The sequence below is a fragment of the Ziziphus jujuba genome, chromosome 1 (assembly GCF_031755915.1).
Source record: "Ziziphus jujuba cultivar Dongzao chromosome 1, ASM3175591v1".
Lineage (NCBI taxonomy): Eukaryota > Viridiplantae > Streptophyta > Magnoliopsida > Rosales > Rhamnaceae > Ziziphus > Ziziphus jujuba.
The window spans coordinates 1,482,477-1,554,565 of NC_083379.1; the positions used below are offsets into that span (position 1 = coordinate 1,482,477).

General features: G+C 34.4%; 2 protein-coding genes and 1 long non-coding RNA gene across 4 annotated transcripts in view; 2 read left to right on the forward strand and 1 right to left on the reverse strand.

The window, feature by feature from the left end:
- LOC107403659 (villin-4) overlaps positions 1-2,499 on the reverse strand; it is an 11,732-nt gene extending 9,233 nt beyond the window's left edge. The window contains exons 1-2 of one of the 2 annotated variants that reach the window (XM_016010569.4): positions 2,129-2,499; positions 1-81 (exon numbers count right to left, since the gene is read on the reverse strand). The exon at positions 1-81 is cut by the window's left edge and continues 40 nt beyond it. In XM_016010569.4, the coding sequence (XP_015866055.2) occupies positions 1-16 (16 nt within the window). In that variant the 5' untranslated portion in view covers positions 17-81; positions 2,129-2,499. Of the gene's footprint in view, positions 82-1,750; positions 1,935-2,128 lie in introns of those variants that run through there. The other variant, XM_048467331.2, reaches the window with a different exon arrangement.
- A 7,484-nt stretch (positions 2,500-9,983) lies between these two features.
- Positions 9,984-20,476, forward strand: LOC112493467 (GDSL esterase/lipase At1g29670-like). The gene is made up of 5 exons (XM_060820360.1): positions 9,984-9,992; positions 19,071-19,178; positions 19,564-19,809; positions 20,022-20,268; positions 20,370-20,476. Exons 1-5 carry the CDS (start codon positions 9,984-9,986, stop codon positions 20,474-20,476), a joined length of 717 nt encoding a protein of 238 aa, XP_060676343.1.
- Positions 20,477-51,212: 30,736 nt separating this feature from the next.
- Positions 51,213-52,880, forward strand: LOC132803386 (uncharacterized). Its single transcript, XR_009638584.1, has 3 exons — positions 51,213-51,338; positions 51,451-51,511; positions 52,795-52,880. It is a non-coding gene; the product is annotated as an uncharacterized LOC132803386 (long non-coding RNA).
- Positions 52,881-72,089: the final 19,209 nt, after the last annotated feature.

Below are 72,089 nucleotides of genomic sequence, written 5' to 3' on the forward strand. Positions count from 1 at the left end.
TCATGGAGACAGCCATGTCGTTTGTAGCTAGAACAATTTAATTATCCAAGATGTTGGCTTGAAGAAAGGTGTAGAAGTATCCTGAAACAAAACTGGAACTGTAAATAAAAAAAATTTTAAAAAAAGGGAAAAAATTCAACATATTTTCACTGTCAAAGTAACAGTAAAATGAAACATCAAAAAGAAGCCAAAATCCAACAGTTGATCGAATCATGAAACATGAGCAAACTTTATTTTAAGCATAACAAATATCATTTCTTAAGTTATGCTCTGATTAGATAAAGATGTTCACCATTTATCAAAGACCCTGCTCAAACACAAACATTCTCACCCTATAAAATTACAATATTTTAACAACATTACAGGAAGTTCTCTTCCAATTTGTAAGAATGTTTCATGGTTGGCATATTTGAATGTATGATTCACGTTAAACCCTTCACAACAGCTAGAGACAACTCTTCAGCTTCAGGAAATCCTGTTTCAATTGAGTGCTGTACCACCACCATCATAATTGCATAGCATGAAGTTTGCCATTATGCCCAAGTCTTTGCGTGTCCTTTTCATTGCTTCATAAGCATCTTGAAATGGTTGTAATTCATAATTTCCTAAAAATAAACAAAATGACCTAGTTTCCCTCACTAACTAGCGATAGTATATTACCAAGAGGCTAACATTTCAGCTTCAAAAGAAAAGCTTCACGATGCAATTCAATTCATATATTGATACTTATCCATAACAATTATTCACACATACCCCTGTTGTCCATTAACTAATGACCATAACCGATGCAAAGTGACAAATTGTTCCAACTCTTTCTAATATTTAACAGTAAAGCTAACATCTTTTTCAAGTAATCAATTCATTTTACTTCCCCGGTTTATTCATAAAGTTTTTCTTTTCAAAAAAACAAGTGCATTTTCACGTCAATAGACGAACAATGCAGCTTACTGTGAAATATTTTCTTCAAATGCTGCTTTTGGCAGTTCATCCACAAAGTCAAATTTAGTCATTCCATAGAAGAATAAGAATTAAAGAACGTATATAATATATCTCCAGCAATCATTTAGCCAAAACGATGCCCCCAACAAAAAATATGTTAGCCAATACCGTGGCTACTTTGGAATTCTTATGTCAGAATAAGCAATCACGGTGTAAATACATATGAGTTTATGATGAAGCGAAAATTTTCTTCTTCTTCTTCTTTTTTTTTTTTTTTTTTTTTTTGGGAAGAATGATATCAAAAAAAAAAAAAAAAAAAAAAAAAAAAAAAAAAAAACAAACTAGAAAATTGAAAACTATAACGACAAAAACCAGAAGACGCAGCAAGAAGAAAAGGGTTAAGGGGGAATAGTAAGAAGTATATTGAGAAGAATTTGGAAGTTAACAAAGATGGGTGTTCCCTCCATAATAAATGGTTAAAGCCGTCCTCGCAGAAAAACACAGAATTGCACAAACAGAAGAACAACGGAAGCATTTTGAAACGGAAGTAAACAGACTTCAACTGAAAGTGAAAGCTTTGAAGAAATACAGACAAAGACAGACACGTAAAAGACAAACAGTGCAGACGGAATTTATTAGAAAATGAGTCACAACAACCAAAAAACATAACAATACCAAACGGGTCTTGGAAATCCAGCATTCCAAATTTACACGTTAGAGCTATCACGAATTACTATAATCTGAAATCCGATAAAAGATGCAGTTAAATTGCACGGCAGAAATTTACACATTTAAAGAAAAATAAATTTACCCAAAAAAATCAAGCTCAGCTGAAATCGAGCAATACAACATCATAATTTGCATTGGATCAGCGAAAACCAATTACAGCATACCCATCCGTCAATCCGATCAATCCCACAAGAGCAAAAATATTGGAAAAAAACCAAAAAAATAAAATAAAAAGAATCAAATTTTGCTAAAATCTATAAGAATTTATTGAGAAACACATCTCACTAATCCCACACCTCAAACAAAAAGCTCACACATTTCAAAGGGTTTATTTTATTGGATTTCGCAAAACGAAACAAATATTCACCAAACCCATTAACATTAATAAAAACCAAAATTGACAAAAAGCAGAGGAAAAAAAAAAAAACCCAACATCAGAATCCAAAAACTGGTAGCGTACCTGATGGTCTCGAGGACGAAATCCGATTAAGAATTTGCACAAAACAGAATCAAAGAATCAGATCCAATCCAACGGACAAAAATAACTGGAATATATATATATGTATGATAGAATTTTCCAAGGAACAGCAATTAAAGAGAAAAATACGGAAAAAAGCTTAGCAGAAAGAGTAAAGTGGGGGCTGCTAGAAGAATAAGAAGAGGAAGTAAAATGAGAAAAAAAAAAAATGCTAGAGAGAGAGAGAGAATGAAAGAGAGAAAAGCGAAGAGACAGGGAGAGAGAGAGAGAGAGAGTGAGACAGAGAGACAGAGAGACCAAAGAGAGGGGTTGGAGGGAATGATGAGTTGCCAGGCGTGCTTATCACTAACGGCAATAAAACAACACCCCCAACAAAGGACATATAAACTGTTAATCCCCTCCCTTTTCTTTTCCTTTTAGGTATATTCAATTTACAATAAATGATAGGTTTTAAAAAGTTAAGTATATCTAATTTAAAATAAATTATAAATTTTAAAAGATTTGATAAATTGTAATGGAATTTTATAAATTTTATGAATAATTTATAAAAATCAAATAAAATTTTTAAAATTAAAATTAGATTTTATATTGATAATTTTTTTTATAATTTTACTATTAAAATTTTTTAAAATCTATTTTTTTTAAATTAATAACTTTTTAGATACTATTAGATTTTAAAAGAATTTTATAAAATACTAATTGAATATATTTAAATTTTAATAAACTTTTATAAAATTTATTAAAATTTAAATTGAATATAATTTAATCTGTATAGATTTTTTTTAAATCTAAATATAATATATAGAATATAATTCCTTAATTATATTCTTTTTTCCGTTCCCCTCATTTCTATCTCGTTTGGAGGGACTTAAGCCATTCCCCTTTTTTCCATTTTCACTTTCTTTTCTTTTCTTTTCTTTTCATCCTTCACCAACGGTTAAAAAAAACAAAAAAACATTTTTTAAACTTTTTTTAATAAAAAAATGTTAGAATTCAGAATTCAGCTGCCCATTTTTCGTTTTTTTTATTATTTATTTGCTCAATATGTGGAAAAGGTTAAATCTTTGTAAACCCGCATAGATAAAACAATGTGTTATTATTACATAGATAAACTATGTGGGAAATCTTTGTAAACCCACATAGACAAAACTATGTGTTATTACCACGTTGATAAACTATGTGGGTTTGGTTGGAAAGTTAATGAAAGACCAGTGAAAAGGTTAATATGTCCATTTGAAAAAATTATAAACATACAAACAATATTACAGAGAAAGATAGATGAGGTCAAATAAAGGAAATGTAGTACCTTGAATCAAACCCCTTTACAGGTAGAATCTGTTGCTGTTTTTTGGGTTTTGACGCATTTTTTGTTTTCTTTCTCTGTGTAAATGTGTACGTATCTTTGTCATCTGAATTTTGTTATTTTTTTTTCCTTAATAATTCGATATTAAACAATTAAGAAAATTAAAAGAAAAAAAATTGGAAGGAAACAAAAAAAAAAAAAAAATGAAAGAAAGAAAGAAAGAGATGGGAGAGATTTACAAAGGTGCTGATGGCTGGTAATGGGGAAGGCAGACTTCCGCTTTGTGAGGAATGAAAATGAAAAAATAAAAAATAAAAATAAAAATAAAAAGGAGAAAAATTTTGAGAGACTGTGAAAAAGGAAAATAGAAAAGTCGGTCACCGGCCATCATTCTTTCTTTGGCTATTAACCTTAAGGTGGGGCTTTATGTTAGGCTTTTCTCCTTTTTTCCCTTTTTTTTTTTTTTAATGGTTAATTTCATTTTCAAAGATTAGCCTATAATACTTTCATTTTCCCCTTTTCTTGCCGCCTCTGAAATGGATTGGGACCCATTTTTCTTTTTTTTCTTTTTTTTTTTTCCTCTTTCCTTTTCATATTATATATAAAAAATATAATATGTATGTATATTTGTTACATATGCACGTCATGGAAAAAGTAATAATCCAGCACAACCATTGCTGTTGATATACCCCACTTTTTAAATGGAATATTCTTTCCAAAAAAAAAAATTTGAATGATTTTTAGGCATATATTTATAGAGTAGCATTTAGATTAAGATTCCTAATATGAATGATCTTAATCTAATAAGAAGTAAAAATAATAGTAACATATATATTAAAATGATCTTCTAAAGAATATTACTACAATTTTGGTTCAACAATATATTTAGATTAAGATTCCTAAATTGAATGATTTTTAGGCATATATTTATAGAGTAGCATTTAGATTAAGATTCCTAATATGAATGATCTTAATCTAATAAGAAGTAAAAATAATAGTAACATATATATTAAAATGATCTTTTAAAGAATATTACTACAATTTTGGTTCAACAATATATTTAGATTAAGATTCCTAATATGAATGATCTTAATCTAATAAGAAGTAAAAATAATAATAACATATATATTAAAATGATCTTCTAAAGAATATTACTACAATTTTGGTTCAACAATATATTTAGATTAAGATTCCTAAACTGAATGATATGAATCTAATAAGAAGTAAAAATTAATAGTAACATATATATTAAAATGATCTTCTAAAGAATATTACTACAATTTTGGTTCAACAATATATCACTTATTTTTTTTTTGGGTTTTGTTTTACGTATAAGTTTGAAGGAGGATGATAATAATTGTGAAACATATTGATGATGGAATTGGAAAATGTGGAAAATGGAGTTGTGGATTAGTAGTGGCAGACCGACCAAGAAGAATCTCTTTGTTGCCGATGGAGTATAAATTATATCTGCTACTCAACCTTTGTGAATTCTGTTCAAACTTTGGGGGATCCACTTTTGGGATATTTTGAATTTCTATGAACTCTTCAGCTGGTTTTTCATTGAGAAAAAAACATATATGTATATGTTATATACATATATATATATATATGATGCGCGTACCAATTCAGATAATTTTTGCTTCTAAATATCTTCTTCTCTTCTTCTGTTTTTTCTTTTTTGTGGGGATTGAAAAGAAACTTCATTAAGCTAAACAGAGGAAGATACATCATCCTTTAAAGAAGAGAGAAGCCCAAGAGGCTAGCTTCTTCTAAATAGTTCTCCTTTTTTTTTTTTTTTTTTTTTTTTAATCCTTCTTCTTCTTTTTTGGTACATGCTGTTTTCAGCATTTAGATTCATTAAAACGTATTTTTATTTTCTAACTTTCCATCATTTGTCAAAATTATCCAACTAACAATTTGCACCTCTTATTACTATTAAAAGAAGAAATTAATGGGCCAAAGCTTTATTTGGAAATTTGATCTTACTTTAGAAACTTGCTTTTCAATTAATAACTTTTTGGGGAGTCGTAGTATATGGCCCTCCTGGTCCACCATTAAAATCATGAAAATATAGAATTTATTAGAATTTATTCAACAAGCTGACATGATCATTTTAATTGCATGTAACTTTCAGAAGTATAGGAGCATATATATGTAAAATAAGCCGCAAAACACAGAGGAGCTTAATTAAATCTAATCATAAAGTTTTCATAGTTGTTTTCAGTGACAATTAATATTAATTTGACCCTAAGAAAGCAAATTATATACATATATATATATCGTAGTACATTGAAAATAGAAAACAAGAAAACAAAAAGATTGTCAATAAAAAGATACGTATTAAACCAAATATATTATGCTCTCAGATCGCTATAATTGTAACTTTTGTAGTTTGTGGCTTTCCCTTCCATAGTGAAAATGATTAAAAAAAAGGGTGAATTTCATTGGCATATAATATATATATATATATAGTATAGATGCATTTGCATGTCCTCATATAATTGAATATAAAAGTTGGATTTTCATCGGATTTCAGGATTGATCTTAGATGCAGGATTTAGAATTTAACAGTAAAAGAGTGTATAAAGGTGTGCTACAGTAACTAATTAATTCACTCTATGTATCTAAATGGAAATTGGTTTGATGAAATCGTCATAAACTTTATTTGAGCTAGCTTAGCCAGCTAGATGCTTGTGTACCTACCCAAATTCAAAAGCTTTGAAAGGCTAAATGCTGGGGACTTAAACAACTAATGGCATACCATACACACACACACACACATATATATATATAATATATATATACAAAACTGTCACATTGAATGGATAGGAGCTAGGCCTGGGCCACTCCAGGACATATCTAGATGATAACAACTTCGTAATTATCACACAGCCTTTCACCACAAATTATAATTGGACTCCTCCTAAGACTTTTCTTTAGAATATGTCGTGCTGGATCTCCTCCTCGTACTGATTGTGAGGCTCGAGTTCCTTTCTCAACCATATGCATGGATTTTAGCCGAAATTTGATACAAACAAAGGGATTTTTTTTTTGCTAGATGTACAAACAAAGGATGTAAACCATATATACGTATACCACGCATATATATATATATATATATTTATATATTTTTATATATAATATATGAGATATATAATATTATATATATATATATATACATGTGTGTGTGTGGGTGTGTACAAATTTGATCAACTGGAAATTAATTTTCAACTTATATTTAATGGAATGTATGATGATATTGCGATTTAGAATTAGCAAAATTTGTATTAATTTTTGTTTTTAAATTTAAATTATTAATGGAGATATCATCCATATCACATATGTCACGTCATTAATGTGATATGCTGGGAGATAATCGATAGAAAATCATTTTTTTTTTTTAATGTATGTATGTATTTGAAGTTGCAAATGCTTATATACGTAGCATAGCAAAGAAACTGTACCTGAACTAAAGTGAAATTAAGAAAAGGGGTAGCCAGTGAAAGTACCTAAGAAAAACAACGAAAAACAACTTTTTTTTGTCTGCTTAACTCTTTCCTGGTAGTTGGCCCTGTATGTATATGTATGTGTATGTATTTGAATTTGCATACTTATATACATAGCAGTTGCATGCTTATTTATATTCTGTTCTTTTGCTGTTTCTAAAAAAATTTTGTTTTGTTTTGAAATTATTATTATATATGTACCTGCCTTGTTGATTTATTCTGTTTGAACTGAAGTTCCATGTCATTTATTTCTTAAAAAAGATGGAATAACGCCCTATTGATCAGGCCGTTTGGCTTTTGGAAATATAGAGCTTTTCGGCCAGGGTTTGAGTCCATAAGCGATATGAATCTCAATTTGAAGGAATCCAAAAAAAGGCTATTTTCTTTCTCTTTTTTGATGGATCTATAAAAAGTTATTGTACAACATTGTGGGTAGATGGGAATACAGGCCAATTAGATAAAGACATTGATGTTGTCCTCTTAACGCAAGTCTAATTTAGGCTACGTGTCTCAAGATGGTCATTTTCATTTTTTTTTTCCCTATTTGGTTAATTAGCAAACAAGATATATAAAGTATATGAGCCAGTCACTATAAGTTGTTACCTTGGAATGCATCTCTCTAGTGTCCTAGTAAAAACCCACCTAGCTATAGCCTATATATGCCAAGAAAACTTCCTTTCTCGATTTGAATCAAAGTCCTTACAACAAGAATCATCAACCTGTTTTTTGTTACGTGCTTATTAACCATGCCAATTTTTTTAAACTTGAAATATATGTCGGTACCTAGTTAATTTAGGTTTTAATCATCCGATTAAAAACTTTCATTGATACAATGTAATGACATTGTCCATAAGATTCATAATATACTGCTAGGATTAAAAAAATAAATAAAAAAAGAAAAAGAAAAACAAGCATAAACAAACATAATTAAAATTGAATAGAGGATCCTTGATGCATCTCACACGCTGTGCATGTTTTTGTAAAATTTTCTTTGCGTCTCATTTTCTCCAAATTGGTTTTCTCTACTAGTATAACTGTGGAGTTGTTTATGGAGAAAAGGAATTAATGGGATTTATGTGTGTTTGGGGTGATTTGGCTAATCACAATTCTGTCTTGTAGGAGATACTCTGTTAGGAATTGTTTCCTTATCTTAAACTTGCCTAAATGTGCATTAGTGATACAATGAAGTGAGTGAACTATGTAATCAATTCTTCGATGTTGAACGAAAACATTGTTTTTGTGGCTGAAAATACCAAATTCAAAAGTTATATAAGTTGTATCAAGACTATTTTGAGTTCTTCCTTGCTACAGCCAGCGTATATACACTGCTTTGTTTATTTGCTCTGTTTCAACTGAAGTTCCGACTCATTTGTTGCTTAGATAAGATGGAAAATATATAAAGTTTGTTTATGGTGCAGATCATTTTGTATGTGGATTTGAAATATTGATAACGATTTTTTAAGAAATTATCATTAATATTAAATCTGCATGGGACTATCTGCATAATAAAATTTTCCTATATATATACATATATATATATATATATATAGTTCTACCACCATTCATACTCATTTTTGTTTTCCTCTGGGTCTATAACAGGCTATTCAACCAGAATGCTGCTCAAAATTAATCCAAAATGTCAAAAAATGGTTGGTTTAATAGTAAGTCTCTTACGTCCATATTATGAAGTTGTTGGGTAGGGAATACGCCCTCCTCCCGTTTGAAGCAAAAATTATTGCAAATTAGTAAAATAAATAATAAAAAATAAATTGACCTATAAAATTCTATTCAAAAGTAAAAAAAGAAAAAAAAAAAATTACTGTCCCATATTTGTTGATAGATCGGAATATAGGCAAAAGAAGATATAGACATTGACGTTGTCCTTTACATTTTAAGCTAATTGTCTCAATATGAAGCTGTAGAAACCAATTTTCTTTTTTTTTTTCTTTTTTTCAAAAAAAAATGTAAGTTATAGTGAAAATATTGAATTTGTGATATGACAAGGCTACATCGGATTTTACCATTTTAATGTATAAGATATAAAAAGAGTTAACGAGAGAGTTTTTGGTCAAAAAGTTCGGGGAGTTGCATCCTTTACAACCTACAAAGGTAATTTTCAAATCCCACAGGGAGAGCATAGTATGTCAAACACAAAGGACATCTGACCAGACATGAAGCCCAGCCCAATAGAGTTGGGCCCCTTTGACCAAAAAGATGGTGAGAGGCCCAACTCTTAATTTTTGGCCCAAAGAAAAATTGATATCGTTGGTAGTAATTTTTGTTTGAGTACATTAGTTTCAAATTTTAAAACTGTGCTTCTGTTTTTAAATGTTTTAATTAGGGCCCTCTTCTGTTTTACTTTTGGTTTCAAAGGTAAATCCTTGACAGAGCTTTCACTGAAGTGATCTTTGCCCAATTGTCTCTCATCGGCAAACTGTAAATGATTTTTTTTTTTTTTTTTTTTTTTTTTTTTTGGGTTCACAGATCCATTATAGATGTCTGCATTTGTAAGAGGCAGAGAATGAGAATAATTAAGAGTGGCTTTCAATATCTTAGAACCAAAAAAAGAACTTTGCATAGTTAAGTGAGGCTGAATTGGTAGGTAAGCTATTCTTGTTAACATCCGAAAAGTTATAGGTTAGAAGTGAGGGAAAAAAAAAAAAAAAGAGAGAGATTTTGCATATCTCTAGTTTGCATTTAATTGAGAAGAAGTTGAGTTAAAAAAAAAAAAAAAAAAAAAGGAGGATGACAAGGAGAAGGGCTTCTTTCGATGACTTTGAGAACCAATAAAGGGCCTAAACTCTGCTTATGTTTGCTGCTTTGCTTTATCTCAGTCTATGAGATTAATTTGCAGCATTTCTGGTCATCATTAAACCCCACACACCACCACCTCATTCTCATATTCAGTCTTTTACAACCTCCCATTCTCATATGTTTATTTATTTATTTATTTTTTATTCTTAGGTTTCTCTTTCAATGTCTTTCTCTCTCTCAAATGCAGAGAATGAATGTCGGTGAATAAAAGATGGCTGAGGTTTGCAGCAAGTGAGAGGCATATGGGTTTGAAAGATAGCATCTATTAAACCTCTGTTAACAACTTACCTACATTGAAACCAAAAGATTTAAAACAGGAGCCCTAATTGCAACAATTCAAAATAAAGACATTATTTTTTAGAAGTGTAGTAAGCTTTTCTATTATTGCAATCTAATTAAAGTGATCAAAAGAGTGTTATAATTAGACATAATATATTTATTCATTTATGTTATTATTTATTAATATAATAGCTAGGAATTCTGATTTATATTGATATTAAATATTAATAATTTAATTGAAGCCCAAATACATCTAAATTCATAAGATATATTATAATAAATTATATGTAACTATATATATGTATATATATATATATACAGAGAGAGAGAGAGAGAGAGAGAGCAAAAGTCATATTAAGTTAGGAACAACGAAAATATGATTTCAGTGGGGAATTAAGGGGAAAAAAAAAAAAAAAAAACCAGAGTGATGTTTTAGGTGCTTTAATTATGATGATGATGATGATGCTAATTTCACTTGGGGTTGTGTAATGCATGAATGAAGGTCTTTTCAACAAGATGTGGTATTCTTTTGTTTTTGTGTTTTTGTAGATTCTCTCTGCGCTACGGTCTAGACTCTTCTCTTTGATTCACTTTTAGGGGAGCCCAAAAATATTATAATTTTGCTTAACATGGCGCGCACTTCAAACGTCGTTGTTAGTATTAGTTTCGCTCAAACATAGCGCACCATTTCCTCTCTGTACCAATGTTCTATTCGTAATTAGCTTAATTTGGGCTCTCTGGATTCTTTGCTATCTTATTATTATGACCTTTGAGCTACTTGTTAACGATTCTTCCAATAATTATTTTTTAATAATAATAATAATATCCTAACATCAGTATCCAAAAAAATATATATATAGTGGTTCTATATGCACCAATAATAAATATTTATTAGATAAATAAAATAAATTTGATTAATATTTTAAATATTCAAGTATCAATATATCAAAATTATAAATTTGATGAATATTAAAATTAAAATATTTATAGATTATTTTATTATCATAATTTATAATTATTATAATTTTTTATATTAGTTTACTATATTAATTATTTCATATGTATAAATTTATATTCTAAATTAAATATTTACAGTTTTTGTAATTTTATCGACATTTTTATCGATATTTCTATAAAATCATATTTTCGACATTTATTATATTTTTTTATATTAATTTACTATATTAATTATCTCATATGCATAAATTTGTATTCTAAATTAAATATTTATAGTTTTCATAATTTTATCGATATTTTTATAAAATCATATCTTCGACATTTCTATTGATACAGATATTTTCATCACTGATTGGAACCATCAAAGCACCTAAAGTGAATTGGATTTTTTTTTTTCTCTCTATAATTGGGTTGGAGAATTTTTAACTTTAGAAAAACTGAACATGCTTATATACATACAATGTGTGTGTGTGTGTATATATATAATTTAACATTTTATAATTTAATGTTAAAAAATTTAACTAATATAATAAAAATAAATTAATTAAATTTTTTAACATTAAATTATAAAACGTTAAATATAAACTACTAAAAATATTTAATATATCTTAAAAAATTATAAAGTATGTGTTGGGCCAAAAATAGATCATATGGGATAAAACTAAAAGTCTCAAACCAATGGTTGTTGATTCAATTTGTATACTTTTTTTTTATTTTTTTTTCTCCTTTGATGGTTCAATTCGTTTCAAATTCAAACAAAAACTGAACCAACAGTGCCCACTCCCAGATATAGGAGCTATATATCATATAAATATAGTGCCCACCCTATAGTCATTTATTATTTATTTATTTATTTTGAAAAACCTATAATCTCATTTGAGTATATACAATATATAATGTATCCGTGCAGGTTGCCAGCCTATAATTAAACCAAAAATGTCAATAATATTTTATAAATTATATTAATTAATAAATTTTAAAATTTTCAACTTTTGATTAATTTGGGCGAAGCTGACTCCGAGTAAATGAAGAGTATAGATTTTTATTTCAGGTAAAATTCATATCCACACACAAGATTCATAAGGCCGAAATAAATTTGATGCATGGAAGGTTAATTTGTAATAAACACTATCGATCTCATAAAGTATTATTATTATTTTTTGAATATATAGTAATGCAGGAATGAGCTCTGGCCATATATGTACATATATAAGGGAACAGCCGAAAACATTACCCCTATCTAATTAGAATGGGTATAAAATATGCTAACATAAAAAATTAGATTAAAAACAAAAAAGGGAAAAATTGTTTAAATAATGTGCCAATTAGTCAAATCACATTTAATTTAAAGGCCTAATTAGTTACAAAACATGGGACCAATCTGTGCGTGTGAATTCCGAACTCATTACGGAAGCTTTCTTTCTATCCTCAATCCTCAGCTTATAAATTGTCCTCCAAAATTGCCTCATTTTTGTCCACCATTCCTAGACATACCTTATTACCTTATTACTTGCCAATAATTTCATCATATTTTGTTTAACTCAAATGGCATTTGAGCTAACTAAGACATTTTGGGGGTTTTTGACTCTCTTATTGGTTTCAAATTTGCAATACTATTATTTGGTTGAGGGAGTATCGCAAGTGCCTTGTTTGTTCATATTCGGGGACGCTTTTTTGGATAGTGGGAATAACAAATTGCTTCCCACATTGTTCAAAGTCAATTATCTTCCATATGGGATTGACTTTCCCAGGGGTCCCACTGGAAGGTTTTCCAATGGCCGCAATTATGCCGATGTTGTTGGTCTGCCATTTTTCCCTTCTCTTTTATTTTATTTTTTCCCCTCCTCTCCTTTCAAAAATTAAGTACCGTTATATGTTTATTAAGAAAAGTTTCAATTTTCGGAAGGTTTTTAATGTGTCTGTAGAACTTGGTAAAAGAATATTTATGTACATGGTTCATCAATATTGGTTTTGGTCTCATATGTGTTCGAAATTGTGTATGAGAATTGATTAATCTTCAGGATATAGGAAACGGAATGTCATAATATGTTTCACATAAGATATCTGGATTTTCACAAAATTTGGATAATGTGTATATTTACAGGGTTACCCAAAAAACGTACAAAATTTGAATACAGCATATGATAATTTTTATATAAATATATATAGATATATAGATATATTTGCGTCAATAAATAATAAATATTATTTTTATATATCAAAATGGAAGGGTTCTCATTTTTAATTTGTTTATATATATTATATGATCTATCAGCTTGTGTAAATTGTATTAATGATAATTACTAAACTTATAATTAATTAACGTTCAGCTGAGCATCTGGGTTTTGAGAAGTATCTGTTGTGGTTCTCTGACCACTTTAGAGAAGAAATATGAGAAGAAAAATAAAAGAATTCTATTAATCTTTTAAAAATAGAATACAAAAATAAAAACTTCTCTCATGGAAGATTCTCACGTGGAACCTCTCTCTGCACTCTCCAATTCTCTCTGGAATTGCTCACTCTTCTCTCAAGTTCTCTCTGGAACTTAAACAACTCTCTCTCTTGGAGTTTTCTCTCAATTCTCCTCACTTGGGATGATTGAGATTGCTCTCTTGGCTTGGTTTTCATGGAACGGGAAGGAGCCTATTTATAGGCTTACAAAGGCCACAATTTTCAACATCTTAGCCCACAATTGTTGATCGGTGCAGCAATGGTGTCAACAATGGTGGCTGTCAACAATGGTGGCTGTGATTGGTGAGGTTGGTGCGGCTGTGGTTGGTGAGGTTGGTGCGGCTGGACTTCACAATTCTCCCCCTCCAGCCGCATTTAAAACTGATGGTCATCTGCCATCTATTCCAGCTATGTCTCTGCATAGCTTCAGCTTCTCTTGAGCAACAACTTTTGTTAGCATATCTGCTGGATTCTCTTTTGTGTGGATCTTTATCAGTTTCAGCAACTGTTGATCTATTACTTCGCGTATCCAATGATAGCGGATGTCAATGTGCTTTGTACGGGAATGATACATTGAGTTTTTGCTCAAATCCATGGCACTTTGGTTATCACAATGTATCTTGTAGTCTTCTTGCTTGATGCCCAATTCTGTGAGAAAACGCTTTAACCACAACATTTCCTTACCCGCTTCCGCTGCGGCAATGTACTCTGCTTCAGTAGTGGATAAAGCAACACACTTCTGCAATCTTGACTGCCATGACACAGCTCCCCCTGCAAAAGTGTAGAGATAACCTGATGTAGACTTTCTATTATCAGGGTCTCCGGCCATATCTGCATCTGTATAGCCTTCTAAGATTGGATCACCTCCCCCGTAGCACAAGCACAGCTTCGATGTACCTTTAAGATACCTGAGAATCCATTTGACTGCTTCCCAGTGTTTCTTTCCAGGATTTGAAAGAAATCTGCTCACAACACCTACTGCATGAGCAATGTCTGGTCTGGTACACACCATTGCATACATCAGACTTCCTACCGCTGAAGAATATGGTACTGAAGCCATCTCCTCTATCTCTTCTTTGGATGAGGGGCACAATCTCTTACTCAACTTGAAATGATTTGCAAGTGGAATGCTGACCGGTTTGGCTTTATCCATGTTGAATCTCTTTATCACCCGTTCAACATACTTCTCTTGAGATAGCCATAACCTTCTATTTTTCCTGTCTCGGATTATTTGCATTCCCAAAATTTGTTGAGCTGGTCCTAAGTCTTTCATATCAAAAGACTTAGACAATTCTTTCTTCAGCTTACTAATCTTCATTGCATCTTGTCCAACGATCAACATATCGTCCACATATAGCAAAAGTGCAATGAAGTTTCCACCTGAAAATTTTTGAATATAAACACACTGGTCTGCTGCAGTCCTTTTATAGCCTTGACTCACCATAAACGAGTCAAACTTCTTATACCATTGTCTTGGTGCTTGCTTGAGGCCATACAAGCTCTTCTTTAGCTTGCATACGAGGTTTTCTTTCCCTGAAACCTCAAATCCTTCTGGTTGCTCCATGTAGATTTCTTCATGTAAATCACCGTGAAGAAATGCTGTCTTCACATCCATCTGCTCAAGCTCTAGGTTTAGACTTGCTACTAAACCAAAAATGACTCGAATTGAAGTCATTTTTACCACTGGTGAAAAAATCTCATCAAAGTCAATTCCTTTCTTCTGAAGAAATCCTTTGACCACCAATCGAGCTTTGTGTTTCACCACCTTTCCGCTGCCATCTTTCTTGAGCTTGAACACCCATTTATTCTTTAGTGCCTTCTTTCCTGTTGGAAGCTTAACCAACTCATAAGTATGATTTTTCTGCAAGGATTCCATCTCATCTTGCATTGCTTGCAGCCACTTTTCCTTCTCTTGATGAGAAACAGCTTCCTGGAAACTCTCCGGCTCCCCTTCTTCAGTAAGCAGAATATACTCAGATTCTGGAAATCTCTTTGATGGAATTCGGCCTCGCTCAGATCTCCGAACTTGTAAACCACCGGTTTCAGGAGGTGTACCATCATCTGACCGCTGTGATGGCCCTGCAGCTGCTTGAGAGGATTGAGTCTCCCCCTGCTCAATATCCCCTTCTTCCTCCTGGTCTGCTTCTGGTATATCTTCATGCACCTCATTATCCTCTGTGGCTATTTGTGCTGGTGCTGGATTAGGACAAAAATTCTCGGCACTAGAACTACAATTAGGAGACATTCTGGGCTTTTCAATGTCTTCCATTTTCTGGTTTTCATGGAATACTACATCCCTGCTTCTAATAACCTTCTTGGTTTTCGGGTCCCATAACCTGTATCCGAATTCTTCGTCTCCATATCCTATAAAGATGCATGGAGTAGATCTTGCATCGAGCTTCTGTCTGAGCTCCTTGGATACATGTACATAAGCTAAACAACCAAACACTCTTAAATGAGAGTAGGAGGGAATCTTACCCGACCACATTTTCTCCGGAATTTCAAAATTCAACGGTACTGACGGTGATCTGTTGATTAAGTAGCAGGCGGCACGAACAGTTTCTCCCCAGAATGGCTTTGGCAGCTTAGCCATACTGAGCATACTTCTGACCTTTTCCATAATGGTTCGGTTCATTCTTTCGGCTATTCCATTATGTTGTGGGGTGCGAGGGACCGTCTTCTCATGTCGAATGCCGTGTCTTCTGCAGTAGGCATCGAACTCCTTGGAAGTATACTCGCCTTCATTATCTGAACGGAGACATTTCAGCTTCTTTCCTGTTTCACGCTCTACCATGGTATGAAACAGTTTGAAGTAATCCAATACCTGGTCCTTTGTCTTCAAGAAATATACCCACACCTTCCGTGAAGCATCATCAATGAAGGTCAGGAAATACTTGTTGCCACCTAATGATTCCATCTCCATGGGACCACAAACATCAGAGTGCACCAGACTAAGCAACTCTGATTTTCTCGATGCAGAGGAACTGAAGGAGACTCTATGTTGCTTACCAAACAAGCAGTGATTACAAGGATCTGGCACAGCATCCTTGCAAACAGTGATAAGCTTCTTCCTTGCCAAAGTGGACAATCCTTTTTCACTCATGTGACCGAGTCTCTGGTGCCACAGATTTTGAGACGCCTCTCCTTCTGCAATATTGAGGCTATCTGCACATATCTTCACATGAGTCTTGTACAATGTTCCACAAATATGTCCTCGGGCGACAACTATAGCACCTTTCGTCATTTTCCATGTGCCTTTGCTGAAGTAGTTGTCATAGCCTTGCTTGTCTAAGGTTGCTCCCGAAAGTAGATTAAGCCGAAGATCTGGAACATGACGGACATCCTTCAAAGTGATTGTACAACCAACATTCGTTTTTATCTGAATATCACCAGTTCCCATAATCTTTGCGAAACTGGAATTTCCCATCTTTACCGTACCAAAGTCTCCTGCTTTGTACGTTTTAAAGAAATCTCTGTGTGGAGTGACATGGTAGGATGCTGCAGTATCGACTACCCACTCAACATCTTGGGTTGATGTATGAAGGCATGTCTCTTCTTCGGTGGAGCAGAGCGCCACTTCTCCTGTACAAGTGACTAGTGTCTCTCCATCCTTCTTCGGCTGATTACCTTGGAGTCTCTGCTCTCTCAACAACTTTCTGCAGTTCTTCTTCATGTGACCCTCCAGGCCACAATGATAGCACTTATACGATGATTTTCTGCCGTCTGTAGATCTGCCTCTGCTCTTGCTCCTGCCTCTCCCCCTATCTCGACCACCTCTTTGCTGTCTTCCTCTCTCTGTGACGAGGGCATGTGACTGATCCATGCCAATGTCCTTTCTCCTGGCCTCTTCATTAAATAGGGCATCCTTAACCATAGACAGAGTAAGTTTGCCATTCGGGGCCGAATTGCTGAGAGAGACTACCAATGTCTCCCAACTGTCTGGAAGAGAGCTTAGAAGTAGGAGGGCCTGATCCTCATCCCCTAGTTGGTAATCCACAGCAGATAGTTGATTTACCAAGCTCTGGAACTCACTGGTATGCTCGGCTACAGAAGTTCCATTCTGTAATGTTAGATGTACCAATCGCTTAAGCAACAGGGCTTTGTTCCGAGCAGTCTTGGCCTGGTACATGTCCTCCAATTTTGTCCAGAGGGCATATGCATCTGTTTCCTTCGCTACATGATGGAAGACACTGTGGTCGATCCATTGCCTGATCTGACCGATCGTTTTCTTGTTTAATTTCTTCCATTCTGCTACTTTGCTGGGATCGGGGTTTTCGCCTTTAGCTTCTATAGGATCAAACAGATCCTTACAATTGAGGAGATCTTCCATCCGAGGTCTCCAAAGTGTATAATTTGTGGCAGTGAGCTTAACCATAGCTCCCGAAGATGATTCTTCCATTGACATTATGGCTTGACCAAAATTGGAGCTGAATTTGGCAAAACGGAGTTAACCGTTGCGTCCGGAACGGCCGAAAATGGTGGACTTGACTCTTCCGAGGTCAAAATATAATTACCAGAAATTTTGGGGCAAAAATATAATTTCACAAAATTTCTGGGTCAACCTGCAAATACAGAAACTATAGGGGTCAATCTGTAATTTCCAATAGTTCAGGGGCTACACCGTAATTTCAGAAAACTATAGGGGCCACTCTGTAATTTCCAATAATTCAGAGGCTGTTCCGCAATTTCAGAAAATACAGGGGTCAATCTGTAATTTCCAATAATTCAGGGGCTTTTCCGTAATTTCCGAAACTTCAGGGGCTGTTCCGTAATTTCCGAAAATATTGCTGACGTGGCAGATGGTGCTGACGTGGCACCACGTGGCAGATGACGTGGCAGACGACGTGTCGCTGGCGTGGCAGATGACGTGGCAGGGGTTCGCTGACGTGGCTGCTGACGTGGTCGTCTTCAACCTCCAGACGACGCGTGCGGCGCGTGGGCGCGTGAACAGTTGCAGAAAAATTTCAGTCGGCGCGTGCGGGCGCGTGGGACGTCCGTTTTCTCTCCGGCGAACTTCGTTGTTCTCCTCTCGTCGGGTACTTTCACCTGGGATTGTCAAATTATTTATTTGAGCAACTTTCCGAAACACCAACTTGAAGAACAGTGGCTCTGTTTCTTCAAATTTTGAACCCAAGCTCTCAACCTGGAGCTCTGATACCACTTGTTGTGGTTCTCTGACCACTTTAGAGAAGAAATATGAGAAGAAAAATAAAAGAATTCTATTAATCTCTTAAAAATAGAATACAAAAATAAAAACTTCTCTCATGGAAGATTCTCACGTGGAACCTCTCTCTGCACTCTCCAATTCTCTCTGGAATTGCTCACTCTTCTCTCAAGTTCTCTCTGGAACTTAAACAACTCTCTCTCTTGGAGTTTTCTCTCAATTCTCCTCACTTGGGATGATTGAGATTGCTCTCTTGGCTTGGTTTTCATGGAACGGGAAGGAGCCTATTTATAGGCTTACAAAGGCCACAATTTTCAACATCTTAGCCCACAATTGTTGATCGGTGCAGCAATGGTGTCAACAATGGTGGCTGTCAACAATGGTGGCTGTGATTGGTGAGGTTGGTGCGGCTGTGGTTGGTGAGGTTGGTGCGGCTGGACTTCACAGTATCTTCCAGTACCATTTGCTTCTGCAACATCGAGGGCAGATATTCTCAAAGGTGCAAACTATACATCAGGAGCAGCCGGTACCCGTGATGAATCTGGATATACTGAGGTCAAATGTAGTCACACACACACATATATATGTATATATTTACGTAAGTTAAAAATTTTCTTTTTAGTTTAATGGAATATATTGTTCATCCAGCATTTTGAATTAGTTTAGAATGTTGAACTGAATTATTTTAAATTTTGTATTCTAATGAAAATTTAAGATAGCTGAGCATAATATTCAGTATAGACATTAAAAACAGTTATTCTTTTCCATTTAAATTTATTTTATTTCTTTATTAATGTTTGTATGGGAGTGCAAAAGAAAAGATAAGACAGACACCTCCTAAAGTCCCATCACACACACACACACACACACACAGATATATATATATATATATACACACACACATATATACATTTACACAGCTCTGTTATATCCCTTGCAGGGTGCTCGGATAAGCTTGAATCTGCAGCTGCTAAATCACAAAATTATAGTAGCAAGAATTGTGCAGATATTAGGAAATAAGGAATTGGCTGCTCAACACCTGAGCAAATGCATATACTTGGTCGGAATAGGCACCAACGACTATGCGAACAACTACTTCCGACCCCAGTTTTACTCAACCAGCAGACTATTTACTCCTGAGAGGTATTCCATAGTTCTCATCCAACAATTGCGTCTACAATTACAGGTTTCTACTTATTAAGTTATATATCAAACTTTAATTATTTGATATTTAGCTTTATATATCATTTTTTCCACCCAAAAAAAAAAAAAAAATTAGTGTCACATATCTTTTCTGGACATTTCAATACTAACAAAATCTATATTATTTGCTTGGACAATGATTCGAAAATAAAATAAATAATATATAAATAAAATTATAATTGACAATGTCCAAAGACATTGTACAATCTTGCGGCAAGGAAGCTGGCACTTTCTAGATTGGGCTTGATAGGTTGTACTCCTTATGAAGTGGCTACGTATGGCACAAATGGCTGTCCATGTGTGGACAACATTAACAACGCCGTCCAACTTTTCAACGCCAGACTTAGATCTCTTGTAGATGACCTCAACGCCAATTTTACCAACACTAAATCCATCTACATTAACAATTATGAAATCCAATCATCCACCATTGCCTCATCTGGTACATTTTTTTTTCCCATAATTTTTTAATTTGAAAAGAGGAAACAATATTATTTATTATTTATTATATATATTCAAAATTTTTTTTGGTTGGTGTCTCAGGTAATTTGATTGTTAGAAATGCCTCATGTTGTGCAGTTGCTGCTGGTCAAGTTCTATGTATTCCGTTTGGGAATACCTGTGCGAATAGGAATGAATACGTATATTGAGCAGAGCATACAAAGCTCTGTTGCCTACTGATGCTTATCCATATGACATCAGCCAGTTAGCTATAGCTTGATGACAAATTGAGCAGCCGCCAGTTGGAAGAATATTATTGGAAGACTTTTCATATGCCCTATTATATATTATCTATAAAGAAAATATATATATATAGATATATATCAAATATATATATATATATATATATATTTATACAAGTATAAATATGCTATATACATATAATAAATGTATGCACGTATGTATTATGTATTATGTACGTGCTTGTGTGGCTAGCTAGCTCAAAATGCGTCAGCAAAATACAGTGCTTTATATGACATTGTAATACTATGCACGATGAATAAAGAATTTATTGTTATTAATATATATATATATATATATATTGATACGAGAGTTGTATGCGCATTAAGGAACGTCTCGGTCCAGTATAAAATTCATATATATTTTAACAAGTACGAATCAATATTTAGAACTATTGAAGGAAAAAGGGAAACATTGTTTTCTTTAAAAAAAAGGTGTTCAAGGCTACAATATTAATTGTACAGATTTAAAGGGTTCATTTGCCACTGCGGCAATGCAGTCGATTGGCACAACTGATACGCAGGTGCCGTGGTGTGGAAGCCATAAGCGTATGCAGCAAGCAAAGTGAGAGAAGCAATTGAAAGAGTGATGAATGATTACGTGTGGTCAGTTATCGAATACTTAAAGATGCAACCGGACTTGAAACGGTTCGATCCGAGATCATGTGGATGCCCCGGATTTCGGGTATATCCATAGAAAGCGCATATGCAAGGCAAGCAAAAGTGTACAAGGCCTCGCGGGATGTGGCTCATGTTGAAGTTTTCAAGCATCACTTCTATGTGTAGTGATATCAACGATTACAATAACAAAGCAAAAAAATTGAGTCCTTTGCTTTTTGAATATTTGATTTGCCGTATACTACCGCCTTTTTTTTCCCTCTTCTTTTTTTAATTTTTGGTGGTCTGTATTACATATTATTGTCTTATAGATATTGTAAATAGGTGTATCGTTATAGTATATATAGTTAATTGTCCAGAACTTTCCATAAACTCTTATACAATGACATACTTGTAATGTTCAGAATATATTAAGTTACTAACATATAACATAGATATTTAAATAGCTTTTTTTTTCCCCCCCAATCCTTTAGCAAAATACACAGAAAATAATTTAACATAAGAAAGATATATATAAAGACAGAATTTTTTCTGTAGAGTGTAAAAGCTTTGTAAGAGATACTCCTTTAAAAATTGTTCCCTTGTCTTAAACTTTGCCTAAATGTGTATTAATGATACAATGTAGTGAGTGAAATAAGTAATCAATTCTTCAGTGTTAAACAAAAACATTGTCTTTGAGGATGAAAATACTAAAGTCTCCAGAATACTAGCAGTTTATAATTTTTGACCTCGACCTCTCATTCTCATATGTTCATTCATTCATTTATTTTATACTTAGGCTTCTCTATCCATGTCTTCTTTTCTTTTCTTTTCTTTTTTATTTTTTTTAATTATTATTTTTTTTCTTCCTCTCAAACGCAATGAATGAATGTAGGTATATAAAGAATATTTGAAGTTTGCGGCAAGTGATAAGCATATGGGTTAGAAAGATAAAACCTCTACTAACAAATCACCTAGATTGAAACTTAAATTGAAATAGAGGCTACTACCAGAAACAATTGAAAATAAAGGCACCATTTTGAAACTGAGGGTAAACCAGAACGCCTAAAAAGTGTAGCCAACCATTTTTATTTTATTTTACTGGAATCTAATTAAAATGATAAAAATTGAAAAAAAAAAAAAAGAGGGGGGGGGGGGGGGGGGGGAATTGACCACACTACAGTAATTTGATATTGATATGGAAGGAGACAAATGAACTTCCGTATAATTGTGTTGGAGTTTTAGCCTCCACTTTTCACAGAAAAAGAAACATAAAAAATAACAAAAAATGAACTTCCGTAAAAAAAAAAAAAAAAAAAAAAACAAGAACTATATGAAAAATGGATATAAACCGAATCGGAACCATCAAACCACCTAAAGTGAATTGGCTTTTTTTGTTTTTCTTTTTTTTTCCTCTCCTTTCTATAATTGGGTTGGAGAATTTTTAACTTTAGAGAAACTGAACATACATGTATACATACACATGTATATATATATACATATAGATATATAAATATACATATATTTATATATTATTTTTATTATAGTAGTTAAATTTTTTAATACCGCCCTTTTTTTTTTTTCTCTTCTTTTTTTAATTTTTGGTGGTCTGTATTACATATTATTGTCTTATAGATCGATATTGTAAATAGGTGTATCTTTATAGTATATATAGTTAATTGTTCAGAACTTTCCATAAACTCTTATACAATGACATACTTATAATGTTCAGAATATATTTTCTAAAATATAACATAGATATTTAAATAGCTATTTTTTTTTTTTCCAATCCTTTAACAAAATACACAGAAAATTAAATTAACATAAGAAAGATATATAAAGACAGAATTTTTTTTGTAGAGTGTAAAAGCTCTGTAAGAGATACTCTGTTAAAAATTGTTTCCTTGTCTTAATTAGACTTCCCTAAATGTGTATTAATGATACAATGTAGTGAGTGAAATAAGTAATCAATTCTTCAATGTTAAACAAAAACATTGTCTTTGAGGATGAAAATACTAAAGTCTCCAGAATACTAGCAGTTTATAATTTTGGACCTCGACCTCTCATTCTCATATGTTCATTCATTCATTTATTTTATACTTAGGCTTCTCTATCCATGTCTTCTTTTTCTTTTTTTCTTTTTTTTCTTTTTTTTTTTCCCCTCCCAAACACAATGAATGAATGTAGGTATATAAAGAATATTTGAAGTTTGCAGCAAGTGAGAAGCATATGGGTTAGAAAGATAAAACCTCTACTAACAAATCACCGAGAAACTTAAATTGAAATAGAGGCTACTACCAGAAACAGTTGAAAATAAAGGCACCATTTTGAAATTGAGGGTAAACCAGAACGCCTAAAAAGTGTAGCTAACCATTTTTATTTTATTTTATTGGAATCTAATTAAAATGAGAAAAATTGAAAAAAAAAAAGGGGGGGGGGGGGGGGGGGAGATTGACCACACTACAGTAATTTGATATTGATATGGAAGGAGACAAATGAACTTCCGTATAATTGTGTTGGAGTTTTAGCCTCCACTTTTCACAGAAAAAGAAACATAAAAAATAACAAAAAATGAACTTCCGTAAAAAAAATCAAGAACTATATGAAAAATGGATATAAACCGAATCAGAACCATCAAACCACCTAAAGTGAATTGGCTTTTTTTGTTTTTCTTTTTTTTCCTCTCCTTTCTATAATTGGGTTGGAGAATTTTTAACTTTAGAGAAACTGAACATACATGTATACTCTCACATCGGTTTGGAAAGGGGAATGAAGCATGTCTTATAAGGTGGTGTGGATATCTTTCCTGTACGACGCGTTCCCATAAGGGAAAATAAAACCGTGAGGGGTAGGATTGGGCTCACAACCTAGCTTTCAAAGCGGACAATATCATGATTGGGCCTAAGATGCCCATGCCAGTGGAATTGATAGGTAGAGGTTATAAGAGGATTCTCTCAACCATTATGCGTTTTGACAAAACAAGCAAACAATATTGTGATTGGGCCTAGGATGCCCGTGCCAGTGGAACTGGTAGGTAGGGGTTGTAAGAGGATTCCCCTAACCATTAAGACTCATTTTGACAAAATCGGAACTGATAGGTCGGGGTTGTAAAAGGATTCCCCCTAACCATTACATGTTTTGACAAAACAAGTGGACAATATCGTGATTGGGCCTAGGATGCCCGTGCCAGTGGAACTGGTAGGTAGGGATTGCAAGAGGATTCCCCTAACCATTACAACGCGTTTTGACAAAACCAGAATTGGTAGGTAAGGGTTATAAGAGAATTCCCCCTAACCATTACGACGCGTTTCGACAAAACCTTGAAGGCTGGGTTGTAAGAGGATTCTCCAGACCCAAAGAAAACAATATTGAACGTAGGTGGTCTGGACTGTTACATATATATATTATTTTTATTATAATAGTTAAATTTTTTAATATTAAATTATAAAATGTTAAATATAAATTACTATAAAACATTTAATATTTTTTTAAAAAATATAAAATATATTGTGGGGCCTAAAATGGATCATAATGGGCTAAAACTAAAAGTCTCGAACCAATGGTTGTTGGTTCAATTTGATTTTTTTTTTCTTTAATGGTTGAATTCGTTTCAATTTGTAAAAATTCAAACAACAACTGAACCAACAATGCCCTCTCCTACCCGTAGGTGCTATACCATATAAATATTGACCATCCTATAGTGATTTATTATTTATTTATTTATTTTGCAAAACCTATAGTTTGATTTGAGCGTATTTAATATAAATATCCTTGCAAGTTGCAAGCAGCGAGGGACAAAAAAATTGAATTCTATAATTAAGCAGAAAATGTAATAATACTTTATAAGTTGTATTAATAAATAAATTTTAAAATTTTCAACTTTTGGTTTGGGCGAAGCTTACCCTGATCGGCCAGAAGTAAATGAAGAGTGAAGGCTTTTATTTGAGGCAAAATACATATCCACATACAAGATTCATAGGACCGAACTAAATTTGATGCATCCATGGTTAATTTGTAATAAACACTATCTACCTTATTATTTATTATTATTATTTTGAATATATTGTAATGCAGGAATGAACTCTGGTTACACACACACACACACACACACACACACACACAGACAGATAAGGGAACAGCCGAAAACATTACCCCTATCAAATTAGAATGGGTATAACATATGCTAACATAAAAAAATTAGTTAAAAAAAGGAGAAATTGTTTAAGTAATGTGCCACTTAGTCAAATCACATTTAATTTAAAGGCCTATTTAGTTACAAAACATGGGATCATTCTGTGCTTGTGAATTCCGAGCTCATCACGGAAGCTTTCTTTCTTTCTCAATCCTTAGCTTATAAATTGTTCTCCAAAATTGCCTTATTTTTGTCCATCAGTCCTAAACATACCTTATTACCTTATTACTTGCCAATAATTTCATCATATTTTGTTTAACTCAAATGGCATTTGAGCTAACTAAGACATTTTGGGGGTTTTTGACTCTCTTATTGGTTTCAAATTTGCAATACTATTATTTGGTTGAGGGAGTATCGTAAGTGCCTTGTTTGTTCATATTTGGAGACTCTTTGTTGGATACTGGGGATAACAATTTGCTTCTCACATTGTCGAAAGTCACTTACCGTGTAACAGCCCAGACCACCCGCATCAAGATATTGTCCACTTTAGGCCCGGCCCACACGGTTTTGCTCTTCCCGACCCCAGTACAACGGTGGGTCACAGGAAAAGGCCTCTTGAAGGGAAAGGTATCCACACCCACTTATATGGCATGCTTCGTTCTCCTTTCCAACCGATGTGGGATGTTACAATCCACCCTCCTTAGGGCCCAGCGTCCTCGCTGGCACACCGATCCAGGTATTGGCTCTGATACCACTGTAATAGCCCAGACCACCCGCATCAAGATATTATCCGCTTTGGGTCCGGCCCGCACGATTTTGCTCTTCCCGACCCCAGTACAACGGTGGGTCACAGGAAAAGGCCTCTTGAAGGGAAAGGTATCCACACCCACTTATATGGCATGCTTCGTTCCCATTTCCAACCGATGTGGGATGTTACATACCGTCCATATGGGATTGACTTTCCCAGGGATCCCACAGGAAGGTTTTCCAATGGCTGCAATTATGCCGATGTTGTAGGTCTGCTATTTTTCCTTTCTCTTTTATTTTATTTTATTTGTTCCCCTCCTCTCCTTTCAAAAATTAAGTACTGCTATATGTTTATTAAGAAAAGTTTCAATTTTCGAAAGGTTTTTAATGTGTCTATATACGTTGTCACAAGTTCATAGACTAGTAACACGTTGAAAACGGAGCTACGGTTTGAAAGTTATGAGCAAGACAAGTTGAGGTCCAAACTGTCCAAGGGGTGCCGGTGTTGACTTTTTGTTCATGCAAAATTGAGCTTTGACTCATGCATGATTGTGAAGTACACATCGATACGAGTTCATAGACTAGCGGCACGTCCGATTTGGACATGTGGTTTGAAAGTTATGGACCTGTAGAATTTTTCAAATACAGTATTATTTTAATATTATTTTTAAATATGTGAACAGTGTGCCACGTGTGACTTAATAAAAGGTGCCATGTGTCACAACGATGAGATGCCACATGTTAACTATGGTTAAATACCATATTATTTTATTATTATTCTATACAATAATATTATTTTAATATTATTTAATTATTTTATTTTATTTCTTTTTATTTCTTTTTTTTTTCTTCTCCCGACGTGGCGAAAAAGGGAGAGTGTAACACCCCGTCCCAAACCATGTCGGAATTGTGCACGTTGACTGAGGTTGACCATTGACCGTTGACCAAAGGGGTCAAAAGTTGACTTTTTGACCCGGTTGGAATTCTAGGTTGACTGAGGTACCGTTACGAAGTACACGTTGGCATGAGTTCGTAGACTAGTAGCACATTGAAAACGAAGCTACGGTTTGAAAGTTATGAGCAAAACAAGTTGAGGTCCAAATTGTCCAAGGGGTGCCGAAGTTGACTTTTTATTCATGTAAAGTTGATCTTTGACTCATGCATGCTTGTAAAGTACGCGTTGATACGAAACCGTAGACTAGCGGCACGTCCGATTTGGACATGTGGTTTGAAAGTTATGGACCTGTAGAGTTTTTCAAATACAGTATTATTTTAATATTATTTTTGAACGTGTAACGATGTGCCACGTGTGACTTAATGAAGGTGACCATGTGTCACCATGGTGAGATGCCACGTGTCAACCATGTTTGATACCAAATTATTTTATTGTTATTTTATGTTTAATATTATTTTAAATATTATTTAATTATTTTTATTTTATTTTATTTCCTTTATTTCTTTTTTCTTTTTTTTTTTTTCCTTTTCCCCACGTGGGAAAACACCTTTCTCTTTTCTTTTCCTTTCCTTCCCTTCTTCTTCCTCGAGCCCGACAGAGAGACAAAAACACACAGAGACTTCTCCTCTCTCTCTCTCTCCTTTGACTCTCTCCCCCTCTCTCTTTGATCGTTTGGCCGGATTTCAGTCGCCGGAAAGCCACACGCGCCGGCCACCGGTGAAGCCCAGCTCCCCGCGACCTCAACCTCCAATTTTCCCGGCCAGTCGCCTCCGGACGCGCCCAGATCGGGCTGGTGAAGTCGGCGGCAGCCGGTTAAGTTTTTCCGGCGATTCTTGCCATTTTCGACCAAACTAGCCTGACCCAAACCTCTATCCCACCATTTTCGACCCCTATGAGTCCATTTTCGGGGTTAGATTGCCCAAAATCCCCACCGTTTGAGAGATCCCTCAAGTTTAAATTCGGCCAAATCTTTCCGACCAAATTCCGGCCACCTCCGGTGGAATTGGGATCGATGGAGACCGGTAATGCGATCCTCGTTCCACGAGCTTCGATTCGATATATTATTCGACTATTTTGGATAATGTTTGTGTTTGACCCCCCGGGTACCGGATATTATTTACCCGATTAAAATATTAATTTATTTGACTGTGTGTGAATTGTGTTCTAGGAGCACGGGTGAGTCGTGGAATTGATCCCATAGTGGATCGTGGTTTAATTGCGTGCTCCAGGTGAGTGACCCACCTTCAAATTAATTTCGGGAATTAAATTTGTGATTATTATGTGTGATTTGAATATTTGGAATTTAAATTCTATGTGCCAAATATTTAATTGATTTATTGTGGAATTATTGGTGAATTTATTTTGATTAAAGAAAATATGCATTATATAAATTTATGCCATGTGAAAATTATTTTATGGTCTTGAGAATTTTGAAATTCTTGTGGTTCTAACATTAAATCGGGCATGATTTGATTTTCAAATATTTCAAGGAAAATATTTGTTTATGTTGGTGACTTCAATTTTTGTAAGCATGCCCATGGAATATTATGTGATTTAATTATTATACTTCAAGAATTATTTATGCTATTGGGAAAATGTGAATATTTAAAGTGGTGGATTTGGGAGTTGGTGGATTTGAAAATCATGGAATTTATGATGTCGATTATAAAGAAATTGTGGAGAATTTCCGGGTTCAATTGGATGGAATAAACTAGGGGTGGGCTCGGTTCGGTTCGGTTCGGTTTTGTGAATTTTTTTAAACTGAACCGAACGGTTCGGTTTGGGTTGGGTACCCGAACCGAACCGAACCGAATGAATATTTTTCGGTTTGGGTTGGGTTCACGGGTTGGGCTTTATGATGGGCTTCGGCCCAAATTTTTTTATTGGGTTGGGCCGCATGTCAACGCCTTGTATTCTATTTACCTATTAGATTCTACGTGAAGGCCACATTTCATATTGATAAATCATATATAAATATATTATTATTTGTATTATTATTATTATTATTATTATTATTATGCGAAAGAAAATTAGAGAAACACCATGGCTGACAATGTAAAGCTTATCCATCTAGATTGTTTGCTAAGCATTTTCAATCAACTGAATCAAGTTTGCATGGGGAAAAAGAGGCATTGTCCAGTGAGCTGAAAGCTGTCTCTCGTTTCATATTCATTTCCATTTTTATTTTTTTTTCTCCTTAATTTGAAAAGATTATTTTTCTTACATGTGGTCGTGTCTGTATAGGTGTGACATTCCACTTTTGAGATTTTTCCTAATACATTTTTCCACACATGGAGAAGAATATTCGGTGGAAAATCATTGGCGTGAAATCTTTTTTTTTTTTTTTTGGTGATAATATATATATATATATATATATATATTTATTTATTTTCTTTTTCTTTTTCCTTCTTTTGCTGAAAAGTCTTATTTTTTTTCTTTTTTTTTTCCAATGCTTTTAACGGGTTCAAGCATGTGATTATCGAAGTCAGACATAGGTGGCCCGACGCGGTCTAATGTTGGAAGTAGTATCTGACAGACTGCAAATCAGATTGCTAAGAAACCATGTGATAGTTGATTGGAATGCAATAAAATTCTCTTGTAACGGATTTTGAGTCTATGTACATGGATATCTTCCGTACTGGCCATTCAAAACATAGAGGAGAACCCAAATGGAAACTTTGAGGTGTACAAATCATAAAATATGCATGTATATGTAATTTTTGCAGCAAAAGGCATCTTCTTTTGCAACAATCCTATGCAACTGGTATAAATTTTTGCATTTCCAACAATAATACAATCTGAGTCCTGAGATGAGAAATGGCTAACCTTAGAAAGAGACGAGAGACGAAGGCAAGGCAGACTGGCAGAGAGCAAGAGATTTCCTTTTTAATTTTCAAGCATCCAATTCTGGAGAGGTGGAAAGAGAGGAGAGACGAAGGCAGACTGGCAAAGAGCAAGAGATTTCCTGAAGGCAGAGATTTCGACTGGCAGAGAGCAAGAGATTTCGACTGGTTTTCTTTTTTAATTTTCAAGCAAATTCCTGGAGAGGTGGAAATGAAAGAGACGAGAGGCGAGAGACGTATGGGTCGGTTCGGTTTGGGTTGGGTAAATTTTCTACCCACCCGTAACCCGAACCGAAAACCACGCGTTCAATCCATCTGTAACCGAACCGACCTGATTAACACTTAAAAACCAACCCAAACCGACCCAAATAGTTCGGTTCGGGCGGGTTGGTCGGTCCGAGTCGGGTTTTGCCCAGTCCTAGAATAAACCCGTTATGTTATGGAAAATTTGAGATTTTGATATAAATTAAATATGTGGATTTTATGATTTTTAGATGCACCGTGCACGTACTGGTGTTCTGTTTATATGTGATATGGTTAGTGTGCACACGGATGTGGTTAGCGCACAGGTGGGTGTGAGTAGCGCGCAGGTGATATTATGAGGTTGTCCTGTGGTTGCCATCGGATGAGGGTAGGCCACCCCTCCATGGCCGGGACACCAGTTAGCAGCGGCGCAGTGGGACGCCACATGACCGTATGCCAGTTTCTTTCTATAACCTTCTGTCTGGAGGTACCTTGGGACGCTGGGTACTGTTGGCGCCACTGGTATATAGTGGGTGCATCAAGTGATTTTCAGAACTGTGATTTCAAAATAAATATTTTGAAACTGTATTGGAATTAAAATATAATTATTATCGTTTCTGGTATTTATTTGATGTCTTGGTTTTCGGGGAATACGAACAAAGGGTTTTGTGAAAAGGTTTTAAAAGGGAAACTTTTCCAACTGAGAGAATTGTAAGGGTTTTGAGAGAAATTATTATTTCCAAGTAACTATTATTTATCTACGTTATTACCGTGATATTATATTGTATAGTAGATAGGGTCACTCACTGAGATAATTAGCATCTCATATTTTCAAATTCCGTTCGTCTAGGTACCAAGTTGTCGGTGTTCATCCGGAGCGGACTTGATCTTCATCGCTGTTTTAGTTCGTGAAGTACCCTGTTCTTCTTTTATTGCAGTTGTAATATTTCTTTCACTCTTGTTGTATTCTATACTTAGTAGTACTTCATGAAGCTCTGTATACTGTATGGGACACTTATGTATCTATTATGCACTGGATTACTGTATTTATTTTTGAAGTGCTGAAATTTGTGGAACCAACTTGTAGTATTGTGGGAGGAATAAGGGGGACGTTATAGAAGTATGTTTTCAGTGCAGGAAATTGTGGTAAGTCCATCCCTTAGGGGAGGTTCTGTTGGATTTTCCATAGGAGGGTCCGATAAGGTTTCCCTGGGATCAGGGCTTGTCTAGGGTTCCGATGAGAAACTTTGGACGGGTCCTGACAGAGAGCCCCCCTGGAACCATATTCTTCTTCCTTCTTATTCTTTCTTCTCTTTTCCTTCTTCTCTCCCTCGGGTCCATCGACCTTCACCATTTCCGGTCACCCGTTGCTCAGACACGCCGGCCATAGACATAGCCCAGGTGCCGGCGAGCTTGGCTGCCAAATTTGGTGGCTGGTCAGGTGGCGACGCGCCCAGATCGGACGGTGGAAGTGGAAGCAACCGTCTTTCTCTCTCCGGTCGAATCCACCATGTTCCGGCACACCCAAGCTGCACTGACCACACCAACCGGCAGCCCATCACGTGAGCTTCGTCGGAGTGTGCTCTGGTCGCCGAGGAAACCGCCGTGGAAGCCGGCGGCAGCAGCCCGTCCGGTCACCGGATTCCCGCTGTTTCCGACTGTGTTCTCGGTTTTCCCTTAATTTGGATCCTCTGAAGCTAATGGTGTCCTTCGTTTGCTCCAATTCGAGCTCCTTCATGGCGTACAAAAGAGGGGCAAGTCGGCAGAGGCTTCCGAAGAAAATTCCGGCCACCGTCGATGGTTTCAAGCCAATCGAAGGTCAGAATTTCATTCTCCATATTCTTAGCTTCACATTGATATCTTGTTTGTAAATTATGGATGTGTATTTGAGAGGTTGGTATTTTTGATTAAATTATTAAATTAAATTGTATATTATATATATATATGTGTGTGTGTGTGTGTGTGTGTTTTCTGTATACGTGTGTATGGGAGTATTGATAAATACATGCATTATATATATGTATATATACATGTGCGGTAATGTATATAAATACGTGGTGATATGTGAATATATATTGAGATGTGTGAGTGGGTGTATATATATATATATATGTATAAATATATATTGTTAATGGGCATATACATATATATATATATATATATGGAGATGTGTGATGTTATATGAAAATACATAATTATATATATGTGGATATATATATGTGTGTGTGTGAATATATATATCTATGTACTTGTGTGCATCAAGACATTTGTATATATGTATTTTATATCATTCAAAATTTTGAAGTATATCATATATGTCTTAAATTTTAAGAGATATTGTTATTTGATTTTAATGTGTTATTTTAATGTGATTTAAATATATTCGTTATATAGAATTTATTAGATCATATGTGTTTAATATTTAAGAAACTACTATTTAAATTTATGATGCTAAGTTATGATGATTTAGTATATATATTGCCTCATATTTATATTTTGGGTTGTTAAATTAAGTATATTTTGTGTTAATTAAATATTTGAAGAATGAATTTTATGTGTTGGATATTTAACTAAGTTATTATTTATATTGAAAATGCCAAATTGTGTTAAATTGAATTATTGTGGAAGAGACTAATTTTATGGAATTATGATTTAAATTTTATTATGTTTATTGATGCTAAATGGAAATTTGGTTTATTAAGGAATTTTTGATTTTATTATTGTGATTTAATTGTATTCATTACGTATGAGCAAGGTATTTTCATTTAATTAAGTGTATTTGGATTTTAATATTATTTTTGGGCATGATTTGGTTTAAATATTTCGAGAAAAATATTGGTTTAAGTTTGGTGGTTTCAAATAATTTAATTATGCCCTTGGAATATGATTTGATTGATTTTATGATTTGGGAAAAAATTAATTGTATATTATTATCGGTGGATTTATGCTGGTGTTATTAAAGAAAAATGTGGGATGGTGAATTCGAAAAATGGAATAATTCCCACTGTGAATGTCAGGACCCGTCCAGAATTCCTCCCCGGAACCCTAGACAAGCCCTGATCCCAGAGAAATACCACCGAACATTCCAACAGAAAATCCGGCAGCACCTCCCTTAAGGGTAGGACTAACCAAAACTTACCTGCACTGAAAACACACTTCTATATTCATCCCCTTATTCCTCCCACAATACTACAAATTGATTCTACATATTTCAGCACTTCAAATAACAGCAACTCAGTGCATAAATAATAACTACACGTCCAATACAGTATACAGAGCATTATACAGATAAATGTGGAATTTGTACAATGACAGATAAGAAGTAATACAGGATGGAGAGGAAAAAGGGAAGAAATACTTCTTGGACTTTCGGCAACGAACTGAGACGTTGGGCTCCCCCCGGACAATCAACATCTCCCAACCTGGACCTAGGGGAATGGAATTTAAAAACGTGAGATGCTAATCATCTCAGTGAGTGACCCTAACTACTGAACACCTTTAATATTAATAATATACCAAATAAAGGGATTTAATTAATCAATACCAAACAATTAAATAAATAAATAAATAAACAATTGAAGTAATATTTTCTCTTAAAACCCTCACTATTTACTCAATTGGAAAAGTTCCCCTTTTAAAACGTTTTCACAAAACCCGATATTCGTACTTCCCGAAAACCAAAGGACCAAATAATTTAATAAACAACAAATAAATAAATAAATACCCCAAATATAAATAAACTGCAATAAATTATAATAAATAATTTTTGTACTCTTTGGGGTTTGAAATTTCTATCCGAAAAATTCGTACTTGACGCACCACACTATATACCAGTGATGCCCTCCGATACCCAGCGTCCTGAGCACCGACTGGCGGGGAGATTAAAGAGAGAAACTTGCAAACGGTACTTTGGCGTCCCGACAGTACCGCTGCTGAAACCATCATCCCGGCCAAGGAGGGAGGCGGCTGTGTGCACTATATAAGACTTGCCTGCCCACGGTCCAATGGCAACTCACGGGAGAAATAATAATACTTGCGTGCTGAACCACATATACATATACCAGAACACCAATATTGTGTGAATGTGTCTAAAATAATTATTAAACCAACCATACCGTTTTCCAAAATTACCATGGGAAATATACCAAATTTTCACACTTACCATCCCACATATTTTCATTCAACAAATTGGTACGAAAACATCGATAATGGATAAAAATAATTTTCCTCGCAAGACGCGGTTCAACAAATAATATACCACGGGTATAATTATGAAAATTAAACCACCAATTTGAACAAATAATTTTCTTAAAATATTCAAACCAATTATGTCCAAAAATAATATAAAATCCAATCACAACGAATTATTGAAAATACTTGCTCATGTGTAATAAATACCATTTAATCACCATAAAATAAGAATCGGGAATTTCCTAATGACCCCAAAATTCCATTTAGCACCAATGGGTAATTATATATAAAATAATATTTTTTCCCGACTATAATTAAATTTCACCACATGAGCATAATTTCAAATACCAATTTAACAGCAATTAAATATAATTAATTACCCCAAAATATTTATTAAAGGTGGGTCACTCACCTGGAGCACGCAATTAAACCATGATCCACCATGGGATCAATTCCACGACTCACCGGTGCTCCTAGAACACAATTCACGCACAGTCAAATAAATTAATATTTTATTCGGGTAAATAATACTCGGTACCCGGGGGGTCAAACACAAACATTATCCAAAATAGTCGAATAATATACCGAATCGAAGCTTGAGCGACGAGGATTACAAATCCGGTCTCCATCGACCCCAATTCTGCCGGAGGTGGCCGGAAAGCTTCGGCCGGATTTAAACTTGAGGGATCTCTCAAACGGTGGGGATTTTGGGCAATCTAACCCCGGAAATGGACTCAGAGGGGTCGAAAATGGTAGAATAGAGGTATGGGTCGGGCTGGGTTGGTCGGAAACGGCGAGAATCGCCTGAAAAACTTAACCGGCCGCCGCCGACTTCACCGGCCCAATCTGGGCGCGTCTGGTGGTAACTGGCTGGGAAAATTGGAGGCTGAGGTCGCGGCGAGCTGGGCTTCACCGGTGGCCGGCGCATGTGGCTTTCCGGCGACTGAAATCCGACCAAAAGGCCGGTCAAAGAGAGCAGGGGAGAGAGTCAAAGGAGAGAGAGAGAGAGAGAGAGAAGTCTGTGTGTTTTTTTTTTTGTCTCTGTCAGGCTCGGGGAAGAAGAAGGGAAGGAAAGGAAAAGAAAAGAGAAGGGTGTTTTCCCACGTGGGGAAAAAGAAAAGAAAAAGAAAAAGAAAAAGGAAAATAAAATAAAATAAAAATAATTAAATAATTAAATAATAATAAAAACAATATTATATAAAATAATAATAAAATAACATGACATTACACATGGTTGACATGTGACTTCTCAACATGGTGACACATGGTCACCTTCATTAAGTCACACATGGCACATCGTTACAGGTTCAAAAATAATATTAAAATAATAAGGTGTTTGAAAAACGCTACAGGTTCATAACTTCCAAACCACATGTCCAAATCGGACGTGCCGCTAGTCTACGGACTCGTATCAACGAGCACTTCACAACCATGCATGAGTCAACGCTCAACTTTGCATGAATAAAAAGTCAACTCCGGCACCCCTTGGACAGTTTGGACCTCAACTTGTTTTGCTCATAACTTCCAAACCGTAGCTCCGTTTTCAACGTACTACTAGTCTATGAACTCGTGCCAACGTGTACTTCGTAACGGTATCTCAGTCAACCTAGAATTCCAATCGGGTCAAAAAGTTAACTTTTGACCCCTTCGGTCAAAGGTTAACAGTCAACCTCGGTAAACGTACAAAAATTCCGACATGGTTCGGGACGGGGTGTTACAGTGAATTCTGGAAAATTGCATATTTTAATAATAAATATGGTTATTTATTTTAGATGGACCCATACACGTACCGGTGTTCTGTACTGTATATGTGATTATGATAAGCGCGCAAGTTGTAATGTCTCCCATGAGTTGCCATCGGACCGAGAGCAGACAAGTTTGATATTGGCCCTAAGTCACCCCCCTCCATGGCCGGGATGATGGTTTAAGCAGCGGCACTATCGGGACGCTGAAGAGACTGTATGCAAGTTTCTCTCTTTAATCTCCCGTCAATCGGTGCTCGGGACGCTGGGTATCTTTGGGTACCACTGGTATATAGTATGGTGCATCAAATATTTTTTTTTATGTTCGTACATGTATTTGTATGTTATATTGTTTGATATTATACTGCATATACCACACCATATGGAGGCAGCGAACCAATGTGGTCCATGTAGAGCTAGCACCATAATCATGTTGCCTACGAGACTAGGGGATCGGACGGCCAATATAGGCAACCACCCTGGTTTGTATTGGTAGCAGAGTGCCGGCGACAGCTGGAATCATGGATCACGTAGCATGTTAGAAAGTATCGTATGTATCTCCATTACGAGCGTGCATATTTCATTTTATGCTATGGATTCTAAGATATGATTTTACGTATTTATGTTATGTTATCTATTTGTGATTTAATTTCTTACTAATATTCTTAATCGATGTTATTATATTCTTATTACTATTAATTGTATTTGACCATTTATTTAATCATTATTGTCACTGTTATCGAGATTGTTATTATTATTTATAATTATTATTTTTATTGTAATTCCAGTTTCTATTATTGTCATTATTATAATTATAGTTGTTATTATTGATTTATATTTTTATTAACATTATTATGAGGTCTTTACTTTTAATTTTGTTATTGTTTTATTAGTATTACTACTATATGGTACCTTCGGATAAGTATCATAGCCTACGGGCAAGAAAGATAGCCATCGAACAAGTATAATAGTCCTCGGATAAGTGGTAGCCTCTGGGCATGTGAGATAGCCCTCAGGCAAGTTGTATTAATACATGTGTGGGAATATAATAGCCCTTAGGCAAGTTACATCAATACCATCATCATTAAAACGTTTGTTATAGTTTTTGATTGTTAATGTGATGTAGTTTACCTTTCTTTCTATGTTACACATTGGCATATTTGTAAAACGATATTTAAAGTGTATTTGACATGTGTAGCACTAAGTGGGTGGTGTGGGCGGACGAGAATCTATGATGGTATATCTTAATTGGTTAATTACTAAATTAATTCCATTATATGCCTTTTATATAATTTGTTATCGAAGTGCTGCCAGTTGTGGAACTTAAATTGTAGTAATGTGGGAGGAATAAGGTGGTGTATATAGAAGTTTATTTTCAGTGTAGGAAAATTGTGGTAAGTCCAACCCTTAGGGGAGGTTCTGCCGGATTTTCCATTGGAGGATCCGGTAGGGTTTCCCTGGGATCAGGGCTTATCTAGGGTTCCGGTGAGGAATTTTGGACGGGTCTTGATAGTTATACCTTGCAGGGTGCTCAGATAAGCTTGAATTTGCAGCTGCTAAATCACAAAATTATAGTGGAAAGAATTGTGCAGATATTAGGAAATAAGGAATTGGCTGCTCAACACCTGAGCAAATGCGTATACTTGGTTGGAATAGGCAGCAACGACTATGCGAACAACTACTTCCTGCGCCAGTTTTACCCAACTAGTAGACTATTTACTCCTGAGCGGTATTCCATAGTTCTCATTCAACAATTGCGTCTACAATTATAGGTTTCTACTTATTGAGTTATATATCAATCTTTAATTATTTCATATATAGTTTCAAACATAGAAGAAAACAATTAGTGTCACATATCTTTTCTGGACATTTCAATACTGACAAAGTCTATGTTATATTTCTGGACAATGGTTCCAAAATAAAATAAATAATAAATAAATAAAATTATAATTGATGATGTCCAAAGACATTGTACAATCTTGGGGCAAGGAAGCTGGCACTTTCTGGATTGAGCTTGACAGGTTGCACTCCATATGAAGTGGCTACGAATGGTACAAATGGTGGTCCATGTGTGGACAACATTAACATTGCCGTTCAACTTTTCAACACCAGACTTAGATCTCTTGTAGATGACCTCAACGCCAATTTTTCCAATTTTAAATCCATCTACGTTAACAATTATGAAATCCAATCATCCACCAATGCCTCATCTGGTACATTTTTTTTCCCATCTTTTTTTTATTTGAAAAGAGTAAACAATATTATTTATTATATATATTCAACTTTTTTTTTTTTTTTTGGTTTGGTATTTCAGGTAATTTGATTGTTAGAAGTGCTAGTTGTTGTGAAGTTGTTATTCGTCAACTTCGATGTATTCCATTTAGGAATACAAGTGCGAATAGGAATGGATACGTATTTTGGGATGCATTTCATCCGACTGAGGTTGCAAGTGTGCGTTTGCAAGTAGAGCATACAAAGCTCTATTGCCTACTGACGCTTATCCATATGATATTAGGCAATTAGCTCTAGCTTAATGAGGATATTATTATATATCCAACCAATTAAGCAGCGGCCAGTTGGAAGAATATAAATGGAAGACTTCTCATATGCCCTATTATATATTATGTATTAAAATATATATATGTGAAGTCCCACATCGGTTGGAAAAGGGAACAAAACACATCTTATAAGTAGCTGTAGATACCTTTCCTTTGAGAGGCTTTTTAAAACCTTGAGGGCTGGATTGTAAGAGGATTCTCTAGTCCCAAAAAGGACAATATCTTATGCTGTTGGTATCAGAGCCAGTATTTGGATCAGTTGGAAAGGGGAACGAAATACTCTCCTTATAAGTGGGTGTAACACCCCGTCCCAAATCGCACCGGAAGCCGTGCACGTTGACCGAGGTTGACCTGCATGGTTGTGAAGTACTTGTCGATACGAGTCCGTAGACTAGCGGCACGTCCGATTTATACATGTGGTTGGAAAGTTATGGACCTGTAGAGTTTTTCAAATACAATATTATTTTAATATTATTTTTAAATATGTGAACAGTGTGCCACGTGTGACTTAATAAAAAGTGCCATGTGTCACAACGGTGAGATGCCACATGTCAACTATGGTTAAATACCATATTATTTTATTATTATTCTATACAATAATATTATTCTAATATTATTTAATTATTTTATTTTATATCTGTCAGGACCCGTCCAGAATTCCTTCCCCGGAACCCTAGACAAGCCCTGATCCCAGGGAAATACCACCGAACCTTCCAACGGAAAATCCGGCAGCACCTCCCCTAAGGGTAGGACTAACCAAAAATTACCTGCACTGAAAACACACTTAAAAAATTCATCCCCTTATTCCTCCCACATTACTACAAATTGATTCCACAAATTTACAGCACTCCAAATAATAACAGCAGCAACCCAGTGCATAAATGAAACAACTACATGTCCAATACAGTATACAGAGCATTATACAGATAATGTGGAATTTATAAAATGACAGATAAAAAAGCAATACAAGGTCGAGAGGAAAAAGGGAAGAAAACTTCTTGAACCTTCGGCAACGAACTGAGACGTTGGGCTCGCCCCGGACAATCAACGTCTCCAACCTGGACCTAGGGGAACGAAATTTAAGAGTGTGAGATGCTAATCATCTCAGTGAGTGACCCTATCTACTGTACAATATAATACCACGGTAACAAGGTAAATAAATAATAATTATTTGGAAATAATAATTTCTCTCAAAACCCTTACAATTCTCTCAGTTGGAAAAGTTCCCCTTTTAAAACTTTTTCACAAAACCCTTGTTCGTAATCCCCGAAAACCAAGACATCAAATAAATACCAGAAACAGTAATAATTATAATTTTAATTCCAATACAGTTTCCAAACATTTTATTTTTAAAACACAGTTCTGAAAATCATTTGATGCACCCACTATATACTAGTGGCGCCAACAGTACCCAGCGTCCCAAGGTACCGGCAGACAGGAGGTTATAGAAAGAAATCGGCATACGGTCGTGTGGCGTCCCACTGCGCCGCTGCTAACTTGGTGTCCCGGCCATGGAGGGGTGGCCTACCCTCATCCGATGGCAACCATAGGACAACCTCACAATATCACCTGCGCGCTCCTCACACCCACCTGCGCGCTAATCACAACCGTGTGCACACTAACCATATCACATATAAACAGAACACCAGTACGTGCACGGTGCATCTAAAAATCATAAAATCCACATATTGAATTTATATATCAAAACTCACACTTTTGCATAAACATAGCGGGTATATTCCATCCGCTTGAACCTGGGAAATTCTCCACAATTTCTTTATAATCAATACCATAAATTCCATGATTTTCAAATCCACCAACTCCCAAATCCACCAATTCAAATATTCACATTTTCCCAATAGCATAAATAATTTCTCGAAATATAATAATTAAATCTCACAATATTCTATGGGCATATTTTATAAAAATTGGAGTCACCAACATAAACAAATATTTTCCTTGAAACATTTGAAAATGAAATCATGCCCGATTTAATGTTAAAACCACAAGAATTTCAAAATTCTCAAAACCATAAAATTATTTCACATGGCATAAATTTGTAGAATGCATATTTTCTTTAATCAAAATAAATACACTAATAACTTCACAATAAATCAAATAAATATTTGGCACATAGAAATTAAATTCCAAATATTCAGACCACACATAATAATCACAATTTAAATTCCCAAAATTTATTTGAAGGTGGGTCACTCACCTGGAGCACGCAATTAAACAATGATCCACCATTGGATCAATTCCACGACTCACCGGTGCTCCTAGGACACAATTGACACACAGTCAAATAAATTAATATTTTAATCGGGTAAATAATACTCTGTACCCAGGGGGTCAAACACAAACGTTAACCAAAATAGGCGAATAATATACCGAATCGAAGCTTGAGCGACGAGGATTACAAATCCGGTCTCCATCGACCCCAATTCCACCGGAGGTGGCCAGAATTTGGTCGGAAAGCTTCGGTCGGATTTAAACTTGAGGGATCTTTCAAACGGTGGGGGTTTTGGGCAATCTTACCCCGGAAATGGGCTCAGAGGGGTCGAAAATAGTGGGATAGAGGTATGGGATGGGCTGGGTTGGTCGGAAACGGCGAGAATCGCCGGAAAAACATAACCGGCCGCTGCCGGCTTCACCGGCTCGATTTGGGCGCGTCGACAGCCGGCCGGCAGCCAAATTTGGCTGGTGAGCTCGCCGGCGTGTGGGCTTGGACGGTGGTCGGCGCGTGTAGTGTATGGGTGGCCGGAAAAGTTAAACACGGGAGAGAGAGAGAGACGGCCGGTGGGAGAAAATTCCTCTGGTTTTTTTGATGGTTCGGGGAAGAAGAAAGGAAAGGAAAGGAAAAGAAAGAGAAAGCTATTTTCCCACGTGGGGAAAAGAAAAGAAAAAGAAAAAGAAAAAGAAAAGAAAAGGAAAAGAAAAAGAAAAATAAATAAAATAAAAATAATTAAATAATTACATAATAATATTATTATTTAAAATAATAATAAAAATAATTTGATTTTTACACATGGTTGACATGTGGCTTCTCAACATGGTGACACATGGTCACCTTCATTAAGTCACACGTGGCACATCGTTACGCGTTTAAAAAAATATTAAAATAATACGGTATTTGAAAAACTCTACAGGTCCATAACTTTCAAACCACATATCCAAATCGGACGTGCCGCTAGTCTACGGACTCGTATCAATGAGCACTTCACAATCATGCATGAGTCAAAGCTTAACCTTGCATGAATAAAAAGTCAACTCTGGCACCCCTTGGACAGTTTGGACCTCAACTTGTTTTGCTCATAACTTTCAAACCGTAGCTCCGATTTCGACGTGCTACTAGTCTACGAACTCGTGCCAATGTGTACTTCATAACGGTATCTCAGTCAACCTAGAATTCCAACCGGGTCAAAAAGTCAACTTTTGACCCCTTTGGTCAACGGTCAACAGTCAACCTCGATCAATGTGCAAAAATTCCGACATGGTTCGGGACGGGGTGTTACAATTTCTTTGTATTTCTTTTTCTTTTTTCTTTTTTTTCTTCTCCCCACGTGGGGAAAAAAGGGGGAAAAACACGAGGGGGCACATATTTTCTTTTTCTTCTTCTTCTTCTTCCTTTCCCCCCCCCGACGGGTCCACCTTCCTCCTCCCTCATCTCCGGCCGATTGACCACTGTGCGGACGACAGCAGGCCACAGGCACTGGACAGACCGGTGACCCACGATGGCACGACCTTAGCCACTCAATCTCCGACTGGTGGAGTGGCTAACGCGCCAGGATCGGTGCATAACATAGGCAGTCAGCTTCCTCCCCGTCGGCTGGTTTTCTGGCCGCTATCAGCCGTGCAACCAGTCCATTCCCACCAATTTAAACCCTTTGATTCCGTTTCCAAGCTCAAATTGGCTCAAACCTTGCTCGTTTGTGGGATATTATGGAGTTCAAAATCGGCCGTGACTCCCCGATGGGATTCCAGCCATCTCCGGCGGCGGTGGGGCAAATTGAAGGTATATTCTTGATGTCCTCGTGATAAGCTTCGATTTGGTACCTTATTTGTGAATTGTGATTGAGTATTTTGAAAGATGCCATATTTGGATAAAATAATATTATTTTAATGTGGTAATCTGAAAAATTTATGTGTGATGTTTAAATAATTGTTATTTATATTGATGATGTCCAATTGTGTTGAGTTACATAAATATGGTTGAATTAATGTTTTCTTAAGTTTGGAAAGCTTTAGAATTTAAACTGCTGTTAAATTATTGTTAACTTTACTAGGAGGTTACTGTGAGGTTATGACAGCTAATAAAATGTATCTTTATATGCTTAATTATTTGTGGAATTGTATGTGGTTCTATAGACATTTAGTATGAATTAATTTGAAAGTTTTCGGAATTGATTATATTGAATTATTGTGGAAGAGACTAACTTTATGAAATTATGATTTAAATTTTATTATGGTTATTGATGCTAAATGGAAATTTGGTTTATTAAGGAATTCTTGAATTTTATTATTGTGATTTAATGGTATTCATTACGTATGAGCAAGGTGTTTTCATTTAATTAAGTGTATTTAGATTTTAATATTATTTTTGGGCATGATTTGGCTTTAAATATTTCGAGGAAAATATTGGTTAAGTTTGGTGGTTTCAAATTATATAACTATGCCCTTCGAATATTATTTAATTGATTTTAGGATTTGGGAAAAAATTATTTGTATATTATTATCGGTGGATTTATGCTGGTATTATTTAAGAAAAATATGGGACGGTGAATTTGAAAAAATGGTATAATTCCCACGGTGAATTTTGGAAAAATTGCGTATTTTAATTATAAATATGGTTATTTATTTTAGATACACCCATACACGTACCGGTGTTCTGTACTGTATATGTGGATGAGCGTGCAAGTTGTAATGTATCCCGTGAGTTGCCATCGGATCGAGAGCAGGCAAGCTTGATATTGGCCATAAGCTACCCCCCTCCATGGCTGAGATGCCGGTTTAAGCAGCGGCGCTGTCGGGATGCCGAAGCGACCGCATGCAAGTTTCTCTCTTTAACCTTCCATCAGTCGGTGCTCGGGATGCTGGGTACCTTCGGGCACCACTGGTATATAGTATGGTGCATCAGGTATTTTTTTTATGTTCGTACATATATTTGTATGTTATCTTATTTGATATTATACTGCATATACCGCACCATACGGAGACGGCGAACCAATGTGGTCCATGTAGAGCTAGCCCCATAATCATGTTGCCTACGAGTCTAGGGGATCGGACGGCCAATATAGGAAACCACCCTGATTTGTATTGGTAGCAAAGTACCGGCGACAGCTGGAATCATGGATCACATAGCATGTCAAGAGGTATCGTACGTATCTCCATTACGAGCATGCATATTTCATTTTATGCTATGGATTTTAAGATATGATTTTATGTATTTATGTTATGTTATCTAATTGTGATTTAATTTCTTACCAATATTCTTAATCGATGTTATTATATTATTATTACTACCATATGATACCTTCGGATAAGTATAACAGCCTACGGGCAAGAAAGATAGCCATCGGGTAAGTATAAGAGTTCTTAAACAAATGGTAGCCTTTGGGTAGGTGAGATAGCCCTTTGGCAGGTGTGGTTATGTGATAGCCCTCGGGAAAGTTACATTAATGCATGTATGAGAATACCATAGCCCTAAGGCAAGTTACATTAATACCAGTATCATTAAAACGTTGTTATTGTTTTTATTTTGTTGTTAATGTGATGTTGTTTTACCTTTCTTCTATGTTACGCATTGGCATATTTTTAACACGATATTGAAGTGTAATTGACATGTGCAGCACTAAGTGGGTGGTGTGGGCAGACGAGAATCTCTGATGATATATCTTAATTTGTTACTTACTAAATTGATTCCATTATATGGCTTTTATATAATTTGTTATCGAAGTGCTGCTAGTTGTGGAACTTAAATTGTAGTAATGTGGAAGGAATAAGGTGGTGTACATAGAAGTGTATTTTCAGTGCAGGAAAATTGTGGTAAGTCCAACCCTTAGGGGAGGTTCTGCCGGATTTTCTATTGGAGGATCCGGTAGGGTTTCCCTGGGATTAAGACTTGTCTAGGGTTCCGGTCAGGAATTTTTGACGGGTCCTGACATAGCCTCGTAACTCTGTTGCCTACGAGTTCAGGGGATTGGACGGCCAATCTAGGCAACCATCCCGGACTGTATTGGTAGCAAGGTGCCGGCGACAGCTGGAAGCATGGATTGCATTGCATGTTGGAGGGTATTGTTTGTACCCCCAATACGAGTACATATTTCATAATATATTTTGAATTTAAAATATTGTTTGACCTCGTCTTTTCTATTTATTCGTAACCTGATTTTCTAACATTATACTTAATTCCTTTTATTGTCATTACTATTATTAATATTATTCTCGTTATTAATAGTACAATTATTATTTATCAGAATTATGTTTACAATTATTTTTATTATTACTAATATTATCATCATAATCATCATCATGATTATTATTATTATTATTATTTTATTATTGTCATTATTTATTTTTATTTTATTATTATTATCGTGATTTTCATACTATAGCATTGAACAAGTATCACAACCAACGGATGAGAAATATGGCCATCGGGCAAGTATAATAGTCATTGGGCAAATGACAGCCATCGGGCGAGTATGACAGCCCTTGGACAGGTGTGGTAATATGATACCACACGATAGCCTTTGGGCATGTGGGATGACTGTTGATAGCCTCAAATGAGTTAAATTAATATCATTATTAGCATTAAATGGTTGGTATTATTATTATTATTGTTGATATAGTGGTTAATTTATCTTTCTTTCTATATTACACATTGGTATATTTTTAAAACGATGTGAAATGTATTTGAGATTTGCAGCACTAAGTGGGTGATGTGGGCGATCATGAACCTATGATGGTATATTTTGGTTGTTTACTTAGTAAATTATTTCCATTGTATATATATATATTATATCTAATTTGTTATCGAAGTGCTGCCATTTGTGGAATTTATTTGTAATAAGGTGGGAGGGATAAAGTGGTAGTATATAGGAATACATTTTCTTGCAGGTAAATTTTGGGCATGTTTTACCCTTAGGGGATATGCTGTCAGATTTTCCATAGGACGGTTTGGTAGGGTCTCTCTGGGATCAGAATTGGTCTAGAGTTTCGGGAAGGGATATTGAACGGGTCCTGACAATTGTGATGGAGAATCATCCATTCTTTCCAACCCTGATGGAGATGGATCTTTGCTTGTGAAAATGGATTTATATGTGGAGCATATGGAAAGCTTCAAGGAGCATTTCTATAATGATATCAGGTAGAAATGTAAATCCGTAGGGGAAAACAAGAAAATTATCAAAGGTGACAATGAGACATATGCTATAATTTTCTAGAGGTACATCTAGCGCCTGATTAATTATATGTAATTGTGGTGCGCTATAAAGTCTAGTAGAATAAAATAGAATACATATAGTTAACTAATCCTACAATCAAATTTGATATGTGTATGTTGCGAAAAGAAGAATGACAAAATTACAAAGGATGTTTATTAGTTTGTTGTGGACATGTAGGCGTGCCTTTCTTGCTTATATATTCCTAAAGGACAAAATATATATATATATATATATATATATATTGATTTTTCATAATTAAAAGCCTATCACATATGAATCAAGAGGCAATATTAATAGAGCTAATATATAAGCTTATCCCGTGTGCTTTTGTGTTTTTATTAATTAATTAATTAGTTTATCCCCTTGTTTTATTGACGTTTTGTAGAAAAATAATCCAAATGATTTTTTCTATCTAAAAAAGGAGAAACCTTCTTTTCTTTTGATTATTTTTTATTGACGCTTGTTAGCAATTTATAATTTTTTTTATTGCTTCTTTTGATTAATCAATCTGATTTTCTTTCAGCATTAAATCGCCAGTGAAAATATTTAAACAACAAAAATTATTTATTTATTTTTTTACATTTTTTTAATAGGCGACATATAATCACATTTTCGCGTAGCTTGTTAGCAATTTATTTTTTTTGGTTTTTTTTTTTAAATCAATCTGATTTTATTTACAACATCAAATATCCTTAAAAATATTTAAGCAACTTATTAAGTGAATATTTTTTTTCTTTTTTTGTTTACAAAAGCATGGTAACACGCGACGCATAACCATAGTTATGCGTTGCTTGTTAGCAATATATTTTGTTTTGTTTTTTTTTGGTTCTCTTTTTGATTAATCAATCTGATTTTCTTTCAGCATCAAGTCACTAGTGAAAATATTTAAACAACATTTTTTTTTTTTTACATATTTTTAATAGGGGATGCATAAGCATATTTCCGTATCGCCTTTTATCAATTTTTAAATTTTTTTTTTAATTAATCTGATTTACTTTACAACATCAAATATCCTGTGAAAATATTTAAGCAACTTATTTACTGAACATTTTTTTTTTCACAAAAGCATGGTAACAAGTGACGCATAACTATGCGTCGCTTGTTAGCAATTTTTTTTTTTGGGTGCTCTTTTTGATTAATCAATCTAATTTTCTTTCAGCATCAAATTACCAGTGAAAATATTTGAACAACAAAAATTATTATTATTATTTTTACATATTTTAATAGGCGACGCATAATCATATTTCTGCATCACCAGTTAGCAAATTTTTTTTTTGTTTTTTTTTTCCAATCAATCTGATTTTCTTTCAGCATCAAATCACCAGTGAAAATATCTAAACAACATAAATGAGTTTTTTATTTTTTTAATCAGTCTGATTTTCTTTCAAGTATACTTTATTTTCTATTTAAACTTTCAAAACACTTAAAGTTTATATGCTTTTTAATTTTTGATAGGCGACGTAGTTTCTTTTTTATGAGTCGCCCATTCCAATTTCTTTTTTTTTTCTTTTGTATTTTGATTTTTTCTTTTGTTTGTGTCTTTATATATTTTTATTTGCCCCTAAAATGCTCTTAATAACTATTTTTTATTCCCCAATATTCAAGAAATATTAAAAATAAAATGGCATGTTTTTCGATGGGCTTTCTTTTCAACAATTAACTCCAAGTATGGATACTTGAGAGTTGGAAGCAATCCAGGAAGCATGAGAAGATTTTGAAAGATCACTCTCTCATTAGGCATTCGTGTTTCATTCAAGGGTTTGAAGGATTTTGTGGGTTTCTTTCCTAAATTTCAAAGTTCCTTCTTCCTCTGCTTCTTCTTCTTGCCGATGGTTAGGTTGGAAGCACCTCACCCTTTTGCCATGGCCGTCGCTGTCGCCATGTTGGGTGGGTCGTGTACTTCACCATCACGGGGTTGGGTGGCTGGCATTTATGCTCTCTCGTTGTCGGGATTGGGTTGCTGAGTTTCTACCATGTCATCACCGTTGCCTTCTGTGGTGGCTTGAAGTTGCTCTTGATTACTGGATTTGTAAAGGTGTGCTGTTTTTCATCCGTTTTGGGGTTCGGTGGTGTATGTGTTGCTTAAAAAAATATTATGTTTGCTGGTTTTTTTTTTTAAAATATTTGTTCATTATTGTAATTTTGGTGGGGTTTTATGTTGTCAAAATCATGTCTTGTCGTCGACAATGGGTTAGCTAAATTTTGTTTGGAAAAATAGCTATATTTATTGAGTGGGGTTCGATTGTATGTAAAGCAAAATGATATGCTAATATTTGTATTATGTGTTTATATGTTTAAATTCAAGATATAGCCTTTATAAATTGCGTGGGAAATGTCAATGGTATCACAGATGGTGCTCTGTTGTGGGTCTTAAAATGACATCGTTTGTACGACTCAAAATCCATTAGTGATTTAGTCGCCTTTCGTGTTTGAAAATGTTAATGACTGTTAAAGGGGATAAATGTTAAGAGAAGATACTATTACTGCATCACTTGGTACATAAATTACATGAATTTATCGTTTATTATTGTTATTAATGGTTTATTAATTATACTACACCCTATGTTCATATTGTTAGTAATATTAACTTGTGTTTATGTTTTTTGTATGTAGAATTATGGATCCTTTTAATGAACATGTCCTCTCGGATGGGGATGGCGCTGGATCACCATCCAGTGATATGGAAAGACCGAATACGTCATCCCCAAGGCATAGAAAACGAGGGGCTACAACGATGAAAGGCTTTAGGAAGTATTTGGTGGGAAACAAAAAGCTTGGAACCTCAATATAATGAGGTTGGAGTTGCTATTAACTCTGAGGCTGTTCGACTGAACAATTTGGAGGGCTCGTTGGCTAGGAGCACAATACCAATTAATATGCCTAATTGGAGAGATGTGTCAGATAGGTTAAAAGATAACCTATGGGCATCAATAAAGGTACGGAGTGCATTATTGTTAAATATTGTTTATTATGAATCATATTTAATTGATGAAGATTTTATAATTCCTTTTTTGCATTTGTAGCTTGTGTGCATTTTACTTGCATTTCTAACTTACCGCATTTACTTGTCAATCAATGTTACTAAATATATATATATATATATATATATTTTAATTTTGCAGCAATATACGGGTAAAGATGATAGTTTTAGGAAGGTAACTTTAAAAGATTGTTATGACAAATGGAGAAAATTTAAGACTTACTTATATAGATATTTTGTTCGACCATATATTGACACACCCGAAAAGTTGAAGCATAGACACCCTCAATGTATGAATTCATAAGCCAAGAGGTGTGGGATGATTTTGTACAACAAAGGTTATTGGATAAATTTCAGGTATAGTTTTATGTAATGCACATTAATGTTGTATTAAATTACGCTGTTATTATTTATATAAAAATTAAAATTTGTTATGGTGACTTAAATTATTTGGGTTTTCTAATATGTATGTTTATAACTTTTGTAGGCATTAAGTCAAAAATATTAGGAAAAACGGCAATTAAACAAGTATCCGCATAGGATGGGTGCAATGGGCTACGCAAGATTAGAAAGAGCCATTGTATGCAATTTATTTTTATTTACATTTAACCATATTAATTTTGTCATTGTTACTTGATCACTTGCATTATTAAAATTAATTTATTTGTAACTTTTGAAGCAACATGAAAGAGACACTGAAGATTATGTAGACCGAGATGACCTATGGATACGGGTACGTATGGGCAAGGATGGAAAATGTGCAAATGAAGAAACTGAACATGTAGCGGAAAAAAATATGAGTATTGTATTTTTTATGAATATTTGTTGCATATATTATTATTTAGTTCATTATTATATAAACTGATATATTTAATAATTTAAACAATATATTGTAGAATGACTTAAAGAAGAAGGCAACAGAAGGAGAAATTTAGCCTTCACCTCCGGTGGATATCCTCACACAAGCTTTAGGAAAAGAGGAGTATGGAGGTAGGCTTAAGGGTTGAGGCAAAGGATACACGGTGACTAACTTTTTCCATACTCTTAAGCCGAGTTCACAAAAAAAGACCAAGTCGGAGGGAAGTGGAAACAATGCAATCTATGAGATGCTGCTCAAAGGTCTGGTGGTGATCGTTAGAAATTCAAGTAGCAACAGCACTGCTGTAACACCCCGTCCCGAACCATGTCGAAATTTTTGCACGTTGATCGAGGTTGACCGTTGACCGTTGACCGAAGGGGTCAAAAGTTGACTTTTTGAGCCGGTTGGAATTCTAGGTTGACCGAGGTACCGTTACGAAGTACACGTTGGCACGAGTTCGTAGACTGGTAGCACGTTGAAAACGAAGCTACGGTTTGAAAGTTTTGAGCAAAACAAGTTGAGGTCCAAACTGTCCAAGGGGTGCCGGAGTTGACTTTTTTATTCATGCAAGGTTGAGCTTTGACTCATGCATGGTTGTGTAGTGCTCGTCGATACGAGTCCGTAGACTAGCGGCACGTCCGATTTGGACATGTGGTTTGAAAGTTATGGACCTGTAAAGTTTTTCAAATACTGTATTATTTTATTATATTTTTAAACGCGTAACGATGTGCCACGTGTGACTTAATGAAGGTGGCCATGTGTCACCATGTTGAGAAGCCACATGTCAACCATGTGTAAAATCAAATTATTTTAATTATTATTTTAAATAATAATATTATTATTAATATTGTTTAATTATTTTTAATTTTATTTATTTTTTCTTTTTCTTTTCCTTTTTCTTTTCTTTTTCTTTTTTCTTTTTCTTTTCTTTTCCCCACGTGGGAAAACACCATTTTCTTTCTTTTTTTTTTTTCTTTCTTTTTTTCTTTTTCTTTTTCTTTTCTTTTTTCCTTTTCTTCCTTCTTCTTCCCCGAGCACCAAAACGCACACAGTGTTTTTTTTTCTCCCACCGGCTGTCCCTCTCTCTCACCGTATTTTTTTCAAATTTTGGCCACCCATACAGTACACGCGCCGGCCAGTGACATGCGGAAGGAGGAGGCGAGCTTGGCCGCCAATTTTCACGGCCAGCCGCCGCCGGACGCGCGCCGATTGGGCCGGAGAAGCCGCCAGCCGGTCGAATTTCTCTCTACTCTTTTCTTGTGTTTTCCGGCCAGCCCAGTCCGAATTAAGCCTCCTCTCCCCCTATTTTGGGTCCCCTGAGTTCAAAAATGGCCTCCAATCTCAAAAATTCGAAGCGGTTTGCGAGATACGAGGGATTGAAAACCGGTCGAAACTTTCCGACCAAATTCCGGCCACCTCCGGCGGAATTGGGGTCGACGGAGACCGGATTGGTGATCCTCGTTCCACGAGCTTCGATTCGGTATATTATTCGACCATTTTGGTTAACGTTTGTGTTTTGACCCCCGGGTACCGGGTATTATTTACCCGATTAAAATATTAATTTATTTGATTGTCTGTGAATTTTGTTCTAGGAGCACCGGTGAGTCGTAGAATTGATCCCGTGGTGGATCTTGGATTAATTGCGTGCTCCAGGTGAGTGACCCACCTTTAAAAATATTTTTGGGGTAATTAATTGTATTTATGTGGTATTAATTTGATATCCGTAAATTGTGCTCATGTGGCGTATTTTAAATATAATCGGGAAAAATATTATTTTATATATATATTTACCAATTGGTGCTAAATAAAATTTTGGATCATTAGAAATTCCCGATTATTATTATTTTATTGTGATTAAATGGTATTTATATTTTCAGTAATTAATTGCGTCTGAATTTTATATCGTTTTTGGGCAATTAATTATGTTTAATTGGTATTTAATTTATGCTCATGTGGTACAATTGGGTTATGGTTTTATTGTGGTTTAATTTATTTATTATGCATGAGCAAAGTGTATTTCGGTGGTATTTGTACGTGGTTTTCAGTAATATTTTTCGGGCATATTTGGGTTAAATATTTTACGAAAATATTTGTTTAAATTTTATAAATTATGCCCGCGGTATTTTTATGGTTGCATCTCGTATTTCGAGGAAATTGTGGTTTGTTGTTATCGCTGTTTCGTACCGGTTTATTTAATAAAAATATGTGGGATAGTGTTTTGTGAAAATTTGGTATACTTCCCACGGTGGTTTTTGGAAAAATGGTACGGTTGGTTGTTAGTGTTTATTTTTAGACGCACTCATACAGTATTGGTGTTCTGGTGTATGGTGTGTGGACACGTAGTAGCACGCGGTTATTATATATGGTTTAGCGTGCGGTTATTACTTCACCCGTGAGTTGCCATTGGACCGTGGGCAGGCAAGGTTATTGTTGTGCACAGCCGCCCCCCTCCTTGGCCGGGTTGATGGTTGTAGCAGCGGTACTGTCGGGACGCCGAAGTGACCGTTGCAGGTTTCTCTCTTTAACCCCCCGCCAGTCGGTGCTCAGGACGCTGGGTATCGGAGGGCATCACCGGTATATGGTGTGGTGCGTCGGTGTAAATTGCAAATAATGTTTTAAACCCCAAAGGTGTTCTAAAATTATTTATTATAATTTATTGCAGTTTATTTATATTTGGGGTATTTATTTGTTTATTTGTTGTTTATTAATTTGTTTGGTTCCTTGGTTTTTGGGAAGTACGTACAAGGGTTTTGTGAAAATGTTTTAAAAGGGGAACTTTTCCAACTGAGAGAATTGTAAGGGTTTTGAGAGAAATTATTATTTTCCCATTTAATTATTATCTATCTACTGTATTACCGTGGTATTATATTGTATAGTAGATAGGGTCACTCACTGATATGATTAGCATCTCACACTCTTAAATTTCATTCCCCTAGGTCCAGGTTGGAGACGTTGATTGTCCGGGGCGAGCCCAACGTCTCAGTTCGTTGCCGAAGGTTCAAACAGTTTTTCTTCCCTTTTTCCTCTCTATCTTGTATTGTTTCCGTATCTGTCATTTTATAAATTTCACATTTGTTGTATAATGCTCTGTATACTGTATTGGACGTGTTGTTGTTCTTATGCACTGGGTTGCTGCTGTTGTTTTATTTTTGAAGTGCTGCAATTTGTGGAACCAATTTGTAGTTTGTGGGAGGAATAAGGGGATGTTTTTTCGAAGTGTGTTTTCAGTGCAGGTAAATTGTGGTAAGTAAATCCCTTAGGGGAGGCTCTGTCGGATTTTCCGTTGGAGGGTTCGGTAGGGTTTCCCTGGGATCAGGGCTGTCTAGGGTTCCGGGGAAGGAATTCTGGACGGGTCCTGACAACTGCCCAAGTTGATGCGCTCATATCGGCATGTGGTATTGACATTCCGTCACTCACTCATCCATCCGATGATGTTGTTGCTCCTGGGACCCAATTCGATGATGTTGCTGCTCAAGGGACCCCCCACCCAATGATGTTGATGCTCCTAGGACCCAAGTCGAGGATGTTACTGCTCAAGGGACCCCCCAACCGATGATGTTGCTGGCTTGCTGCTCCTGGAACCCAAGTCGATGATGTTGCTCTACATCTAGGGTTGATGCTCCTCGGATCTACCCTGAGGTAATTATTTCATTATATATATATATATATATATATATATATTTAAGTGGGTTATTATTATCTATAGAGCTCCCATGGTTGAAGAGCCCTACCTACTGCCATGAGGTCATGGGATCGAGTCTTTCAGTTGAAGGAATATTATCATGTGAACATATATTAATTTTTATTTTTTTATTTTTTAACTTTGCAGGGTGTAAAATGCAATCTTGCACAAGGCAATGTTGGCCATATAGTAGCATGTGGCACTTTGGTACCTTCGCTGCCAACGGATATGTGCCATGGTGTGAAGCTAGGTGCAACAAATTATAAGGTCGCTGTTGATGACGTTATTGATGGATTTGCACCTTTGCCTATTCCATCATTTGACATCATACGTGTCGGTGATGCTGAAGGTGCATTTGTTGCATGGCCAAGAGATCTTGTTATCTTGCCATCTGAGGAGGTATTGTTCGATGCAGCTATATATAATAATGAAGTCTAAAATAATTTCATTTTTGTTCTACTTTAAATGTTGTTTGTTGATATTTGTAGGGAAGCTCGAACAGGTCAAATGTTGAGAATGATCAAGTTGATAATGTTGATCCCTTAGTCGTTACCCCAACGATCCGAGAGTTACTACGTCGGTTTAAGGACGTCGATAGCGATCATTTATGGTTTTTTAATATGAAAAAAGAGATCTTTGGGGAAGAACAATGTTGGGCATAGCGAGGAGCGATATAAATTATTTTTGTTACATGCAACAATTATCTTCCGAATGCATCTTGTTCTACATAAGGTAAACTAAATTTGGATGTGTTTATAACTAATTCTTCAATTTAATTAATTATAAATACTATAATTACTTGTAATCGGATTATGTAGGTATTTATGTGAGGGATTGACGGGCTCCTTCGAAGGGAATTATTGCTTTGTTCATCCGGATATTATTGCTTCGGTTGGTCATGCAAACCCTCATGAACGGATGATAAATATATTGAGTAGATGGCAAGATGCAAGAAATAATCAACTATGGTTCTTTCCTTACTGTGCAAGGTAATATTGTGTTAGTTTTAATTGAATTATGTTATGAAAATATTAATTTCAAAAAACATCATATTAACTAAAATATTTATTGGTATTTTTAGGAATCATTGGATGTTATGTGTTGTTGATTTATAAAAGCAATAGCATGGTTTTTTGATTCTTTGAAGACTCATAAGAATATAATTGATAAGGATCTAAAAACTTTGATCGACGAGTAAGTTAATCACTCTAATTTTTTTAATTAATTGTTCTTATATTGGATTTGTACTTTTGAAGCTACAATATAATCTTATACAATATTTATATTTCTATATAGTTCCTTCATTGCATGGAACCAAGGAAAGACATCTGAAAAGAAATTTCGGTGGCAAAATACTAAGGTAATTATTATATATAAACTTAGCATTATTAGTTGTTAGTTAATTTAAATATTTGTATATATTCGTATCTAATATTACACATAATTTACTGTTTGCAAATTTAGACACGGATGCAGCCCAGGAGTACGGAATGCGGTTACTATATTATGATGATAATGCGAGATATCATTAGGTTCAAAGTTCCTCCCCGGGACTTAAGAGGAATGGTAAATTATTATTAATTTAATGATTTCATCATATTTCTATTATGTAATAATTAATATTTATGATTATTTGTATATGTTTTAACATAAGTTTCTCATGGTCAGTATGAAGGTGTCACTTGGTTACAAGCTGAAAATGTCAACGAATTTAGAGATGAATGGACAATAGCGATGATCACAAGTATCTCAAACCAATGAATATCTATGCATGGTAGTGAAATAGCTAGCTTTTGTTAATAGCTTTTGTTTGTACATATAAAATATCGTAGACCAATTTGTAAAAATCACTCATAAGGTAATATTTGTTTTGCATGAACTTTGGTTTTAAACATACCAATTTTACAAAAATTCAAACAATTAAAAATAATTAAAAGAGTAGAAACACAAAATGGAAAAAATGCTTGTGCGTCACTTGATATTGCAAAACAAATTGGAAAAAAAAAAAAACAAAAAACGAGCACAGTTACGCTGCTTAAAAATTTTAAATGGTTATTTGAAGTAGAAAGTAAAACTGATTGATTAATATTTTTAGAAAACAAAAAAAAGTAAAAAGAAAATAAAAGGTGAACAGGAGATGCACAGTATGCTTGAGAGTCGCGTGATACAAATAATGCAAAAAAAACAAAAACCATCATAGTTATGTGCTTAACTGTTTTAATTGGTTATTTGAAAGTTGAAAGTAAAACAGATTGATTTATATTTTTAGAAAACCAAAAAATAAAATAAAATAAAATAAAAGGTGAACAGGCGACACATAATAAGCATTAGTGTCGCTTGATACAAATAATGCAAAAAAAAAAAAAAAAAAACCATCACAGTTATGTGCTTAAATATTTTAACTGGTTATTTGATGTTGAAAGTAAAACAGATTGATTAATATTTTTAGAAAACCAAAAAAAATAAAATAAAATAAAAGGTGAACAGGCGACACACAAAATGCTTAAGGGTCGCTTGATACAAATAATGCAAAAAAAAAAAAAACAAAAAAAACAAAAACCATCATAGTTATGTTCTTTTAACTGTTATTTGAAGTTGAAAGTAAAACAGATTGACTAATATTTTTAGAAAACCAAAAAAAAAATAAAATAAAATAAAAGGGTAACAGGTGACGCATAATACGATTCTGCATCGCTTGATACAAATAATGCAAAGAAAACAAAAACAAGAACAGTTATGCTTCTTAAATATTTTAACTGGTTATGTGAAGTTGAAAGTAAAACAGATTGATTAATATTTCTAAAAACCAAACAAAGAAAATAAAATAAAATTAAATTGTAACAGGCGACGCACAACCATATTGTGCATCACCTTATACAAATAATGCAAATAAAAAAAAAAAAAAACCAACACAGTTATGCTTCTTAGATATTTTTATTGGTTATTTGAAGTTGAAAGTAAAACAAATTGATTAATATTTTAAGAAAACCAAAAAAAAAATTCCAATAAAATATAAGGGTAAGAGGCGATGCACAATGTGATTGTGCGTCGCCTGATACAAATATTTTGTACCAAAAAAAAAAATAAATCAAGCTCTATGATGCTGCTTAAATATTTTCACTTGTTAGTTAAAGTTGAAAGGAAATCGGATTAATTAATATTTTATGAAAAAGGAAAATAAATAAATTTACAGTGAACAGGCGATGCACAATATGCTTATGTGTTGCCTGATAAAAATATTTTTGAAAAAAAAAAAACAAAAAACAAGCTTTGTGAAGCTGCTTAAATATTTTCTCTTTTTATTTAAAGTTAAAAGAAAATTAATTGATTGATATTTACAAAAAAATATATATATATATGTTAACAATCGCCTGATATCAATAATATGCAAACAAAAAAAATAACAATCCAGCTCTGTTATTTTTCTTAAATATTTTCATTGGTTTTTAAAGTTAAAAGAAAATCAGATTGATTAATATTTTATGAAAAAGAAAAATAAATAAATATAAGGGCATCAGGCGACGCAAAATATACCTATGCATCGCCTGATACAAATATTTTTTGGAAAAAAAAAAAAAAACTCTGTGATGATGCTTAAATATTTTTACTTGTTATATAAAGTTGAAAAAAAAGTCAACTGATTAACATTTACAAAAAACCAAAAAAAAAAAATTTAATAAATTAACAGGCGACGCATAATGTTGACTATGCGTCGCCTGATATTAATAATGTATGTTTCAAAAAAATAAAAATCCAGTGCTATTATTTTTCTTAAATATTTTCATTGGTTTTTAAAGTTGAAAGAAAATCAAATTGATTAATATTTTATGAAAAAGAAAAATAAATAAATATAAGGGCATCAAGCGATGCACAATATGCCTATGCGTCGCCTGATGAATATATTTTTGAAGAAAAAAAAAACTCTGTGATGCTGCTTAAATATTTTCACTTGTTGTTCAAAGTTGAAAGAAAATCAACTGATTAATATTTACAAAAAACCAAAAAAAAAAACAAAATTAATAAGTTAACAGGTGACGCATAGAGTTTGTTATACTTTGCCGGATATCAATAATGTGGGAATGAAAAAAAATAAAAATCCAGCTCTGTTATTTTTCTTAAATATTTTCATCGGTTTTTCAGATTGATTAACATTTTCATTGGTGTAGCATTTAAACAATACAATTCATATAAAATATACGTACTCTATTAAAAGCGACTCTATTGGGCTGAATATTCAGTGACTCTTAACGGGTGCGTCGTGTGTTGTTGTTTCTAGCGACTTCTTGACGTCGATATTTTTCGGATACGTCGTCTATTTATTGCATTTTTACTGACGCATTAACCTCAGAGTCGCGGTTTTATTTTTTTAGATGCATTTATTTCATAGCATCACTAAATGGATGTCGCTAGATCTTAGTTTTTGCGTAGTGTTAATTAAGAAGTGATGGATGGCAAGTTGTAATTTAATCTGCTAACATTTCACTTTCATATGTTATGTTTTTAATATTGAACAAAAACTGGTTTTCTTTCCTTTTTTTTTTCTGTAATTTAATTGTGCAAATTGTATTTCACGTTAAATTTTGTAGTCATCAATGCAATTGATAAGATTATAGAAGATCCATGAGTGAAACATATATATTTGGATTCATATTTTCTATAGTGTACATAATTTGGACAATTGTATTAGTGCAATATACCTTTTGTAGGTGAATAAGCTGCATATGCTAAACCCTATCAACTTATGCATAAAGTTACAACGACAATATTACCAAAACATAAAAACAATGTACCTACATGAATACATCTCGTTCTATCTCTTTCTTGAAAGAAAAGATCGAAGAAATGTGTAGGTCTAAGATGAGAAAATGTAGTGATGACTGTGGTACCAAATGCTGTAATGCAATATGTGCGGCAGCGCATAGGGGAGGTTTTGGATTTTGTTATGGCCGCGGTCCTTCCGTTTGTGGTGATTGCCTTTGCATGTGGCCTCCGCCTGGCTATACCCTTCGTTTTTAGAGTAAAATTATTGTAACACAATAAAAAAATAATGATTTTATTACTTGCAAGTAAAAGATTTAATAAAGTTAGTCATCAACCTCAAGCTTAATTGATTAGTTGATTATTTTTCTCATGGTTAATGAAAGGTTCCTCATTATATCAGAAATTAAAATTAAGTTAATTGTATTTTAATACTTTAGATTTTTAAAATTTTACAGTTTAGATTTTCAATTTTCAAATGTAGAGCTTTTTAGGTCTTCAATTGTCAGTTTATTGTAAATTGGTTCAATCTTTAATTTATCCAAATAAATTGATAACGGTTTCGTCCATGTGATTGATTTCTTTTATTCCCTCAAAAACTCTACTTTTTTCTATTCCATTGCGAAATCAAGTTTATCAACCAAACATTCACCAATTTGTTAGGCCAAAATTGGGGATTGAATTAATCTATAATAACTTAAAAATTTAAGGATCTTAATCACTATTTTTGAAAATTAAAATATCTAATAAAGTTGTTAAATTGTTATTATTTTAGATTTGTTGAAAATTATTGTTGTAGCAGGAGCCAAATAATTGATACGCGAGTAACAATTACTTTATACACAGCTGCCAATTGTACTAGAAAACAGAGAAAAATAGGGGATTTATGGACTTATGGACTCAGAAACGTATGAACTAAGACTGAGCAGATTAGAATGATCAAAATCAGTCTAATCGTTATTACATTCCACTTGAAGTAAAACATATGTGTTGAGAAAACTAGTGTGAACTTTGTATAGCAGATAGGGAATATAAAGAGAGAATGCATTATTATCATTTTCATTTTTTGAGGTAGATTATCATATTGCATGGACCTAAGTTAGGAGTATTTTAATTTGGATGCTAATTTATTAATGATTTGATTATATGGAGTGAAAACATCTTATAAAAAAGGTGTGAAAAAGTGTAGATAGATAGAAAAATAATTAATATTCTAGTAAAGGAGCTAGCTTTAAATATATACAAATTGACTCGTGGCAGCAAGGTAAACAATTAATTTCAACCACCCGAACAAAAATAGGAAAACAATAATGAATTCATTTATATCCTGTCCATTGTTGATTTCCCAACTTATATTTTCCTTTTAATTAAAACACAGAATCTCAAATTGGGCAAGCATTGCATTCCACCAAAAGATTCCTAATTATTATATATTTTAGAGATTAATCCTGTTACTCTAGATCTATATATATATATATATATATATCAGAGATTCAAGAACATATAGCAAAGTAGAGAAACTCTCCGTTTCCTGCATCCTCCTCATTCTCATAGTATTTACATAGAGTATTATTAGTTTTTTATTCATATCCCCTTAAACAAGCTTGTGATTAATTTCATCCTTTACTTTTTTTTTTCTTTCTTTTTTATCATTTTCTTTATTTCCATTGCTTTTTGTGAACTCTAATTACAATGGAAAAGAAGAATTCAACATAAAACAAATGCCAATTTCGTTTTGTTTTTTTTCAATCGTCTAGTTAATTAATTATTTTGAATACTTATAGAATACCCTCAATCTTCATCTTTGTTTTCTTTTCTTCTATTTCATACAAAGTTACCATATGATTATAATTTGATGGATGCAGCAGCAGTTCTAAAGGCAATAGGAGACCAGCAGTGTCAGGATCCATCCAAAACCCTTCACCAGAACCTTGGACAAATCCTGATCCCAGAGAAATACCACCAAACCTTCCAATGAAAAATCCGACAGCATCTCTCTTAAGGGAAGGACTTACCATAAAATTTACCTGCACAAAGATACACTCCTATATGGCACCACCTTATCCCTCCCACCTTATTACAATAATTTCTACAGTGGCAGCACTTCGATAACAATTTATATATAAAACACATACGTATATATATATATATATATATATATATATATGCAATGGGAATAATAAACTAAATAAACAACCAATTATACCTTTAATCATTCATGTCCACCCATACCACCCACTGATTGCCGTACATTTCAAATATTGTGTTACAAAATATACCGATGCGTAATATAAGAAGAAAAGTAAACAATCATCACATCAACAACAATAATAATAATAGCAATCGTTTTCATGATAAAAATAGTACCAATACAATCTGTTATATTTACTCGAAGGTAGTCACTTGTCCAAGAACTATCACATAATCACAGCTGTCCTAAGGACTATCTCACATGTCCAAAGGCTACCACTTATCCAAGGACTATTATACTTGCCCAATTGCTATCTTTCTCGCTCGTAGGCTGTGATACTTGTTCGGATATATCATATGCTAATAATAATAATAGAAATAATACAAATAATAAAAATAAAATAAATAATGGCAATAATAATAAAAAAATAATAATAATCATAATGATGATGATAATATTAGTAATAATGAAAATAATTGTAAACATAATTTTGATGAATAATAATTATAATATTAATAACGAGAATAATATTAATAATAGTAATGACAATAAAAGCAATTAAGTATAATGCTAGAAAATCAGGTTATAAATAGATAGAATAATACGAGATCAAATAATAATTTACTAGCCGTGTAGTGGATCCGGCTTTAGTTGGCTAAAAAGAGGTGTGTGTGGCCGGGCTTCTTTCTTTATAGTGCTGCTCGCTCTTCTATTAGCTACTTAATTAATAAGGACAATACATTGATTCGTTCACTCACTCCCTCATATGCCCCACCTCCTCACGCTTTTTGGGCTTACGGAGGTGGGGCTAAGCATCCGCATAAACTGTACAAGAGCGAGCCAAAAACCTGACCTCTCTACCTATTCCCTTAAACAGAGAGGCAGAACTGCTGGTTTTTTCTTATCAGTTGAGGCTTTTTCATTTGGACTGCCAAACTAGATGGTAGCGTGATCAAACCCAGATTGCGTGATTGTTCGAACAGAATAGATAGAATAATACGAGATCAAATAATAATTTAAAATTCAAAAAAAATTATCAAATATACATTCGTATCAGGGGTACAAATGATACCCTCCAACATGTTGCGCAATCCATGATTCCAGCTGTCGCCAGCACCCTGCTACCAATATAGTCCGGGGTGGTTGTCTAGATTGGCCATCCAATCCTCTGTACTCATAGGCAACATAGTTACAAGGCTAGCTCTTCATGGACCACATTAGATCGCTGTCCCCGTACGGTGTGATACATACAAATATAATATATATATATATATATACAAAAGATACTTGATGCACATGCTATATACCAGTGGTGTCCTACAGTACCCAGCGTCCCAAAGCACCGTCTGACGAGGAGATTAAAGAGAGAAATAGGCATACGGTCGCGTGACGTCCCACTGCGCCCGCTGCTTAAACCGTCATCCCGGCCATGAAGGGGGGCAGTTATGGCCAATATCAAATTTGCCTGTCCTCAGTCCGATGGCAACTCACGGGAGACATTACAACCTGCGCACTAATCACATCCACATCCACTTGCACGCTAATCACATCCACAACTATAGAACACTGGTACGTATATGGTGCATCGAAAACCGATAAAAATATTTTATAATATCATATATTTTTTTAATATAATATAATATTATAAAATTTGAATTTTTATATGATACACTTAAATTTATGCACTTTTATCAAATTCACACAATTTCATGCATAAATAAATAATTAAACACATAAGTATAGTTTTGATCACAATAATTCAATATAATCAATTCCACAAACCTTCAAATTAATTCACACCAAATATCAATAGAACCACATATAATTCCACAAATAATTAAGCATATAAAGATATATTTTATTAGCTGTCATAACTTTACAGTAACCTTATAGTAAAGTTAACAATAATTTAACAGCAGTTTAAAATCTACAGCTTTCCAAATTTAAGAAACATTAATTCAACCCATATTTATGCAATTCAACACAATTAGACATCATCAATATAAATAGCAATTATTTAAACATCAAACATACATTTTTCAGATTATCACATTAAATAATATTATTTTATCCAAAAATAGCATCTTTCAAAATACTCAATCACAATTCACAAATAAGGTGCCAAATGAAAGCTAAGGAGACGATGAGTGTAAAACCAACCTTCGTTTGGCTTGGAACCATCAAAGTTGGCTAGAAAATGACCAGGAAGTTTTGGCCAGACTCCCCCTCCGCTCATCTCACCAATGGCTTGGAATTTGGGCAAATGGATGTCATTTTTGGAATCAGAGGGTCGAAAACTAGGGGGAGGGACCAACCTGGGGACCAGTGGCTGTAGGAAAATCGGCCACCCACTACCTTACCGACCGTTGGCTTTGGCATCGATCCCGACGCATCTGCCAGCCAACCGACGGCAACTCGATGCGCAAGCTCGTCCAACCATGGGCTACGATGTCGTCTGGTGCGTGTGGCCGTGCGACGGCCGAAAGAGGTGCAGCAGAGAGAAAGAGGGAGCGGCGAGAGTGAGAGGGAAGGAAGAAGAAGAAGAAAGAATCGGAGGGGGGTGGGGGGGCTGTGTTTTTTCTTCCCACATAGGGAAGAAGAAAAAAAAGAAAAACAAAAAGAAAATAAATAAATAATATTAAAATAATAATATAATAATATAATATAATAAAATAATAATAATAATAATAATAAAATAATATAATATTTAATCGTCTGAAATGTGACATTCCCTTGTCGTAACACATGGCACCCTTTATAATCCTACATGTGGCATCGCTGTTCACGCACACTTACATATCGATGAATAGTAATAGCTATCTCTGAAAAACTTCACAGGTTCGTAATTTTCCAACCATATGTCCAAATCGGGTTTGCCACTAGTCTACGAGCTTGTATCGACGAGTACTTCACAACCATATATAAGTCAAAGCTCAATTTTATAAGAATGAAAAGTCAACTCTGGCAGCCTCGGATAGTCCGGATCTCAACTTGTTTTATTCATAACTTTCAAACCATAGCTCCGTTTTTTATGTGCTACTAGTCTGCAGATTCGGGTCGATGCGCACTTCACAATGGTGCCTCGGTCAACCTAGAATTCTTACCAAGTCAAAAAGTCAAAATGTAACCCTTCTCGGTCAACGACGGTCAACTTGAGAAATTTTCGGTGTACTTCAGGACGGGGTGTTACAACCTTCCCTCCTTACAAAAATTTGGTCCTCGAAATTTCCTACATCACTGATACGTAGAAATATTGGTTGTAGATTTACACCTTGAGCTCCCATGTTGCTTTCTTGACTAGGTGAAGAAGAGGCAATCCCTGACCATTTGACTAGGCCATACGGATCCCCACTAAGGATAGACGATTCTAATTGGCACCTTTGAAAATTATAGTTAAATTCGAACAACGAATTCGTTTCGAGACGAGAAATAACGGTCCAAGATGGTTGAAATAAGGGAAAGGATGCGGATGGAACGCACAACAATGCACAGTCCCTTAGAAATTCTAGAACCTAAAGCTCTGATACCAATTGTCAGGACCTGTACAAAATCCTGGACAAGCCCTGATCCTAGGAAAATACCACTGACCTTCCAATGGAAAATCCGACAGCATTTTCCTTAACGGAAGAACTTATCACAAAATTTACCTGCACAAAGATACACTCCTATATGGTACCATCTTATCCCTCCCACCTTACTACAATAATTTCCATAGTGGTAGCACTTCGATAACAATTTATATATAAAACACATACATATATATATATATATATATATATGCAATAGGAATAATCAACTAAATAAACAACAAATTATATCTTTAACCATTCACGTCCGCCCACACCACCCACTGATTGTCGTACATTTCAAATATTGTGTTACAAAATATACAGATGCGTAATATAAGAAGAAAAGTAAACAATAATCACATCAACAACAATAATAATAATGGCAATCTTTTTCATGATAAAAATAGTACTAATAGCATCTGTTATATTTACTCGAAGGTAATCACTTGTCCAAGAACTATCACATAATCACAGCTGCCCTAAGGACTATCTCACCTGTCCAAAAGCTACCATTTATCCAAAGACTATTATACTTGCCCAATGGCTATTTTTCTTCCCCGTAGGCTGTGATACTTGTCCGGATATATCATATGCTAATAATAATAATAGAAATAATAAAAATAATAAAAATAAAATAAATAATGGCAATAATAATAAAAATAATAATAATAATAATCAAAATGATGATGATAATATTAGTAATAATGAAAATAATTGTAAACATAATTCTGATAAATAATAACTGTAATATTAATAACAAGAATAATATTAATAATAGTAATGACAATAAAAGCAATTAAATATAATGTTAGAAAATAAGGTTATGAATAGATAGAATAACACGAGATCAAATAATAATTTAAAATTCAAAAAAATATTATCAAATATACACTCGTATCAGGGGTACAAACGATACCCTCCAACATGTTGGGTAATCCATGATTCCAGCTGTCGCCAGCACCCTGCTACCAATACAGTCTGGGATGGTTGCCTAAATTGGTCGTCCAATACCCTGGACTCGTAGGCAACATAATTACGAGGCTAGCTCTTCATGGACCACATTGGATCGCTGTTCCCATACGGTGTGATACATATAAATATAATCTATTTATATATGTATATATATATATATACACAAAAGATACTTGATGTACATAATATATACCAGTAGTGTCCTACAGTGCCTAGTGTCCCAAAGCACCGTCTAAAGGGGAGGTTAAAGAGAGAAACCGGCATACGATCGCATGACGTCCCACCGCGCCATTGCTTAAACCGTCAGCCCAGCCATGGAGGAGGACGGCTATGGCCAATATCAAATTTGCCTGCCATCGGTCCGATGGCAACTCACGGGAGACATTACAACCTGTGCGCTAATCACATCCACATCCACCTGCGCGCCAATCACGTCCACAACTACAGAACACCAATAAGTGTATGGTGCATCGAAAATCGATAAAAATATTTTATAATATCATATATTTTTTTAATATAATATAATATTATAAAATTTGAATTTTTATATGATACACTTAAATTTATGCACTTTTATCAAATTCATAAAATTTCATGCATAAATAAATAATTAAACACATAAATATAGTTTTGATCACAATAATTCAATATAATGAATTTCGCAAACCTTCAAATTAATTCATACTAAATGTCAATAGAACCACATACAATTCCACGAATAATTAAGCATATAAAGATACATTTTATTAGCTGTCATGACTTCACAGTAATGTCAGGACCTGTCCAAGATCCCTTACCGGAATCCTAGACAAACCCTGATTCCAAGAAAACCCTACTGGACCTTCTAATGGAAAATCCGGCAGAACCTCACCTAAAGGTTGGACTTACCGCCTTATTCCTCCACTTTACTACAATTTAATTCCACAATAATCAGCACTTCCATAAATTAAACAGGAAACTAATGTAGTATTTAATAAAATATATCCAATATAGTATACAGAGTATCATAGGGTACAATTAAGTATGAAAGTTATACAATAAAGGATGGAAAGAAATATTACAATAGAAATAAATGAAAAGAAAGATAACTCCTCGAAATACGACAGCAACGAAGGTCAAGCTCGTTCCGGACGAACGTCTACCAATATTTGTACCTAGGGGAACGGATTTTAAAAATATGAGATGCTAATCATCTCAATGAGTGACCCTATCTAATATACAATTATAATAGTAATAATAATCATAGTACACTTGATTAATTAAAAATAAATAAGTAAATAAATAATAATTAATTGAAAATAATACTTTCTCTCAAAACCCTCACCATTCACTCCATTGGAAAAGTTCTCCTTTTAAAACATTTTCGTAAAACCCAATATTTTATGCCGCAAAAATCAAGGAATAAGTAATTTAATAAATAATCAAATAATCCAAATACGAATAAAATAAAATTAAATAATTTAAAATACTTGCATTAAAGAAATATAACATAAAAGTGAAATTCAATATATAATTCATAAAATTTGATTTAATAAATCAAAATAAACAGTGTCGAAAACATAATTTAAATAATTATAAAAAATCATGTAAAATAAGTAGTAAAATATTATAATATTCATTTTGAAATATTCAACTAATCTATATAATATTTTTATGGCAAGATGCATTTTAAAAACACTAATTCAAAATAAGTGATATAAAATATGAATAAATACATTTTAGAAAATACTAATTGAAAATAGGTGATAAAACAAATTGAATAAATTTAATTTAAATACGATTTTAAAACTTTAGAATTTGAAATTTATATCAGAAAAATAATATTTGATGCACCACACTATATACCAATGGTGCCTTATGATACCCAGCATCCCGAGCACCATCCGATAGGAGGTTAAAGAGAAAACTTGCATACGGTCGCTTCGGCATCCCGACAGCGCTGTTGCTTAAACCGTCATCTTGGCCATGGAGGGGGGGTGGCTTATGGCCAATATCAAACTTGCCTACCCTCGATCCGATGGCAACTCACGTGAGACATTATAACTTGTGCACTCATCCACATACACAGTACAAAACACCACTACTGTATGAGTGCGTCAAAAACATATAACCATATTATTTTAAAAATATAATAAAATTTCCAAAACTCACCATGGGAATCATACCATTTTTCAAATTCAAAATCCCACATTTTTTCTTTAATATCTACAAAGTAAAGCTATCGATATAAATTCCATCAATTTCAAATCCATCAATGAAATCAACAATAATTAGAAATAAATATTCCTTCAATTCCTCAAACTTCAAAATATAATTAAATCACATGATAAACATAACAATTATAAAAGGAAATTGAAATCACAATTTCTTTTAATTCCCAAATATATTTTTGGCGCCCAAACAAATATTAAAACAATATGCATTGGCAATATAATTTAGATGGAAATTCTCTTAATATCAAATACATAAAATATATTTTTCAAATATCTAATTATAAAATATTCCAATAAAAAAATCCAATAATTATTAAATTAAACCTCAAATTCAAGAAAATTCTTAAAACCCAAAATATTTATAATACACAAATAATTTAATTTCCTTCAATTTTGGCATAAAATTTCAATTAGAAATTTACTAAACAATTAACACATGAAATAAAATTTTCAAATATATAATCAACACAAAATATATACAATTTACCAACCCAAAATAATTTTGAAGGTGGGTCACTCACCTCAAGCACGTGTATCAATCAAGATCCTCTGCAGGATCAACTCCATTATCCACACATGCAAAATATATACAATTTACCAACCCAAAATAATTTTGAAGGTGGGTCACTCACCTCAAGCACGTGTATCAATCAAGATCCTCTGCAGGATCAACTCCATTATCCACACATGCACCTAAAATACCCACAATACACAAAACTAATCATTTTAATATCTTAATCGGGTAACTCCCAAATGGGTACCCAGGGAGCGAACACAAACGACAACCAAAATGTACAAGTAATATACCGAATCGAAGCTTATGAAACGAGGATTACAAATCTGGTCTCACTTTCCGGAGATCGGACCCGAGATGGCCGGAATCTTATGAGAAAGGTGTTGGGTTTTGGATCCTCAGATCTTACAAACAACCGCGAGTTGGATGAAACCGATCTCAGATTTGGGTTCAAAGGGTCGAAACTAGTGGGAAAAAATGGGTGGTGTAACTGGAAACTCGCTGGAAAGTCAAATTCCCGACGAGCCGCCGTGGTCACCGGAACCCGTCACCACCGGCAGCTCGTCCTATGGCCACTGGTTGTGATTTTTGGTGGAAAGGTAGATCGGGGAATGGGTAACTCAATGGGACCAGCGGTGAGGCAAATGGAGGTCTGGTTTGGGAGAAATCTACCGGAAAAGGAAACAGACCGCTCGCAGGAAAACACCCCGATCCGGGCGTGTCGCCAGTGATCTGGCAGTGATTTTTGGCTGGTCGGCCGGTTTTGATGGGTGGGTCATGGTGGTTAGGCGCGTATACTGTTCTGGTGGTCATAAATGGGTGAATGACGATTGGTCGGTCCTTCCCCTTTTTCTCTCTCGTTCTCTATCCTCTTTCTCTCTCCTCCCTCCCCTTCTCAACCAGTCAAAACGCCTGTGGGTGCCACTGTGCACTCACGGGTGGGTCCACTTTTTGTGACGTGGCATCACTGTTCACACACATACAGATCCATGGATAGTAAACGCTGTCTCGCAAAAATTTCACAGGTCCGTAACTTTCAAACCACATGTCCAAATCGGACGTACCGCTAGTCTATGAACTCGTATTGATGAGTACTTCACAACCATGCATGAGTCAAAGCTCAATTTTGCACGAACAAAAAATCAACTCCGTCACCCCTTGGACAATTTGGACTTCAATTTGTTTGCTCATAACTTTCAAACGGTAGCTCCGATTTCGATGTGCTACTAGTCTACGAACTCGGGATGACATGTACTTTGCAATGGTGCCTCAGCCAATGCAAAATTTCACCTTAAACAAAAAGTCAAAATTTTGACCCTCTCGATCAACGGTCAACCTCGGTCAACGTACAAAAATTCCGACATACTTTGGGATAGGATGTTACAGTAAGCTCACAGTAAAGTTAATAATAATTTAATAGCAGTTTAAAATCTACAGCTTTCCAAATTTAAGAAACATTAATTCAACCCATATTTATGCAATTCAACACAATTGGACATCATCAATATAAATAGCAATTATTTAAACATCAAACATATATCTTTCAGATTATCACATTAAAATAATATTATTTTATCCAAAAATGGCATCTTTCAAAATACTCAATCACAATTCACAAATAAGGTGCCAAATGAAAGCTAAGGAGACGATGAGTGTAAAAGCAACCTTCGTTTGGCTTGGAACCGTTGGTGTTGGTTGGAAAATGGTCAGGAAGTTTCGGTCAGACTCCCCATCCACTCATCTCACCAATGGCGTGGAATTTGGGCAAATGGATGTCATTTTTGGAATCAGGGGGTCAAAAACTAGGGAGAGGGACCAACTTGGGGACCGGTGGCCGCCAGAAAACCAACCACCCAACACCTCACCGACCATCGGCTTTAGCATCGATGTCGGCGCTTCTGCCGGCCAATCGATGAGCAACTTGACGCTCGGACTTGTCCAGCCGTGGGCCACCACGTCGTCCAGCGCGTGTGGTCGTGCAACGAGTGGAAGAGGTGCAGCAAAGAGAAACAGGGACCGGCAAGAGTGAGAGGGAAGGAAGAAGAAGAAGAAAGAATCAGAGGGGTGGGGGGGCTGTGTTTTTTCTTTCCACGTGGGGATGAAGAAAAAAAAGAAAAAAAAACAAAAATAAATAAATAAATAAATATATAAAATAATATTAAAATAATAATAAAATAGAATAAAATAATAATAATAATAATAAAATAATGTAATATTTAATTGTCTGAAATATGATATTTCCTTGTTGTGACACATGACACCCTTTATAATGCTACACGTGGCGTCGCTGTTCACGCACACTTACATATCGATGAATAGTAATAGTTGTCTCGGAAAAAACTTAACAGTTCCGTAATTTTCCAACCATATGTCCAAATCAGGCATACTGCTAGTCTACGAGCTTGTATCGACGAGTACTTCACAACCATATACAAGTCAAAGCTCAATTTTACAAGAATAAAAAGTCAACTCTGGCACCCTAGGACAGTTCGGACCTCAATTTGTTTTATTCATAACTTTCAAACCGTAGCTCTATTTTTTACGTGCTACTAGTCTGTGGATTCACGTCAATACGTACTTTGCAATTGTGCCTTGGTCAACTAGAATTCCTATGGAGTCAAAAAGTCAAAATTTGACCCTTCTCGGTCATCTTGAGAAATTTCCGGTGTACTTCGAGAAGGGATGTTACAAGCATGGTGAGGATAGACAAGAACCATCTCCACCAATGTCGCAAGCACTGAGGCAGGCGAGGTTACTGGTGATGCCAAACGAAATATGTAGGTCCGATATGCAGAAATGCAGTGAAGATTGTGGTACCGAATGTTGTAATTCAAAATGTGTGGCAGCGCATATAGGGGGTTTTGGATTTTGTTATAGCGGTGGCGATCCTGACATTTACAGTGAATGCCTTTGCATGTGGCCTCCGCCTTGCTAGCCTCCTTTTTAGAGTAAAAATTATTGCAATCTAATAAAAAAAGTTTTAAATTTAATTGTTTGACAAATAAAAAAGTTTAATAAAGTTTAGTCATCAATCTCAAGCTTAATTGATTAGTTGATTGTTTTTCTGTTGGTTAACGAAAAGTTTCTTATCATATTATAAATTAAATGTTTAAATTGTTATTTTTAAAAGTAAAGTTGTATATAAAATTATTGGATTATCATTTAAAAGATAATAACCACTTATTGATAGAATTCAATTGTTATTAAGAATGAACCTAATTTTAATAAAATAATGAAAATTTTATTTGAAACCGACTATACTTATATATATATGTATATATATAAATAAAAATTCTCATATTATGATGATTTTGATGAAAAATCAATAGAAACTTCCTTATCATCCATTAAATTGCTTAAAGGGTTAAAATTTAAAATATATGTAAGATTCTTGTTAGTCATGATAGAGGTTACTTTACATTCTATGCCTTTAATATGTCATTAAAAGATTACATTTTTAAATATTACCTTTTGAATCAATATACAAGGGTTACTAATTTTTCATCAAGATGCTATGATAGGAAATTGACTATATCTATATATATATAATTTTAATCCTCTCAAAACTATCTTCTTTCCCAAAATAAATAAACAAATAAATAAATTAGAAGAAAAAAACTATTTGCTTATTTATAATAGAAGGCATAGGAATTATAATATGAGAAAAACATGTTTTTTACCTAGATTATTTTCATAAGGACGTTTATCCAACTCCCTATACATAATATAAAATTCTCAATTTTACCCCAAAAAAAAAAATAATATAAAATTCTCAAATTATTTATGTAGGCTTCTAGGGTATGTTTCTATCCAAATTAAAAAAAAAAAAAAATGTTTCAAGTTTTGTTTACCTTTTTTTTTTTTTTTTTGTGTCGGGGAAGAATGCTATAAAAAAAAAAAAACAAAAACAAACTGGAAAATTGAAAACTATAACGACAAAAACCAGAAGATGCAGCAAGAAGATAAGGGTTAAGGGGAAATAGTAAGAAGTATATTGAGAAGAATTTGGACGTTAACAAAGATGGGTGTTCCCTCCATAACAAATGGTTAAAGCCGTCCCCGCAGAAAAACACAGAATTGCACAAACAGAAGAACAACGGAAGCATTTTGAAACGGAAGTAAACAGACTTCAACTGAAAGTGAAAGCTTTGAAGAAATACAGACAAAGACAGACACGTAAAAGACAAACAGTGTAGACGGAATTTATTAGAAAATGAGTCAAAACAACCAAAAAACATAACAATACCAAACGGGTCTTGGAAATCCAGCATTCCAAATTTACATGTTAGAGCTATCACGAATTACTATAATCTGAAATCCGATAAAAGATGC

Coding starts and splice junctions, on each gene's coding strand:
- LOC112493467 (XM_060820360.1), top strand. Junction 19,810..20,021: donor AATTGCGTCTACAATTACAG/GTTTCTACTTAT, acceptor CAATGTCCAAAG/ACATTGTACAATCTTGCGGC. Junction 20,269..20,369: donor ATCCACCATTGCCTCATCTG/GTACATTTTTTT, acceptor TTGGTGTCTCAG/GTAATTTGATTGTTAGAAAT.